The 72,089-nt window shown below is 45.0% G+C and overlaps 1 long non-coding RNA gene across 1 annotated transcript; it reads left to right on the top strand.

Annotated features, from left to right (window-relative positions):
- The first annotated feature begins 32,848 nt into the window (after window positions 1–32,848).
- LOC132244222 (uncharacterized) lies at window positions 32,849–67,184 on the top strand. Its single transcript, XR_009455795.1, has 3 exons — window positions 32,849–32,999; window positions 51,055–51,198; window positions 62,243–67,184. It is a non-coding gene; the product is annotated as an uncharacterized LOC132244222 (long non-coding RNA).
- Window positions 67,185–72,089: the final 4,905 nt, after the last annotated feature.

Genomic DNA, 72,089 nt, shown 5'->3' with positions numbered 1-72,089 from the left:
GTTAAAAAAAAACCCTGTGTTGCAAAGTAGCAGCATGGGGAACACCTGCATATGCAGCTCTTCATCTAAGGGACTCACCTAGCACCTGGCAAATGCTGCCTACCACATATATAATTTCCAGTCTGTAAGCAGTTCTTGTCCTGTTTGCAGCTCCTTGAGGAATTGAACTGCTTCTCCTGGAAAGGCCTCGTAACCTTTGAACCATCATTCCTCTGTGAGTTTACTGCAATAACCTGTGTTGTGAGCTTGTTTGCAACATTTGTTAAAACAGCATAAATGTCTGATTCTGTTTGTCAATGAGGTGCTAAATATTTCCAGAATAACAGAGAGATACTTATCTTGGAACCTTATTTTTCAAATTTATTTTCATGGTTCCTTATGTGTGATACTATTGTGTGTGTCTTGGCTGTAATCATCAGAGTTGCCTATGTGATTTTAGAAACACAGTTAACCTTTCCTTTGTAGTACGTTGATGGCCCAACCTTGGAAATTCCAGCCTTCAAGTCTTGAATTTGGGTCTCGGGAAGCAGTTCTGAGAGCTGGTGCACAGGTTTTCTGGGAGCTCCAGTCAAAGAGTGGGAAATGCAGTTAACTTGTTAGAGCATTCAAGCCAAAGATGAGTACTTGGGCACAGTTCAGGGGTAAATAAACTAAATAAAATGTCACCCCTGTATTACATGGAGATCATGCTGATGATTGATTCAGTGGTTCCTTTTGCCCTTAAATCTGCAGATGGGTGAAGTTGACTGATTTGCTTCACAGTTTTGATCGGGGTCTGAGGGAAGCCTTAAAACAAATGCTATGCAACAAGCTGAGCATTTCTCTCTTCCTGGAACATGGCAGCAATGTGCTGGTTCTCACATGGGGCTTCTGAGCAATATGAAGTTGAGGCGTATGGGATCTATCATAGCAAGTGCTGAGTGCCTCTTACAAGCTGAGGAATGCTTAGTCCCTGGAAGCTGATTACAGCTGAGGTTTCTTAGTTCCCCCAAAGGAGAAAGTCCTGAGGAGCCTTGGCCTTCCACAGTGGGCAGTGCCAAGTGCATAAAAAGGTATTACAAACACTCTGCATGGAGGCTGCGTATGCAGGACAAGGGAACATCGCAATCATACTGCCTAATGCATGTTTCCCAGTTTCTTTTTGAGAAGCAAGGTGGCAGTTGGACTCAACATCAGCTTTCCAGTTGATTAAAGTTGGGATTTTTTCCACCCAGAAAATCTGCAGAACATCCAACCAAACATAAAAAGGTTCAGAGGTGTCAGTAAGAAGATCTGTGCTCTAATCAGGAGGGATGTCTCCTCTGAGCTGTATTAGTGGCAAAGAAACTACTTCTGTAAGAGTGAAAATCTCTAACCACTCCTAAAATAATTGATTGGGTGGATACAGCAGTGCTCAAAATGATTTCCTGGAACGGACACATAGGTAACCAGGGTGGTGAGCATGATATAAATGCCTAGGCAGATGGAGATAGCCAACAAAATGGGCACCCTCAGCTAAATGGATTCCTACTCTGTTGGTGTTGAGAAAGCAGCTTAGTGCAGTGAACAGCACATGGGGCTGCAGGTTTGGAGACTGGGTTCTTACTTGAGCCCTGCTGTTTAGTTTCATGGTGGTGTTGGGCAACTCACTTCCCCTCTCATTCCCCACTTGTTTTGTGTCAGCTGTGTCTATTTGGCCTGTAAATTTTCTACCAACTGTTGCATATTATGTTATTTGTATAGTATCTGGCACAAAGCATCCCCCTTCTTAGTCATAGCTGTAATAATAATAAAATTAGTTTCCTTTGAAGCATAGAAAATTAGGGTTGGAAGGGACCTTGTCCAACCCCCTGCTCAAAGCAGGACCATCCCCAACTAGATCATTCCAGGCAGGGACTTTGTCTACCTGGGGCTTCAAAACCTCCAAGGATGGAGATGCCACAACTTCTCCAAGTTAACTTGTTCCAATGCTTTACTACCTTCCCAGTGAGAGAATTTTTCCCAATACCTTTCATGCGGCCAGATGGCTACCAGACTCTCATTTACCTCATCTTGTCATTTGTACTGGTGCAAAGTGAATGAGAACACCTGGTATTTTATGTTCATTCTGCAAGTGTCAGTAATGCAAGGGATATATATATAGATGTAAATTGTCATATAGACAATAAATATTCTGCCAGAGGATGAGGACATAGTATGTTATATAGGTAGAAAGACACTTACACACCGCCTGTATTTATGGGGCAAGCTGTGCATTTGTGTACAGTTGTGGGTCAGGTCCTCATCTGGTGAAAACTGGTGTCACTAGCAGGGAGTTAGGCTAGCTTTGGGATCTGGCCAGTTGGGATGCCTTGTCAGAAATTGTGCTGCCTAAATGTCAGGTATAAAAATGTTTTTTGGAGGGGAAACTGTCTGGTGAAAGCATTGTTACCAATGCTGGACCATGAAATCTGTTCTACCAGCCAGCAGCTAGGTCACACCGGTCTGTACCAGTCATATAAAGGATGTGTTCATTTCTAAACCTGTTGGTCAGCAAGTCTGTATTTCTTCTACTGCCTTGAATAAAGCTCAAGTTGGGAGCACTGTCATTTTTTTAATATCTCTCCTGCTTCCTATATATAATGTACCATTTTCCTCTGTATTTACAGAAGCTTAAAATAAAATGTGTGGGATATTTAGTAAAACACACTCCCAAACCAAGGTCTTTTTTTTTTTTTTTAAATATTTCCTTCCCAAGCCTATGATCTTCAGGAACTGGGAGCTAGGAGAGTTAACTGTGTTTATTGTCTCCTGCATGTCTACAGTCATCTTGCAAGCCCTGCTGCTGCAAAAATGATCTCTTGCCCTAAACTCTGTAGTGTACAAGGCCCCATTTTTAAAAAAAGCAAAAGCAATTTTGCTGTCGTCTTCATGATTTAAAGCTTTGTTCCATGGTAAAACACACAAAAAAAAAAAAAACCACAAAAACAACAAAAAAAAAAAAACCTCTGAAGATTTAAAAGCTGTACCATGTTTTACAACATTGAGAGCTTGGGCTCATACTTCTAGTAGACTTTTCTTGTTGCTGTTAAAGGCCAAAGGTGCGCTAGAAGTTTGCATGGTGAAAGACACCCCCTGGACTGAGAGTACATGAGGGAAGTTCTGCATAGACTCTGCATTAGTGGAGATACCCAGAATGCAGTAAGTTAAGCACGTGATTACGTTTTTGCAGCATTGGGGTCTATGGACATGAGAGAAAGGGGGAAGAGACTATCTCAGGGGGAGGTAATTATTTGACCTTGTGGGCTATATAAGGAGTTTGGTTGAGCTGGTGTGAGCTGGGTCAGCACCCCACCCCCTTCACCCTGTCCCCACGGCACAGCAGATCAACAAAACTCCCTGTGGGTCCCCATCCTGTCCTATTGTCCATGCACTCTGCTCACGTCGGGTCCCAGCCAATCTTCACGGAGACCCTAGAATTGTGGAGTGGTGAAAGCGTGGGGCTGGGGCCTGGGGCAGAGTCACAATCCACTCCCCACCACACCCCTGCTTGGAGACCTGGTGTGCATCACAGGGGTGTGTCTACAGGAGTGTGCAGGCAGCAGATCATGGCTGCCAGCTGGGCAAATAAAACTCTGGCTTGCATCACCCACTGTGTGACCAATAGATCCAGGGAGGTGCTCCTCCCTCTCTATTTGGTGTTGGTGAAGCCTCAGCTGGAGTCCTGCATCCAGTTCTGGGCACCACACTTCAAGAAGACTGTGGATAAGCTCAAGAGGGTACAAAGAGGGGCCACTTGTATGGCTAAGAGCGTGCAGGGCAGGCCCTATGAAGAGAGACTCTAGAAACTGAGGCCTGCTCAGTCTGAGTAAGAGAAAGCTGAGAGGTGACTTGATAGCTGTCTACAAGTATGTCAGTGGGGAGCATCAAGAACTAGGAGAGCAACTATTCACCTCAAGGGAGGACGAGGACCAATGGGCATGAACTAATAGAGGGTAAATGCAGGTTGGACATAAGGAAAAACTTCTTCTCTGTAAGGGTCACCAGAATCTGGAACACACTCCCAGCAGAGGTGGTGCAGTCAACCTCCTTGGAGGTGTTCAAGGTGAGGCTGGACAGGTACCTTGTTGAGCTCATCTGAGCCCAACAACTTCCTGCCCACAGCAGGGGACTGGACTTGATGATCTTGATGATGGTCCTTTCTGGGTCTGTGTTTCTATGATTCTACACACTGGGTGTGTAGATTCTACACACTGGGTGGTGCTCCTGCACACCACCCAGGGCTCCCTGTGCTGCTAGAGATAGCCAAATGCCCGGGCCACCCTTGCCACTTGATCTTCCAGCCAAAGGCATCTGTCAGCTGCAGGCAAGAAGCAGGAGTGGGCAAGGAGGTCATCTCTTTTCCTGAGCACCTGCATCCCTGGACCATGCCTTTGCCCCCAACGATGTACACACAGACCTGACACAGAGGCCAGGAAAAGCCCTGTGCTCAGGCACAGCCCCAAGCAGCCCAACCTGGCTTCTGGGCATGGGTCAGCAAGCCTTCTCCTGATGCCATGTCATCTGTCAGCTGCAGGTGGGCAGTAGGAGGAGGCGTTGCTTGTCCATGTCCCGCAGGCCAGTCAGGCTTCATGGGGCTGCACCTGAGCCCAGGGGTTCATGTCAGGTCTGTGTGTACATCACGGGGTGCTTCATGCAGTGCGGAGGCATAGCTCAGGGATGCTGGTGCCAAGGTGCTGGGGCTTGTGCACAGAAAAATAGATGCCTCCCTTCCCCACTTCTGCTGCCTGCCTGCAGCTGAGAGCTGACCAGAGGCAGGAGGCAGGGCTCTGGAAGGATCCGAGAGTGGGGCAAATGCTACTGCACCTCCCTGCAAGGAGGGGCTAGCAGGAGCCACAAAGGAGCGTGAGATGCCAGTGGACAGTGACCTAACTTGAATTGATAGGGGATCTGGTACAGAAGTTAGATTCACTGGTCTAATCTAAATTGATTAAGTTTGAGAGCACATCGATCCAGGTCTATCTTAGAGCAGGCTCCACCATTTTTAGACTATTCTATGTGCAGCAAACTTCTCTTCTGGATTTTAGACTGGTTTCTTATCACTTAGAGTGTTTTTACATGTGGTCTGGGGGTGGAGGGGAGGTGTTTTAATTAAAGCGGCTTTGAGAGCTGCTCCAATGAAAGCACCCAAAATGTCTCGTGTATCAGCACCTTGGTGCTTCAAAATGGTGCTGGGGGTGCTTTAATTAAACTGTAATAAACTAATTAACATGCTTTAGCAGACTTAATTGAGTCAGTTATTCTGTATACATCTGCAAGCAACCTCAGACTGTACCTGGCCAGAATTTGCCATGCTTAGACCAGCAGGGTCTCTAGTCTCATGTCGTGTCACCAGAAGAAGGCAGCAGAAGAGAAACCTGCAAGAAATACTGATGTGGGCAATTATGAAATAATTTACCTCAGGGAAATTTTTCTCCTTTTATTTATTTGCACTGCAGTAAGTATGTAGGATCCTGTGTGTTAAATGCTGTCCAAAGTCAGATTGTGCCCCAAAGCACACTCACTCTAGGTATTCATTTTACAATAGTACTCAAACTCCATTTGAGATGGGGGCTCACACTTCCTTCTGTGTCCACTGATGGTGAGTAATAATCTGAAGAGAATAAAGGGCATAATGGAAGTATGGTCATCTCCTTTTTGCAGATGGGGATCTGGGGCAAAGACACATTGACTGTCCCAAGGTCACATAGGGCATTTAATGCCTGTCTAAGGCACCTATACAAATTGGAGGGCTGGGCCAAAAGAAATCTCATAAGGTTCAACAAGGACAAGTGCAAAGTCTTGCATTTAGGATGGAATAATCCCATGCACCAGCACTGGGGGCTGCAGGTCTGCAGAAAAAGACCTGGGGGTTACAGTGGACAATAAGCTGAATATGAGCCAGCAGTGTACTCTTGTTGCTAAGAAAGGGAATGGCATACCGGGCTGCATTGGTAGGACCATTGCCAGTAGGTCAAGGGAAGTGATTATTCCCCTCTATTCAGCACTGGTGAGGCCACATCTGGAGCAGTGTGTTCAGTTTTGGGCCCTCCACTATAGAAACAATGTGGATAACTTGGGTAACAAATATGGTGAGGGGGCTGGGGGGCATGACTTGTGAGGAGAGGATGAGGGACCTGGGTTTATTTAGTCTGGAAAAGAGAAGACTGAGGAGGGTTTAATAGCAGCCTTCAACTACCTGAAGGGAGGTTCAAAACAGGCTGGACCGTTCGTGGTGGCAGATGAGGGAACAAGGAGCAATGGGCTCCAGCTGCAGCAAGGGAAGTTTAGGTTGGATGTTAGGAAGAATTGTCTCACTAGGAGGGTAGTAAAACACTGGAACAGGTCACCCAGAGAGGTGGTGGGATCTCCATCCTGGGAGGTTTTTGAAACCCAGCTAGACAAAGCCTTGGCTGGGATGATGTAGTTGGGGCTGGTCCTGCTTTGAGCAGGAGGTTGGACTAGATGTGACCTCCTGAGGTCCCTTCCGACCCTCATTTCCTAAAAGTCTATGATTCTTACCAAGTAGGTTTACATGAGGGCAAAAAAGTAATGATTTAAAGATGGAACTTGGTCATTTAATTAACAGGATTACGTGATGGGGTTGCTTGTGATAGTAGGGCATACAGCCCAGTGATCCAGCAGGTCATTTCCAGTCCTATGTTCCTAAAACCCAACCTGTGCAATTGCTTCAGGACCATGCTATTAAAAACTGTCATTATTTTCCATTCCCCATAATGGCCAATTTATCCAATGTTTCCCTTAGGTAGAGCTGACTTAGAGAATGTGTTGGCTTCCTCCATACACCAGGACAAATCACTTCCAATGTGCTGATGGTGGCCTGCAGGCACCTGTTGAGGGGGACCTTTCAGCTCCCATGTAGCAATGAGATGCTTTGAATGCACTTCTCCAAGAGCAGATGCTATACATTGTGTATAACCTGCCAAAGGTACCATTGCTGTTCCTACAAAGTTAGGCTATAGCTTAGTTTAATTGCAGGTATATTATGCATTCTAGGAATCAATCCATACCTGTTCTTCCATCACTAACCTATTGCATCTACATATTTCATGGTTTCCTTGGCATTCAGAGCAAGCACTTTGTTTTGATCAGATTTCCTTGCTTTTGGATTTAAAGTGAAATAGTCATCTCCTTGTGAATGGATGGTTTCCCATGCTGTTGTGTTTTATTCCACCTGGTGCATAAATCAAGAGTGTCCAAGGCTATTAAGACCCTGTCGGAAATTGCTGACATGACATAAATGAGATTTATTTAGTCTATTACTTTTAGAAGTAACCAGGTCAAATAATATTAGGCTTGTCATGAGAAAATGAAGTACAATCCACTAATACTTCAGTGTGTGTGTGTGTGTGTGTGTGTGTGTGTGTGAATCACACACATAAACCTACTGTAGAATTATCAATAGTCATGTAGGGGTTTAGGTTGTAGCCGTGTTGGTCTAAGGACATAGGCAAACAAGGTTCCTTGGGTGAATTTGATATCTTTTATTAGACCAACCCAAATGGTTGGAGAAGAGTTATTAAGCAAGCTTTCGGGTTCAAAAACCCTTCGTCAGACTAAGGAAGCTTCAGCAGTTGGTGTGTGCTCTTCCTGGATGGAATGAAAAGTAAAGAAGCCAGGGGCTGGGCTGGGGAGTCAGTTGCCTGGCAGATTGTAATGTATCAAAAACCCAATGTCTGTGTTTAGTCCCCGATCTCTAGTATCCAGCAGGTTGATGAAATGGAGCTCATAGGGTCGTCTCTGGGAAGTGTTGTGTAAGTTTCCCTTGAGGATCAGGACTGAGAGATTGGAGAGAGAGAGTGGCCCTCCTGTGAGAAATGTGCCCCCACCGGTAATTGAGTGTTTCTGTCTTTGATGGATTTCCGGTGTGCACTCATTCTGGTGTGCAGGTGTTGTCCGGTCTCTCCTACATATCTTCCATCAGGGCATTTGGTGCTTTGGATGAGGTATATAACATTTCTGGAGGTGCAGCTGTAAGATCCTGGGATGCTGATGGCTGTGTTGTGGTGTGTAGTAATTGTGGGGGTGGTGGTGATGTATTGGCAGGTTTTGCATTTCTTGTTCTGGCACGGTCTGGATCCTTTTGGTGTGTTCTGGGCTTGAGGAAGTTTGCTTCTGGTGATGAGGTTGGCGAGGTTCGGTGCTTGTCTGAAGGCTAGGATGGGTGGCTGTGGGAAGATCTTTTTAAGAATAGGGTCTCTTTCTAATATGGGTTGCAATTTTTTGAGGATTTTCCCTACAGGTTCAAGGGATGGGTGATACGTCATAACCAGCGGTGTGCAATTTGTGGGTGTTTTTCTTCTGTACTGCAGCAGTTCTTCACGTGGTATCCAGGTGGCGCTTTCAAACGTGCGATCTACCTCTCTGGAGGAGTGTCCTTGCTGGGTGAAAGCCTTTTTAAGATTGGTGAGGTGGTGATCCCAGGTGTTCTCTTCGGTACATATGCCGTGGTAGCTGAGGGCTTGGCTGTATATCACAGCTTTTTTGGTGTGTTTCAGGTGATTGCTTGTTCTGTGCAGATATGTATGTTGGTTTGTGGGTTTCTTGTATACCGTGGTCTGTATTTTACCCTTCTGGATACTGATCATTGTGTCTAAAAAGGAGATGTTGGTGCTGGAGTATTCTAAAGAAAGTTGGATGGAGGGATGGTGACTGTTGAATTTCTGGTGAAACTCAATCAGAGATTGCAGGTTCTCAGTCCAAATGATGGAGATGTCATCAATGTATCTTAGGTATAGTAAGGGTTTGATGGTGCAGTTCTTGAGGAAGTCTTCTTCCAGGTGGCTCATAAAAAGGTTGGCATACTGTGGGGCCATTTTAGTGCCCATAGCTGTTCCCATCTTCTGGAGGAAGTGTTGATTATTAAAAGTGAAATTCTTGTGTGTGAGGATGAAGTGTATAAGCTGAGTAATATCTTTGGGTCTGTATTCTGGGTTGTAATCTTGTTCCTGTAGATACGTAAGACAGGCTTGGATGCCATCCTCGTGTGGGATGTTGGTATATAGGCTGGTGTAACATCCATGGTGGCTAGGAGTGTGTTGCTGGGAAGGTGGTCTATGTTTTTAAGTTTCCGTAGCAAGTCTGTAGTGTCTTGTACAAAACTTGCTCTGTGGGGACAAGCTGTTTTAGGATTGATTCAACAAAACCTGATATTTCCTCAGTTAGGGTCCCATGGTTGGATATGATAGGTCTGCCAGGGTTCCCTTGTTTGTGGATTTTAGGGAGCATGTATAAAGTCCCCGGGTTAGGTAGCGGGGGGATCAAGGTCTCTAGTTTTTCTTGTAATCTTGGTGGAAATGATTTGATGGTATTGTTGAGTTTTTTTGGTGAAAAGGGGAGTAGGATCTTCTTGTAGTTCTTTGTAGTAGGTGGTGTCAGAGAGCTATCTCTTGGCTTCCTTTATGTAATCCTCACAGTTTAGGATGACTATGGCTCCTCCTTTAGCTGCTGGTTTTATTACTATTTGGTGGTTAGATCTTAGAGATTCTATGGCCTTTTTCTCTGGTAGAGAGAGGTTGTTGTGGTGGCACGTGTTGCTGATTATTTCATTGTTCATTCTTTCCCTGAAGTAGTCAATGTAGCGGTCAAGGTTAGGGTTTCGTCCACTGCGAGGTGTCCAATCTGATGTTTTTGGGGGGCTTTTTGGCATTGATCCTTTCCTGAATGTTGTCAGAGGATGAGTTGTTGTTGGGAGTGGGTTCAGTTTGGTTGTGGAAATATTCTTTGAGGCGCAGGCGTCAGAAGAATTCTTCTAGTTCTCCACATTGAAGTATTTTATTAGGGTATTTTTCTGGACAGAAATTTAGACCTTTAGAAAGGACAGATTTTTCAGTTTTGGTAAGAGTGTGTGTGGAGAGATTGATAATATTTGTGGGTTGGTTGCTGCTTGCACTTTCATCGAGTCTGAGGTTGGAAGGTTGGAAGGTGTTGGTGTTGTTCCTCTGATGGTAGTTTTGTGGCTGGGAAGCTTATTCTTGGAATAATTTGTTCCATTTCTTCTTTTTCTGTAGGACGAATGCTGTAGAAAGTTTTTCGTAGTCTCTGTATCCACTGTATATTGTCAGGGAACATGCATGGATTTCTCTCTCTTAAGTTGTTGTAGTGTATGACGATTTCCTTCCTGAGCTGGTCTCTTTTGGAGTAGAGTAGGTGAAGTAGATGATTTCTAATTGTCTCTGAAGTTCTTCTGCATAGCTGTGCAGCATATTTGGAGTTGTGTATAGTAGTCAGGGGATTGTAGATGTTTAGTCCTCGGGGGAATGAAGTTGTGTTTCTTTCAAAGGCTTAGAAAATGTATGTCGCTGTTGAGTCTGGCTTCTTTCTTTTTCATGTTGTACAGTTTCCATTTCAGACGGCTGAATTTGATATCTTCCATGTTGCAGGGGTTTAGGTTGTAACCGTGTTGGTCTAAGGACATAGGCAGACAAGGTTCCTTGGGTGAATTTGATATCTTTTATTAGACCAACCCAAATGGTTGGAGAATAGTCATTAAGCTAGAAGAAGAGAACACCCGGGATCGTCACCTCACCAATCTTAAAAAGGCTTTCACCCAGCAAGGACACTCCTCCAGAGATGTAGATCACACATTTGAAAGAGCCACCTGGATACCACGTGAAGAACTGCTGCAGTACAGAAGAAAAACACCCACAAATTGCACACCGCTGGTCATGACGTATCACCCATCCCTTGAACCTGTACAGAAAATCCTCAAAAATTGCAACCCATATTAGAAAGAGACACTATTCTTAAAAAGATCTTCCCACAGCCACCCATCCTAGCCTTCAGACAAGCACTGAACCTCGCCAACCTCATCACCAGAAGCAAACTTCCTCAACCCCAGAACACACCAAAAGGATCCAGACCCTGCCAGGACAAGAAATGCAAAACCTGCCCACACATCTCCACCACCCCCACAATTACTACACCCCACAACACAGCCATCAGCATCCCTGGATCTTACAGCTGCACCTCCAGAAATGTAATATACCTCATCCAAAGCACCAAATGCCCTGATGGAAGATATGTAGGAGAGACCGGACAACAACTGCACATCAGAATGAGTGCACACCGGAAATCCGTCAAAGACAGAAACACTCAATTACCGGTGGGGGCACGTTTCTCACAGGACGGCCACTCTCTCTCTCCAATCTCTCAGTCCTGATCCTTAAGGGAAACTTACACAACACTTCCCAGAGATGAGCCTATGAGCTCCATTTCATCAACCTGCTGGATACTAGAGATCATGGACTAAACATAGACATTGGATTTTTGATACATTACAATCTGCCTGGCAGCTGACTCCCCAGCCCAGCCCCTGGCTTCTTTACTTTTCATTCCATCCAGGAAGAACACACACCAACTGCTGAAGCTTCCTTAGCCTGACCAAGGGTTTTTGAACCTGAAAGCTTGCCTAATAACTATTCTCCAACCATTTGGGTTGGTCTAATAAAAGATACCAAATTCACCCAAGGAACCTTGTCTGCCAATAGTCATGTACACCCTCATGAAAAGCTCTGTAGAAATAGCTTAGGCACAAGGATGAATTCTCCAGTCTGAATCCCTTAGTTGGCACTACACTGTACTTTCTTCAGAATACTTTTATTTATGAAAGATTTATGCTGCTGGGGCTAAATACTGCACTATGCTAGTAGGAGCCCTTCTTATTTAAGTCAGTTGGAAAAAAAAGGCAGGTACAGACAGCCTCACAACTTGCCGTTAGAAACAAATGAATTGTGAGCAGTGGCATGCATGTGTCCTGTCTGAGGGTCTTAGTGCACATGCTCACTAAACTGTTCATGGGCTTAAAGTTAAGCACCTACCTGGTTCTTGTGGGACTGATGCCTGGTATAGGAGATGTGTGGCCTACTGGAGAAGTCTTCTAATACCATTTAGTTCCTTATCTGTTGGACTCTGTGTATCTGCTCTTTGCCCCAGATGTTTCAAATACTTAGGGGCATACTTACTTTTTGGACCCATTCACAAGTAGTTGTAGGATCAGGACCCCAAAAAGAATAAAGCAGGTGCAAGAGAAGATTAATAATTATTTCCATTTTGCAAGAGGCAAGTTAAGGCATTGAGATTAAGCCACATGTCCAAGGTCATCTGGGTACTCTGTAGCAAAGGCTGAAACAGCACCTGTCTCAATCTCAAATCCTTATGCATTGCCTTACCCATGAGAACATCTTTCTCTCACGATACAGCACACGATGAATCAATTGTTGCTCTGTGCTGCCTTCATATAAATCCAAAGTCAAAAGTGTTACTCCAGAGTGACAAAACTAATTGAAATCAAACATCAGGCTGGTATAGCTAGCACCACGAATACTCACTAACATGGTAGTTTAGGTATCAGTCCCATTATTGGGTCCTTCCACCCTGTGCAATGTCAATGGAATCATTACAATGCAAATGTGGCTATGTTACCTCCCAAGACCCCCATGATAAAATTCATTATACTTGTCCAGCTACTGTTCTGCTGATGATTTCAAATCATCCTTGACATTTAAGTAATTCTTACCATTTAGAATCATTGCAAAACTCCTACCTCATTCCCACAAATGTAACCTCTTATTTGTTTCCAGGGCCTCTGTGAGATTTCATTCTATTTCCCCAAAGCAAGCATTTTGGTGTGGTTTTTATTCTTTCAAAAAAAAAAAAAAAAAAAGCAGTGTAGGCAGCCAAAATACACAAATAAACAGCTGGTAATGAGGGAGAGCAAGTGCTCCATGTGGGGAAAGGGAATGTCACTGAGGACATTGATTTTGGTTTCAAAGGTTTGAAATAAAAGCATTTATAAAATTATGAACAATATATACATAGTCTTTGTATTTAATTTTTCCTTGCTGCTTTTATTTTTTGAAAAAAGGGAGAGAGAATATAAAGAAAATGGCAAAATATTAGATAAATCCCAGATACAACTGGGGGGATTTTCTTTTCTACTTCCCACCCCACTGGCACTTCCAGAAGTATTTTTAGCCTGAACTGTTTTGATTGGAAATGCCCCCAAATGTATAAGGATGAGATTGTGGAAAGCAGAAGTTGTCATGAAAATAAACATTTCTACCAAGAAAAATGCCCGGACCAAAGACACCAGATGTTCTCATTGACTGAAATAGCAAATCTAGCCAGTGCAAAGTGAGATGGACAAGCAATGCTCTCAAGTCTGATCCAGCAGGGCTTGACTTAACTTGGAGCCCCTGGGGAGTCCTTCTAAAGCTTGTTTGGCTATGGGTTGTATTAAATATTCTCTTATGTAATACACGACTTAAAACTGCCCCTTACCTGGTTCATTTATTGGGTTTCTGGTTAAACATAACGGGCTGTTTTCTTGTTAAGGGAAGGTTTGTGCTGGAAGGCTCCAGGATTGACATATCAATTAGAATTAAAAGAGTGAAAAATCTGCCAGCTCTAGTTTACACTTCCAAGTATCACGTGTCTTATAATAGCAGCATTGCCAAGTCTCCCACAATTTGATTGCAAATCTTATGCTGGTTGATTTGATTTCTTTTTTTAAGGCTACAGCTCCCAGAAAAAGGAAATTACCTGAAAATCCCTGCTTTCAGCTGTCAGTTTGCAGCCCTCAGGGCTGCAGTCAAAAGTTTGAAATGGGTTCCTAAATGCTCTCAAAACAAAAATCAAATAATAATAAAAAAAACTTGACTCCTCCTCATCCCCTCTCCCCCAAAAAGATTTTTTTGAAGCTAATCTCATCCTTCTGGCTCATGATTTTTCATGATTGATGGGATTGCACCTATGAGTGTCCACCAAGACCATGGGCCTATTTTCATAGATTTTGTACAATATTATAATGAGATACAGCTCATGCCCTAAATACACAGGACAGACAAAGTGCGGGAGGAAAAGTAGTGAGGCGCAGCTAGCTGCAGTAATCTGCCCAAGGTTATCCAAGATCCCAGAGGTAGAGCCAGGAGAAGAACTCATGTGTCATATATCCCCATCAAGTAGACTGCCTGACAAGATGTCCCCACTTCCACTGTGCTTTGATGCAGGCCCAGAAGAAAGGACTGCTGCCTTATTTTATCTGAACCACTGTGCTCAGCCCGACTTGGCAAGAAGTCATTTCAGATTTTTCTTTTTTCCCCGCCCCCACAAAAGCAGTCAGTGAAGTCCATTGCTGCCACAGCTCTATCCAAGCCCGGAGCAGGTCTGCAGACGAAGAATCTGACTTGCCAAATTTGAACTCTTAGAGAAACTTCATGAGAAAGCAGTCACCCTTTCCGCTAAGAGCTGAAGACTTTTATTGTTTTTTCCACTTTACTGTGCACCTGAGTATTTTTCACAACATAAGGAAGTCAGTTGTATTCCCCAACTGTGTTTATTATTATCTGAATTGTAGTTCTCCCGTTGTGAAGTTTTTAACCTCGCAGAACCCTTCTGAGTCTGTGAGGTCATTAAGAAAGAAGAGGAGAGAGGTAATGACAGATGATTTTGGTGCATGAGGGTGTTACCAGTTTTAGCCTGAATATTCACAAAGGAAAATGAAGATCACATCCCAAGCAAGCGTGGGGATGTTTTCATGAGCACCTGGGCAGGAGGTGCTATTAAAAACAAAAAAGAGTTTTCTGATTATGCTGGTGCAGACATCAGGCAATTAGGAATCAGGTCAAAGTAAAACATTAGATGCACAGAGACTGCATCAGAGAAGTTTTTGTGAAAACTGGCAAAAACAAGCTAAGCAATCTCATTTCGCACCTGCTGAAAAATGGAGAGAAGAGATTTTAACACAGATGCTTGTCATCATGGAGAACGATAGCTCTCTTTATAGCACTGTATGGCTGCTTTGACTCAGGCTTGGATCAAGGCTGTGCTGTCCCTGCTCCTCGCAGGTACACACAACTCACTGCTCCAAAGCAGGGGCTCAGGCCCTGGATGGCTGTGACGGCAAGGTGGCACTTAGTGCTCCACCTTCTGCTGGAGGCTGCAACAGACTCAGACACGTTACTCTGCATTGGTTGCACTTAAGACATGTTTTCAACCTGGTTTTTTTGTTTGTTTGTTTTGGGTTTGTTTGTTTTACTGCAATCATAGTGCTAGAAACATGCACACAAAGAAATCTGCTATTCTGACACCATCACCTAATTCTGAGAACTTGGCCTTAAGCAATGCTCTATTGTGCTGAACCATCATCCAGCCCTGCTTTTATTTGACTTACTATTACCCTGAGAGGGCCGGTGGGGATAAACTGTGCCTCAGAGATGCTGTTTTGTGGGGAATAAAGTTATTTCACCCCTCTTTGATGTGCAGCTCTTTCTCCCTTTGCTGCCCATCCAAGAATGCAGGCTGCTTGGAGTGAGAGGGATGGAAAATGTCATCTTTCCTCTGCCCAGTTGCTTGCAGGGGCATATGTTGGGCACTTAGCACCTGCCTTTTCCTCCTCCTTCCTTCCCTGCTCCCAGAAATACAATCCAGATAGGCCATGGATGCACAAAGGGGAGATTCTCTTGTGAATGAAGGACAAGATGTAGCTTGAAGACATTTTCAGTGAGGAACATTGATAATGAGGGGCCTAATGGAAAGTCCGTTAAAGTCAATGAAAATAATCCCATTGCTCAAAACACCCATAGAATAATCCCTCTTTCCCTGTAGGATGGTACAAGTCACTTGTTCAGAGATGTGTTAAATGGCTGTACAATTTTGTTGTTTCATGTCCTTTAAATTCTGTAGGATTCATCCATCGGGGGCAGAGCATAAGGGAGCAATATGAAGAGAGGCCTTGGTGCTTGCTCTCGCTCACGTGATGTGATGAGGGAGATTTTTTTTCCTAACACTCATTTGCCTGATCAATAAAGACAATACAAGTAAGAAAGAGAAGGAGTTAATATCCTTCATTTCCTTTTATTTATTTATTTTTCTAATTGCAAAAAGCCTGAGTACTTGTCACATAAGTGCCTGGCTCTTTGTTTTTAAAAGGCAATTTAAGCCTGGATAGCAAATCATTTTACTTGACTGAAAACTGTAACAGCAGCATAAAGTTAGTGTGTGGGTGCCATACTTTAGAGAGCCTGCTTTAACACTGAGAAGTGTTGAAATGAACCACTGGCTAGAGTATTTTTTTTAAAGACAGTATTTCTTCCCTGGGTAAAAGGATTTTCTGTCTAGTCTGTCTCAGAAGGAATAATTTTTGCTGGTGTATCTGTGCCTGAGCAGTTGAAATCCCTTTGCATAAAGCCATTTGTCCTTGTTTACAGGACTGCACAGGGGTCCCTTTGTGTGCTAGGTGCTGTATTAAAATAGATGTATTCCTACTTCCAGATTGCAGTCAAATGTGATGGGTATCAGGGATTGTTTTACACATGGGGCACTGTCTTCTGTTTTAGAGCTTATCCTATGGGTAGAGTGATATGCAGAAAGTGGTTGCTAAGGACAGAGAAGTCCATCAGGATCATCTCATGAATTATTCAATAGCTCATTCCTTTTTCAGAGAGGTAGGGTAGTTTTGTGATTAAAGCACTTTGCTGGGGAGTGTTGGCACTTAATTTATGACCAAGATCCCTTGTTCTGGACAGAACCAAACCCTCAAACCAACCACGACCTCTCCATTCAATAATAGGCACGTTTTATTGATACACAGTGATAGCAGATAAGAATAATGCAAAGAATTCTCTATGTTCCAGTCCCAGAGTTCACAGAGGGAAGGTATATCTGGCCAGTACACGAACTTCACCCTGAGGTTCTTTCTTGAGTATCATATATCTGCAGCCTGGAGGTCATAGGCCGAGGTCCACCCATCCCCTAGCGTGGTGTGTGAGAGAGGCTGGTGGTGTGCCCTCTGTCCATGGTGGCCTCCTCTTCCCTTCTAGGGGACCCTTTGCTGCTCTGAAATCCCTCCTTTTGTATTTTTTTTCCCCTCCGATGACTCTTCATCTCTGGGCATCATTGATTTGGTTTCCTTGTGGTCATCATACTGTCCGCATTCTTTCCTGCCAGCATATTCCTTTGTTTCATAAGCCCATCCCATGCACACATTCAAATTTGGGCTTTACCAGTCTCTGCTTAATTTTATCTGTCCCCCAAAGCCAGAAATCATAAGGGCTCTGCAGTTGGGCATTGTGACCTGGCCAATGCAGCAGAGTCCCTTATCCCTTTTATGGAACACTGTGGTACGTGTCTTCAGTTTTCCAGCCTATGTGTCTGCTTGCTGCTTGCCTCTGTCAGACACAGTGAGTCTTGCAGGAAACTTCTGTCACAAATAGGCTTCTACAAATCAGTTAACCTGTGAATCTGTGAAACTCTTGCCATTGCCCTGGGCCATTATCTACTTTACCTACAAGCCAGTTCCTAAAAGCAAACCTCTAAATGTCATTTTCTAACCATCTGGGAAATTTGGTTTCCATTCCCTACCATGATACAGGCTTTCTCATGAGACTTTGAAAAGTCAGTTTCTCAGTGCCTTAGTTCCTGCTCTGGAGTGGGGGCAATGAGGAACCATTTAACTAATGGATACAGAATTAGTTTGTGGTTGCTGATGAGGTTATAGCTTTTCTGCTCCTTGACGTTGTTGGGGGAGACTTGCTTCTCCTGTATTAAATTAATAAGAGTGTTCAGTGAAGACAGAAAGTACAACTCTCTCGAGCTCAGGTGTGGTAGAAGCCTGGGTAGGGTTAGGATGAGCACAGGAACTTGAAATGCAAGTGCCTAGCTGACCAGAATGACAAGCTCCTGGAGCCTTTGCTTAATCTATTTTGTACACTGGAATATGAGCCAGGTTCACTTTAACTTATATAGTGATGTGTGGAAACTAGGGAATTCATTAAGTACCAAAATTCAAATCTTCTAAGCATCTGCACATTCATAGGACTAGCAGAAAGCCACTTCCCTCCCCTCTGGGTCTGATTTTGGTCCCATTTTGAAAACTGCTGGCTTGTAAAGCTCAAGGGATTGGATTACAGGATTAGGGTCTTTGGAACTCTCTTCCTTACGCCATTCTCCCAGCCCATCCTGCGTGAGATGCCATGACCGATTTTGCTCACAGCTAAGTCTAAGAATAATGGAAAGGAAACTTTAGCAATGGATAGCTTTCAAGTTGCAAGATAGCATTTGAAGCTACAATAAGCTTTTATCAGAAGAATCTATAAAACATAACCTAACATGCTGAACATATCAAAATACTAGCTTAACTGCTTGCTTCTAATAAAAAAGAAAAAAAAAATACAGTCTATAAAAAAAAAAAAAAAAAAACCACTCCTGAAGCAACATTTAGAGTAATGGTGAAGAGAACTTATTGTTTAAACAGACACCATAAGTTGAATATGGTTACATTATTTCTAGCCAGGATTCTGTTGATTTGTATATATTTTTTTCAAGTTACTTATCCAGAAATTTATTGCGTCAGTTCCCAATTTTATTTTTTTCTAACTGTGATTCCCAGGAAGAAATTAATGAGCTATTATCTGAAGAGTGGAGGGAAAAGGAAAGTGATTTAAATAAAATGGAGTTTCAAATGAACACAAATCAAGAAACTTCTTTTTTTCAAACAGCCCAATGAAGAAGCATTTGCTAGAAACCAGCATCTGTGGCACAGCCACAACATTTTCACATTCATAGCACAGTATTTATAGATTTCTTCTGTACCCGCCCCATTGCATTAATGAATGGGAATAGGAGGGTGACATTTATAAAGAGCCTGAGGACTGAGGCTGTCTTAAGGGCTAGGGTCCCTTAGAACAATTGCTTTGAATCGTGTGTGTGTGTGTGTGTGTGTGTGTGTGTGTGTGTGTGTGTGTGTCTTGGGGCACTCCAAGCTACATAATGACTTAAAACACAGCCCTCAGCTACTAGTGGTGTGTCAAGTGCCCCAACCCAGGAGCAGTCCCAGCAGGCACTGTCATTTAGATAGCTCTCTGACCAACCATTCCTTTTCTACTTAATTCTGCCTCTGGGAAGATGCTGATTTGCCTCTGACTTATCTAGGTGGTCTAGGAGTAGCTGTGCCTATGATCTATTATGGGAATTTCCCATGCTTGTGTGCTTTGCTGGTTGCTGCATGTGGCTGGGAGTGATACTGCCCCCCTACCCCCACTCCCTGTGTCAGAAGCTTTTTAAGCCTTCCTCAGAGACACTGATCAGTAGTGATGTGTAGGGGGTGCACATGTGCCCCCTGAGAGCGCTGATGCAGGGTGTCAGGCCACGCTCTCTGTTTAGGCAACGGGCAGGGGGGCAGGCGGGAGAGCTTGTGCACCCCCTGTGAGTGCCAGCCAGGGAGTGGGGCTGCCAGCAAAAGTGGCTGCATTGCTTCTGGAAGTGTCTGCAGGACCATGGTGAGTGAGATGTGTCCCCCTGAGGCCACCCCCCCCCCCCCCATCAGTGCAATCAGCCCCCATTAGTGCAATCAGATGCCGGGAGACCCCCCTCCCCCCACCATCGCTGACTGGTGCTCCACCCCGCCCCAACTCAAGAGGCACCAGTCACCCATCACACTGGTTGTTGGCTGCAACCAAGGCAGGGGTTTTCTACTGGGGTGTGGCAAGGCTTCTAGCAGGACTTAAACCAAGAGGTTCCTGGATAGAGGGTCTTGCCCCTTTACTCGGGGGTCAGACCAACTACTATATTTGGGATCAGGATGGAATTTCACCCCATGGTGAGACTGGGATGGACTGTGGGGATTTTTGGCTTCCTCTGTAGCAGGGGGTGTGGCCATCTCCTGGGATCTCTTTCAACATAGTTTGCAACCCCCTGCAGCAGCAGGACATTGGCTGTCAAGGTCCTCCACATTCCTAGTGGCAGTGTGCTGGCATTATATCTTGTCATCTCAGTCATGTGGCTAAGAGGTTAGACTATGAATTTGTATAGGGTGGTTTGGATAGGGATGATCCTGGCTTAGGCAAAGGGTTGGACTAGGAAACCTCTTGAAATCCTTTCCAATCCTACTTCTCTGTGACTGACTTTCTGCTGAGTCTGGCATCAAGGATGCATTCAGCTATGTTGGCTGGACTTAGTTATATGGCTGCTATTCTGAACCTGGAAGAAGTCTCTAACTTTGACAAAGCTGCTTGATATCAGTTTCCACAAGCTAAGGGATTGACTCAAGTCAATGCTGCTGTGCCAATTTAAATCATCTGATCTTTTCACCTAGTAATTTTAGGCCATTTTTGATTTTCTGATTCACACTAAAATTAGCAGCCTAGGGATAAAATGCTCGGTAAGATAATATGAATTGCACGGCCACCATAGGCTCACAGCTGTTGGTCTGTGTTGGATAACGGAGGAGGAAAATAGACTGCTCCAAAAGTTTAAAAGTAAATGAATAAAGGAAGATAGAGTGGTGGTGTTTTAGTCATTGGGTTTGAATGCTGAGGCTACAACATCAGTTGAGAAAAAGAAAAGTAAATACATTTCCCAACCTAATAAGCGAGGCACAAAAAAAGCAATAAAGCCTATGGCAGTTGCTTCTATTTCACTTAGATAGCAATGGGTTCACATGCCATGTCAACACATCTGAATGTCGTTATTTCTGTGTTGCTTAAGTAATTGCCCCATCAGGTATCCTGTGTGATGCCAGGATTATCTAACATTATTATTTTTTCAAGCTTAAATGTGAGAGGTGAAGGCTGTTCTTCCTAAGATAAGCACATTTTCAGTTGCTCTGAGCTTTAAGGGAGTCTCTCATAGGCTCAAAAATGCCACACTTCTCTAATCCACATTTCCCAAAAGGAAAGAAAATTGCTTTAGTCAAAAACCAAGGGGGAGTTTGGCATATAGCAGCATTTAATATCATTCATAGATTCATAGATGTTAGGGTCAGAAGGGACCTCAATAGATCATCGAGTCCGACCCCCTGCATAGGCAGGAAAGAGTGCTGGGTTCAGATGACCCCAGCTAGATGCCTATCTAACCTCCTCTTGAAGACCCCCAGGGTAGGGGAGAGCACCACCTCCCTTGGGAGCCTGTTCCAGACTTTGGCCACTCTAACTGTGAAGAAGTTATTCCTAATGTCTAGTATAAATCTGCTCTCTGCTAGCTTATGGCCATTATTTCTTGTAACCCCCGGGGGTGCCTTGGTGAGCAAAGTCTTACCAATTCCCTTCTGTGCCCCCATGATGAACTTATAGGCAGCCACAAGGTCACATCTCAACCTTCTCTTGCGGAGACTGAAGAGGTCCAGGTGCCCCAGCCTCTCCTCATAGGGCTTGGCCTCAAAGCCCTTAACCATATGAGTGGCCTTTCTCTGGACCCTCTCCAGGTTATCCACGTCCTTCTTGAAGTGCGGAGCCCAAAATTGCACGCAGTACTCCACCTGCGGTCTGACCAGCACCCGATAGAGGGGAAGTATCACCTCCTTGGTTCTGTTTGTCATGCATCTGCTGATGCACGATAAAGTGCCATTAGATTTTCTGATGGCTTCGTCACACTGCCGACTCAGGTTCATCTTGGAGTCCACTAGGACTCCAAGTTCCCTTTCCACCTCTGTGCCACCAAGCAGGTCATTTCCTAGGCAGTAGGTATGCTGGACATTTTTCCTCCCTAGGTTTAGCACTTTGCATTTCTCCTTGTTGAACTGCATTCTGTTGTTTTCTGCCCCTATGTCCAACCTGTCCAGGTCTGCTTGTAGTTGTTCCCTGCCCTCCGACGTGTCCACTTCTCCCCATAGTTTTGTGTCATCTGTAAACTTGGACAGAGTACACTTCACTCCCTCATCCAAGTCACTGATGAAGACGTTGAAGAGTATCGGTCCAAGGACCGAGCCCTGTGGGACCCCACTGCCCACACCGTTTCAGGTAAATACTGACCCATCCACTATGACTCTCTGGGTAAGACCCTCTAACCAATTCGCCACCCACTGGACTGTGTAGTCATCCAAGTCACAGCCTCTTCACTTGTTCACCAGTATGCGGTGGGATACCGTATCGAAGGCCTTCCTGAAGTCTAAGTAAACAACGTCAACCCCTACTCCTGTGTCCAGGTGTTTTGTAACCTGGTCATAAAAAGAGACTAGATTAGTCAGGCATGATCTACCTGCTACAAAACCATGCTGGTTTCCCCTCAACATACTTTTTCTTGCCAGGCTCTTGCAAATGTGAGCCTTGATGATTTTTTCAAAGACTTTGTCGAGGATGGGGGTGAGACTGACTGGCCTATAGTTGCCTGGGTCCTCCTTCCTCCCCTTCTTGAAAATGGGGTCCATGTTGGCCCTTTTCCAGTCCTCTGGGACCTGGCCTGTGCGCCATGAGTGTTCAAATATTCCCACCAGTGGCTGTGCAATGATGTCAGCCAGTGCCTTCAATACCCTCGGATAGAGCTCATCCAGGCCTGCTGACTTAAATGCATGCAGTTCCTCCAAATGCCTCTGCACCATCTCAGGATTATATATCCCTCTGAAGTGGGGAGAGAATTAGCCAAAATCATGGTTATTCCTCTGTTTATTCAAGCAAACTGTTGTCCAGTAACACAGTCTTTTCAGTCCCAAATGAGGTGATAAGGGACCAGAGGGTCACCATGCAGGACACAAGCTTTGCCAGGTTGCTGTCCATTCAGATCTAAACCAGATTAATGTAGATTAAATGTGGTTGTTGTTGAAGAGCTATTTAGTACTTTATGGGAAAGAAGTAGGTATCTGTCATTCACTGTTGAGAGCTGAGTTCCTGACCTTCCTCACTGGTAATCTTTGCATCCATTTGCATGCAAGTTGGCTCAGATCTTAAAGTAGGGGTGGAAATGTAGTTCTTTTCTCTGACCCTCAAACCTCCCCTTTCAGGACAAAAAGTGATATTGGCCTGTGTTTAGATAAGCAATTTCAAGCACCTGACATTTGGTAAATAGCTGTAATCTCTTGAGAAGAGCAAGCCCATTAGTTAGGAATGATAATTGAAGCAATAGCTGTGAGCACAAGTTGAACGGGACCTTCCTAGGAGGCAGAGCTCTAAATCCTGGCTGTGAGTATTCACAACTGAAGTCCAGGTCCAAGCATTGTTATTTCCTGAATGGATGATGATTCAATAGTGGAATGAAGATATTGTTTAGAAACCCCAACTGGAGCCCTTTCACTTAGGTATTTTATTCAAGGATTCTGTGCACTGGTCCATTGTATTGTGAGAAATGAGAAAACAGGCCTTGTTCCAGAGATACTAAAAAAAGTTATAATAATTTGCTACAGACAGAGCATAGACCACAATGAAACAATGAGATAGTACTGGTCTGCGTGGCCTCAGCACTCCAGTGGCCTAACCACCTTCTATCTTCTTTGCAGTTATCATGCAAAAAGAGAACCTTTTTTTTTTTTTGGGTGGTGGGGAGTGGGGAAGGTAATAAATTCTGCAGATATTCATAGGATACCTCTTCTGAGCATGAGTGACATGGGAGATCATGTGAAGGTGTTAATTTGAAAACTGCAATAGTGGCTGGTAGGAGCAGGCATTTTTGAACGATCAGAGGTGGCAGTGCAGTAGTATGTAAAAAATGCTATGTCGGGATTCTGGCATAGAAACACCTTAAGAGCGAAGCTAAGAAACTTGTTTGTGATGAGAAGGAACTGGCTAAGGAGAGATGCCAAGAGAGTCAAGTGCCTGGCAAGACAAGGGACAAGGCATCAATAAAAACAGGGGCTGGAGAAGAATATTAGGAGACCTATTGTGTAGCCATGTTGAGCTTGAGTAGATGCCTAAACAGCTGTGAGGAGATGCCAGGGTCAGGATTTTAATGTGGATACGAAGGCACTGGTTGGAAGAAGACAAATAGACCTGTGAGCCATCAGCACAGATGCAGTAATTGAATTTGGTTTGCAGGTGAGATGGTCAAGAGAGAATGCCTATCATTTAAGGCATTGCATATGCACATAATCATTGGCAGTGCTTCCCTAACAAGAGCTTGCAGTCTAAATAGATGAAAGAGACTGTGTCCCCACTTCGCAGATAAAGAAATGAGTCAGAGCAAATTTTAACTTGCCCACACTGACCCTATATAGGAGTGTGTGGCAGATGCACAGACTGAACCCCCATTTCAAGCCCTTCCCACTACCTTCACAAAACCGTATGCCCTTGTAGTCTAGGCATCCATTTTTCAGATGCCATTCTATGGTACTGTGTCCATGTTCTTGATATACAGATCAGGAATTATTCATGCAAAGCTTTCGATGAATTATTTTTGAGAGAGTATCATAATCTGTTCACAGATGGAAAAAAAAATGCCAACTAAGTTATTTTTAATCAAATATTCACTCTTCTCTAACATAAATAGTCATTAAAATAAAATAAAAAAAAAATTACTTAGCATGGAATGGCCCATTCTTCCAGATGTGATGTACTAATGTGAGGGTAAGTTTAGGGTTGGGTTTTTTCAAAGGGAGTGCAGTACCTAACTCCATAGCCAGGGGTGGACAACCCAACCTTAGCTTTCCTTGAAAGGAAATGCATGAAGTTACAGCAAGGTTCTCGCAGATGCACTAATGCATTGTATTAAGTAGCTCATACTCTGAATGAGACTTGTCTATTGTTTCTCCATGCTGGCTTGATATATAGCATTTTATTTATTTATTTTTATTCTATGCCATATTACTTACCTAGTAAGTTCCTACACTGAATGGGTTAACACAGGAGCTTCCTGGCCTTATCTGGGGAATGCTTTTGCTCTGTTTCCTAGTTCCGTTTTGCTAATGTAATGTCTCCCACAAATGGACAGATAAGAGCTTGGGTACGGTATGTCCTTTTGATAAATCTACTGTGATTCCGTAGAGAAACAGCTAGTATTCCACTTCAGTGTAGTTTTAGAACATCAGTGGTCTGCTCTCCTAAACAAGAAGGAATAAAATACCTCAGTCCTATGGTTGGGAACGTGACTAGTTGTTTAGTTGCTCTAGTAGCTGACACTTATCCCATAACTTGGCAAATAAACCATTGTCAAAACTGGTGAACTAAATATTTAAGGTCAGGTCATTGGATGGTGTAAATCAGTACTGTTTGTATCAGTTTAAACTTGCAGAGGATCTGGTTTCTAGTGCTGGAGTCTTTTCTATCTTGAAATTAGAAGTTAAGAGCTTGGGTTTAATTTTTGAAGCACATGGAGGATTCCAGGTAAGGGTTTACCCTACCTGTGTTTTAATCTCTTGTTTTATGGTGTTTCAAAGTGTGGCTCTACTCTGAATGGCCACACTATGAATTTCCATCAAAAGAAAGTTTGCTCATTGGTTTCTTTTTTAATATGTATATTACCAAAAAGCCTTCATACAAACCCTGGAAAGGTGCCATTTACATTGCCACTCAAAACTAGAGTGAATTGCATTGATGCAAAACACATTGAACTAAATTGGGGAATCAACACTAGTAACTGACTGAGGTGGGAGCAAAGCCCTGACATAGGTTCATGAGCTGCTTTCTGTATCTAATGGTGCAATTATTTTCTCCAAGGGAATTTACTTCCATTTTCTCATGGCTTTCATTTAAATAGGTTGTCTTATTCCACCCCTTCTAAAATGTATGCAAGCTGTTGTGCCTTGGCAGAAAAAGCATGCTCCTCTTGTGTGTTTTTTATCTGAATGCATAAACATGCAGTTATCTTAGCATGTCCTATTATATTGATTTGTTTCTCTGAAGCTTGGTAAGTGGCCCTGGAAAGTCATCTCTCTGGCAACATAAATATTCACACAAACAAAAGCAGGATGTTAAACAGAGTACACACATCCAATACATGTGCATGAGAAATAGGAGCTTCTGTATTGTAGAGCGAAGCACAGTTTGGGGGAAGGGGAGATCTTCAAAAGGACAGAAATCTGCTTTACCAGAGTACAGTCTAAAGGCCCATTCATTGCCGTGTTGTTCAAGCAGAGTGACAGTGAGCGATTCCAACGGTGTTATACAGGTATAAAAGGGATACAAAGCAGTGAGTCGGGTCGAGATCTGGAATCTGCCCTGGTGTCTTGGATTTCTGTTTCTCATATATTTTCATTAGCCAGGAAATCACCTGAAATTGTCCAAGCACCTTCCATGTGCAAGTAGGCCAAACATTTCAGATGGCAATGATATGTCTGTGTGTGTATATATATAGGACAAGGAAGGACTTCAGTATTTCCTGGTACCCAGCATGAGTCGCTTGAAAACAGTCTGATTCACAGAGGGTAAATGCTTGGTTCTTTCTGGAAAGAATAAAAAAAGAACACTCCTTTAAGGCACATACAGTTGAGCTCCAAAAAACTCCCGAGTCCCCTAGAAATGACATTAGTGACTTATAAATAGCTTGGACCTAGGCTTTAAAATTGAACAAAAACAGGAACAACATCTAGTTTTGCACTAAGGATTGATCAGGTTTGTACCTATATTCAATGTTTACATTTTTGACTATCACTGCTTTCTTATGCATGGGAGACATAGACATTCTCTTACCCAAAGGATTGATTGTCGGACAAAAAACAATGCCTTGTTTCTACAGTTTGCATAAGGCTTTTCCAGATCTTTACACTCAGTGTATGTTTGCTCGTTAAACAGTCTCTGGATATTCATTACACCACTATGAAAAATTAATTGAATTGATTAATGAAGTCCTGGTTTGCTGCTACTACCTTTTCATCTATCAGCTTGAAGCTCTCAGCCTGTACAGATGCATAGCCAAAGGACTGAATTCATCATCATTCAGCAGTCACATGTCAGGCCAACCCACATAAATGTAGTTAAGACACAGAGTTCATATAATTTCTGACCTTGTAAACAATGGGTAAGGCTGTGAAATAACAAATAAGTATAATGTATATGTAGTTATATCCTTGTAATAGCAGAATCACTAAAACATTAGATATGCTACTGAATGTATCATTGATTATTTCATTATATTACAATCACTTACTTTAGAGACCTTGGGAAAGCTTTGTTAGAAGAATGCTTTGAAAAAATGTTTTGCTGTTATGAAGAATTACACTTCTGCAAAATCACCTTCGATTCCAAATTAGGAAAATAAATTGAATTATTAACAACAACAACAACAACAAAATATATATTTTTTGTGGGTAATACCTATTATTGGACCAACTGGCCTGTTTGAAGTGTTACTAACAAGCTTTTGGTTCCTACTGTGCCTTCGTCAGATCTCAGTCCTCCCGAATATGCACTCACAAAAATCCTCACCCCTTACATTTTTCCTAGACCATCACAGATACAAAATCATCCCAACACTACCAAAAAAAAAAAAAATGTAATGTTTCACATTGGAAATACCAAAACTAAATTCCCCTGTGTTTTTGTCAAAACAATTTGACACCTCAAAATGGAATCTTTGGTTTTGAATGGATGCGTCCGTTCTCCTAATCAGAAAATTGCAAGACAAAATTAATTGAAAATTAGTATTTTCCCTGGACAACTTCACTTTGGACAAAACCGAAGTTTTCTGACAAGACGCACAATTTTTTTTTTAGTGAGTTGAGCAAAGATTGCAGACTATACTTCTGGATAGAGCATGGTCAATGCAGGAAATCTAGCCTATCATTTTTTTTTTTTTAATGAAATAAACATTTGAGAAGTGAAGCTCTGACTGGAGAGAAATTGTCTAGTTGCCACAGAGGATACTGTACCCAAGTAAAATGTATATGCTGAGCATGAGGATGTGCGCGCAATATCACAGTGCATGCTGTTTGCCCATATAACATGTGTTGTCTCATTGTGGTGCCCCAGTTCTTTTAAGTAACCATTGGGCAATGTCCAGAGGTTGACGAGCCTCTTCAAATCACAGCTGACAGTTTAGGCTTCTAGGTCAGCGAAAAGGGGTGTAAATATGGGAAATGCTAATCCTAAACTTGATCCCTGCTGCTACATTTGCTGCTACATTCAGTATAGAGTTGTTTCCTAAAGTGAAGCCATGTTCTTCACACAGCAACTGCTTTGCAAGCAGGGATGGAGGTTTTCTTCCCCAGGAGTATTAGTGGGACACCAATGCCTTGAAACAGTCTAAAACTTTCATTCTGCTTTTGTAGAAATAAATAAGCAAAGTCTGAGGATGCAGACAGAAGTGACAATTTTTTCTAGGGCTGTGTGAAGCTTCGGGGGTGCTGATTTGATTTGGAGGAGAATCAGCAGCCGAATCTCTGAATCTGAATCGAAGCAGGGGACCAATTCAAAGGTCCAACTCAATTTAAAGCTCTTCAAATCTCTGGAAAAAGATTGAGAGCTTTGATGATTCGGGCAGTCCCCGATGGCTGCAGCAGGGAGCTGCAGCCACTCCGAGCTGGTAAGTACTAGGGGTGTGGGAGAGGGAGCTGGAAGAGGGTACCATGCCAGGCCTCCCAACCCCCACCCACTCCCCTAACCTCCCCCAAGGCTGCTCTCACCGGCCACATTTCACTACTGTAAAGAAAAGCCCCGGTGCTCACCAGGTGCTTCCGGGCAGGGGGGTGATCCTCGCTGCCCCCCACTGCCCCATGCTTCATGGGGGGCCCTACATGAGCGCCCTGACTCTCCTTCGCGCCCCCCCCAAATAATATACAGCCAAATCGAATTGGGGCAGTGATTTGAATCACCAAATTGAATCGCTGCCCACCGAATTGGCCAAATCTGAATCCGAAGTGAATACTAGCCACTTAGCACTGACGAAGCGCAAAGACAGACAGACAAAGGCTTTTATATAGAGAGAATTACAGAGAGCAAATGCGTTTATAGGCTGTGAATTTTTGGGGACCTTATTGTGATAAACACATTCATACCCCAAATGGTCATAAAATAAAACTGAGCAATATGTGAGGAAAATGTTCTTGTCCAGGAAGTAGAAGTAGATGGAAGTTTGTTGTTGGTTTCTGGCATTTCAATTGACTGGTGGTGTTACTGGTGTTACTCATCTGTAGCTGTTGACTCGGGTGTCACCTGAAGTAAAACTGGTCTGAGGGGTTTACAAGCATATCCCAGAGATGCTTCCACTGGGTTCATTTTTGTTTCTGCAGATGCTGTCATATGGGGTAAAATTTCAGCCTTACTGACTTGAGCGGCCTAGGACTTTACCTATAATGTTTAAGTGGCTTCCAGCTCATTGTTATAGTCATTATGTGCTGCTCTATGTCCTAACCGTTCCAGGACCAGTCAAAGATGACCTGTCAGGTTCTCAGTTCAGACGAACAGGTACATAACTCTTTTCACTTCAGAGGGTCTGATGTGAACACTTTTGGTTGCGAACGGAAATGTTGAAGCTAAAACTGGACCTCACCCAGTTAGGCTGCTGAAGATCAGTTCCAAGTCTTTTTGCTGACAAGAGAGGGAGATTCGGAAGCCAGTGGATGGTAAATGGAAGACTTCTGGTTTCATTGCCAGTGGACCTACCATTTTCAGAAAAATTTACATTTGAAAAAAAAATGCCTTACAATTGTTCTGATATACATAACCGTGCTCTGTGCTAGGCTGAGACAAAAGTGCCTCAGGAATAGGTTCTCAAAGATGTACCTGTTTCCATCCCTTCCTGGGGAAGTAGAGGGAAGTCCAACCACAATGTCCTTCCAAAAACTGACTTTCAAAAACCTGACTGTGTCAAGTCAGGGCTCTGCCCATGTCCTGTCTACTCCCCAGCTGGTGGACCATTAATTTCCAACATGCAGAGAAAATGTATTTGGGTGTTTGGTTAAAGTGTCTTTGTTCCAAATAAATTTATGATGCATTCTATGTTCCTCAATCTTGCTTCTGTAGTTGAAAAAGTCGTTCTTTATTTACACCAGTACAAAAGAGAGGAAAAATTGAGCATCCGCTTATTTTGCTTCCCATGGATTTTGCAACTGTCTTGAAAGAAACAAACAAACCAGAGAAAGGGTACATAAGACAGGCTCTGAAGATGTCTTCCATTGCTAATTAGTTGCTTACCTTACAGAGGCACAGGCCTGGAAAGCAATGATGTATTAAAGAAAGCAAGCAAGCTAGATCTCTGCATTATGATAATGTAAGGTGTTGAAGGGAATGGTTGAGACTACTACTGAACACTCACAGCATAAGGCAAATCCTTAGTGGGTGTGAAGTGGGAGAGCTCCTACAAAGTTCATGAATCCATGTTGACTTTCACCAGCAGATGATCTGGCCCCACTCCTTTTAAAATGTTTTACTTTTGTGTGACGCTCCAGTGGTGAGAATCATCTGTCAGAAAAGAAAAGTTAAAAGGCACTTTCCACACATTCATCTTTTAAAGATCATTTTTATCTTTCACTGTGCCGACAGTTAATTCTCAGCTGTCCTTCAAAAAGGAAGGATCCTGCCTATCACCTGCAGCATTATATTGCAGCCATCAAAACATAAACAGCCCTTTCTGTTGTATTTGTTTTCTTGTTTGCATTATATGTAGGGGTTTTTTTTTTCCTTGTTTTCTGGCAGTAAGTGGGGGGAAAAGCCTCTAATTTAGCCCAGGTTATCTGTGTCAACTCATTCTTTTGATCTGTGAAGCTCAGAAGAAGCTGGCACAGAAGCTGCAAGGTAAATTACCTGCTTTTGCAAAAAATATTTCATGTGATAATTACCTAAAGGCTGGTGCTTTCTAGAGCTTTCACTGAACAGGTCTCTGGGGTCTTGAGAGGAGAAGAAGAACCTAGCACGAGTGAGGCCAAAATAAAATTGTTTGTCAAAAAAATGAATGTGCTGTGAGTTGAAGTTTTATGGGTACCAGCTGCTACAATCCTCTCCCTGGGTTTTACTAGTGAAGGGCAGCTTGACTTAGTTATTTTCTTTCAGAATCAGGGCTTTACCAGCTGCGTGACCTGGTGTTGCACAGTGTTATTTAATTAAGAGGTTTTCTTTTCACACAATATGTTACTGGATATTGAAGAGCACCATTCTTTTGTGAGAGGTCGTAATAGTGGTGTTAGCTCCAATGTTCTGGACGTATTCCAGTAATAGCCAAGCAATTTTTCTCTGAAGTGTCATGAATCTTCATTTCAAGTCTTTAAATACTGAACATCACCAATGTACATCCTCCACAGATGCATAAAACCAGTGAGTTAGCATTCTGCGTTGGAGGGAATTGATATGTATGAGATGTTTCACCCCCAAATTAGCTGGTGAAGTGATGTAAATTTGTAAAACCTTTAGCATCCCTTGGTGCCTCTTAGCTAAGACATGCTCTAAAATTAGTTTGATATCTGATGTATCAATTTTTGGAGGAATGCATGTTGAGCTTGCCTTGGCTGAAACAGATGATCTACCATGTCTTGCTAACTTTCTTCTGTGATCCTAATGTTGGTCGCAGCTGGACAACACTGGTGTAATGACTACTATCAAGTAATTAAATAGACTACTTTGGGGAACAGACATCATTCCTAGTATCATCTTGAAGTATTGGGCCTATAAATTGTCCTATTGTAGCCAAATTGTTTCATGAACTTGTGCATTGCATATATAATATATATTAGCAGCGAGGTTCTTGGAATATTGACCTTTGTTCCTTTATGAGCGTTATTCTTGTAGCATAAAGGAGTCCAGGATCAAACAATTATGCTTGCATGGAGGCAAGTTTTTAATTAAACCAATGCTTTTGACTTAAGCCATGATATATACTTCTTTCTGTTTGTCTTTGCCATGCCAGTACTCCGTCATATTTTGGATTAGCTAGATATTAGTGTATTAATTTTGAGTGATGTATTTCTTGAAACAAATAATGAATCGTAGCCCATTGAGAGCATTCCCATGAAGTTTGCAAATGACTGTGTTTATCAGGATTTTTATGAGAACACTGCATTTCCATTAAAGAGTACTTTTCACTCTATCAGAAAATGCAACATTGTTTGGTGTATAAAATATTAAAAAGAGGATCTGAATACTCTTCCTAGGCAAGGAAAAATTTCTGCACAATGCAGAGGGTCTGAGTTGTTTTGTTTTTTTTTTTTCTTCAAATTGCTTTGTAGTTAGACAAGTTTTTCTGATCTCTTAAAGTATAACCCAATGGAAGTAGTGCACAGTAAAACATATTAAATTGTTGCTATATTCAATGTGGAGTAAAAAAATCACCTTGAAAATCCACAGAGTTGACCCACCACTTGCTTTACTAAATAACATCTTTGATATTTGCAGTTTGTTTCTCCAGCCCCTTTTCCATTCCAATATTCTCTCTGTAAAGCAATGCAATTATGTATTATACAATTTGTTTAGGAGACTCACTCTCACCAAGACTCAGGTGCTGTGATTATGATGAAGGAAATTGAAATGTAATGGTTCCATTATTCCTAATCTATTCACGAGATGTAATCTTGTCTTCTGATAAATGGCTGTCAACAGCTACTTCCATGCCATTAGCACTCCTAACCTGGGATTCCCATTTTTATTTTCAGCATCCATGATAGGCCTTATATTGAAACATGCAGTTTATTTAAAATCCTTGAAATCCACTAATGTTTTTATTCCCTAGATTTCATCCCAATGAGTAATAAAGAAACCATTTTTTATCCTCAGAAATTGGCAGGGAAGGAGTTAAACTTCTTCCTTGGGTTAGAATAATGGCCACAGGTGATCCCTCTGGGAGCTGGAGAGGTGATTTGAGCCAGGTGTGGGGAATTTAATTAATTAAGTAGTTTGCTGTGTTTGGAGCTGGGGCTTGAGTGCAACAATCTGCAGGAGATAAGTCCTCAAGTCTTTGCTGTTGATTGCTCTGCAAATATTTTGCCAAGGTGAGGCACGATTTATAATACTGCTGTTGGGATTCAGAATGAAGGAAGCTGGGTTGTATTTGTGTTTGGACATTAAAGGGCAGGACCTTTTTCTGTTTTGTGAAAATAAATCACAGTGATTTTCCTTTGAATTTTAGGACTGGAGATCCTGGTTAGCTTTGACTAGCTTGGCATGTACTTAATCAGTTTGGGCCTTAACCTTAGCCTGTATCTGCTGCCCTCCTATTCTTCTCTCACTGTTCTTATCTCTTCATCCATTTTCTTTTCCAACACAGTAACTGGTACCTGAAAAAAAAGACACATTCATCCTTCAGCATTTATGATGGGTGCTCATGGTCCTTGTGGTGTTTAAACAAAACATTACTTGAGGTGGAGAGAGATCATAAGAAGCAGATTGAGGATTTCTTTGCCATGGTCTATTCATCCACAGGTAAGCTGTGTACAAATCTGCAATAACTTTGTATATGAACACTTTCAGCATACTTTTAAGTTCAGCTCAAAGTAATGCAGCTAACTCCAGAGATCCTCTAGAAATGTTATGGTTCTGTTTAACCTCAACATTTATTTCCAAGTAGTACTTTTACAGTAGGGACTTGGGTTTTTTTTGTTAGTTGAGTTTGGGGGGTGGGATTAAATAAATTTTGCTTTGTTTTTAATTGAGCTGAGCTGCATAGAACCCATGCTGGAGCTCTTTCAAATTGTCCATAAAGGAAATCAGTGAAGAGTAGTTGGTATGCTGTTAACTCACACCCTATCTTCCTAGGCAGGCACACAAGTCCTAAACATTTGAAAACGTTAAAGGGCACATTGGTACTGATGTGGTAAGACTTTTGGCTCTCATATTCTCCAGCATGTCCACACTTCATCTTGATGTTGAGTATAAAAATGCCACCTTTAAACTTTTACAGTAGTTACTTTCCCTTTTGGGGTTGGTAGTGCATTTTTTTTTTTTAAACAATTTTTCCTCCCAATCCATACGCTCTTAATTGGATTACCTAAATGAAGGCTGTAAAATTCCCCAGTTTTCGGGCTTGATTTCTTTAGTTGTTGTTATGATTTGCTTTGGAAGGGACAAGGTGCTTTCTCTACATTCAAGAAGGGACACTCCAGGAGAATGAAGCAGATGTTAAGCAGGGACATACACATGCACGTTCACGCATGCCTGCATGGATGTGCAGGCATGCACATGGGGTCTGTGTACAAATCCCCCATATTCACAAAGGCAGCAGAATAGATTTTTGGAGGAGCTGAACACCTCAGCTTGCCTTGAATGTTGTTGGACTTGTGTTTGTTTGCTAACTTGTCAAGGAATTAACCCAAAGTAGGACTGGTTGACAGAAACCTGACCTGACTTGTGTATGTGGTATGGGAAATGGAATGGTTTGAAGTACATCTGCCTAAGCCTGGAGAATTCAGCCTGGCAGGCGTGGCAAACCTCCTTTTGTGTCTAGAAAAGTGAGGTAGTTAGCTGTGTTAGTCTGAAGTCAGGCAGAAGGCAAGGCAGGGTTGCACCTTCAGGTTTGTGCAGACATTTGCACCTGGTCTATGCTCATGTATCTTACTGTTAAGCTGTACCGTGATAGATCAGGAGCAGCAAGCGCACACCTTGGCTGGTGCCAGGAATTCCATGTAGGTAATTTGGGGTGGATAGAGAGGGCCTAGCAGGTGGAGGGAGTGGAGAGGGAAGGACAGATGACCCTGCGGTGGTGAGGGGTGTTGATGCGTCTGTGTGGGGTTGTAGTTCCAGGGGTGGGGGGATTGGGAGAGTTAGGAGGCAGGTAGGAAGAGTGGGGAAGAGTAGCTGAGCTTTACAAGCCCTGGGGCTGTGCCCCAAATGTGAGCAGACATTGAGTAGACCTAACAAAGCCACTCCAGATCTAAGTTGGTTTGCCTCCACAAGTGAACTAGTTTAGATAGGGCCTGGTATTTTTTAATCCAACTAAATGTCTGCTCTTAAAGGGCCAGAGCTGTTTAAAGGGCCTTTAATGTTAAATGCTTAACGTTAAAAATTAAGCTTTTAACATTAAAGGGCAGAACAGCTTGTCCGGGAGGAGGAAGGGGAGGAACGTGAGCGCCATCACGTCTACTCCTTCCCCTGAGTCATCCGTGGGGGGGTCCGGTGTCGGTGGGGTTCGGGGCTCCTCCACCAGCGTGGGGAGACCCTCGGGGGGGGGGCATCCTCGGGACCGCCAGGGTCCGGGGGTCGTCGTCGTCACCGAGGCGCCGTGGGGGTCTGGAGGGGTCCGCTGTCGCTCGGGGTGCTCTGTTGTCATCCGGGTCGCATCATAGGGCTCCGGGGTCCTCTGCCGGGAGGCGTCTCTCATCAGCCGGGGTACTGGGCTCTGAGAGTCTCTCTGCTTCCGGGGGTCGGTCAACAGTCGGGGGTCCGCTGCCATCTGTCGGGGACCTGACATCACAGGGGGTGCGTTGCGGTTTTTCGCCGGCTTGGGTTCGCTGGTCCACCCTCCTGGGAGGGTCCTCCAGGATCCGCAGTAGATGTTCCGCCCTAGCTGGGGTCTCCATGCCTCGAACGTTCTCGTCAGTGGATCAGGGCATCCTTGAGATCTGGGGGTGTTGATCCACGTTCCGTCCTCCGAACCCTGGCGTTTGCCTACTCTGACCGAGGGGGACCCCAGGTCTTCGGCTACTAGCCCGAGCTGGGGTTTTCGCTTTATTGAGGTCCGGCGAACCGGAAGACCCTTTGGCTACTAACCTGAGAAGCACGGTCGCTTGCGCAACCAGATACTCTTTCGGACGTACTGGTGGCACCTTCTTCTCTAGCCTGTCATGACTGATGAGAACCGTCACTGCAACAGGAGAAAGGAAAGCAAGCTGCTAGTCAGCTCACTTTTTGTTCCTATAGTTCCAGCAGTCTGACGGACTGGGTTGGTGCCGGTCCTGGAGAAAGTGCAATACCAGGCCGAGCGCAGTGCAAAAGTAAACGGTTCTCTGTCTTTTTCAGCGATTAAACTGATAAGAACAGATTGCCTTTTTTTAGAAGATGTTTAGGATTGTAAATCCAAAAAAAAGATGACAAAGCTGATAGGGAAATACAGAGCGCCCGGGCGAGGGACTAACAATAGAAGGATGGGGGTGAGGTGGGGAACGCAACTAAGTTACATGCGATACAAAGTTAGCCAACTAAGCCAGGGGGTAGGGGGAGGGGGGAAATGGGAAGGGGAGGGAGGGGGTTCACGACGCTGAGAGAAAAAGAGGATAGAAACACACATACCCATGACAATGGTCCGCAATGTTGGAAGAAGTGGTCCGAAGATAAAGTGTCTCAGTCTAGATACAGTCTATCGCGGGGGTCCTCTTCGGGTGGCGCAGAGTCGTCGTCCATTGCTGATGAATCCTCTTGAAGCGAAGGTCCATGTGGTGCAGGGGGGGGGTGTTCAGGCGGTCCCCTCTGGGTCCGGTCCCGTGGCTGTTCTCTTGGTGGGGTCCGTGTACTGGCGGTGGCCCGTGATATGCTCCACGTAAATGTCGCAGGACCACTGGATGGTGTCGGTAACCATGAGGCAGCGCATCAGCTTGGCGTAACAGCAGGAGACGCGGCAGGCACGCAGGACGCTCTCGTTGCTGGGGTCCCATGCTCCGAGCATTCCCACGATGAGCGCGTCGACCATCATGTCATATCCACAGCCCCTCAGGGTGTCGGCCAGCGGGGCGTACTTCTCCCGCTTGCGAGCCCGGGCATCGGTGAAGGCTTGGCACCGGTTCTCAAATGGGATGCTGACATCCATGATGACGATCTTCTTGGCCTCCTTGTCGGTGATCATGATGTCGGGGCGCATCTGGCTCTCGCAGCCCAGGATGTTGTGGTTGACGGAGACCTGCCCCGCTGCGGCTGGGATGGCCCTCACCAGCTGGTCCTGGACGGCCTTGTGGCGGAGCTGCCAGGTTCTGGTGCATGGCTTGCAGCTGCACAGCACGTGGGGGAGGGTCTCGGCCACGTAGCTGCACTGCCGGCCCCTTTTGTACCGGTGGCCGAAGCGGACGTCCCCGTTGAGAGGCAGGCATTTGAGGCGCGCGTGGTGGAGGAAGCGCCAGTCCGCGAACCACGTGAAGCTCCCACTAGGCATGAAGTGGTTGCTGGCATCCCACTTCGAGGTGATGTCGAAGACCTTGCCCTGGTCGGGTCTGGCCCTTAGTTCACTGGCATATTTGTTGCGGATGGCATCCTTCAGGAACCTCTCCAGGAAGGTCCTCGTGCGGGGCGTCATGGTCATGGAGTCGGCGTGCGGGGCTGTTTGCAGGGAGACTGCCAGCTCCCGGCGCTCCTCGGTCCAGGTCCAGGCGCAGCCGATGCACTTCCCGAGGCGGCGCGTGGTGTTGCGGGCTCGGCTCCACAGCGAGGCAAAGTCCCCGCCGTCTCGGCTGAACTCCCCCCTCCAGCGAGCCACTGAGGAAGGTGGCCAAGTCACATCTGGTGGGTTGCCTGCCGATCCTCTTGCGGGCGGTCTCCTCCAGGGCGCTGGCGGCAATGATACTTACCGTCGTGTCCAGGCAGGTCAGGAGGCGGAAGGCGTGGGTGACCACGGCGATGTCACAGAGGTATCCCATGCGGGGCACGTTGGCACCCCCCTGCTGGGAGGGGATGTGCAGGACCTCATTGCTGGTCCTCAGTGGCAGGTGCAGCCACTTCTTGAGCAGCCGCCGGGTCTCAGCGTCTGCCTTCTTGAGTGGGGTCTTGGGGACCGCCGAGTCTCTCAGGATGAACGCAATGCGGGGGATGAGGAAGGTGTTCACCGCGTCGATCTTCTGCCATGGGGCCAGCAGGGCTGAGTCCAGTTTGTGGGCATCCTGCACAATGCCGTTGATGGTCTCCTCTGGCGTTTGCCTGGCCCGTTGGCCGGTGGGCATCCCCAGGTGGCAGTAGGCCTCGCCGTCGCACAGGTGCCGCATCGCCTGGCCCTGGATCTTGAGGGTGGAGTCCAGGACGCAGCTCTTCTGCTTCCGTTCGATTTGCAGGGAGGTGCACTTGGCGACGTTAAAACGCAGGCCCATCCACCTGGCCACCTCAGATGTCACGTCCAGCATCTGCTGCAGCTGGGTGGCCTCGGGGGCGAGGAGCACGAGGTCGTCGGCATAGGCCAGGACACTCAACTTCTGGCCGTAGAGGTCGAGCTCACCGGGGCCGCCTGCCACGGCTCGAAGGAGCGGTTCCATGGCCAGGTTGAAGATAATGGGGCTGAGGGGGCAGCCCTGTCTCACTCCCGACCGAATGGGGATCTACATGGTCTCCCCATCGGTGGCGCGGACGGTCATGGTACAGCCGTGGTAGATCTCGCGCACCAGGTTGATGACGCCGTCTGGCAGGCCCAGCTCGCGGAGGGTGTCGAAGATGTGGCAGTGGGGCACGGAACTGAAGCCGTTGGAAATGTCCAGCCACGCCACCGCACACTGCTTCCTGGTTCTCCGGGCGTTGTCCAGGGCCATCTGGAGGGTGAAATTGTGTTCGTAGCAGTCCTCTGTGGATATGAACCCCTTCTGGCTCCGGCTGACGGCTCCGCCTGTCACTGCCCAGTTGGTGATGCGGCCCGCCAGGCAGCTGGTGTACAGTTTAGCGACGGTGGAGCACAGGGCGATGGGTCTCCAGTTGCCTGGGTCATTTGGGTCTCCCTTCTTGTGGATGAGGACCATCATGGCCCTCTTTCAGGCGGCGGGCGTGCGCCGGAACTCTCTGCACGTGTTGAAGAGAACAGAAAGATTGAGGCAGCCCAGGTCATGTTTTTTAAGGAGACCGTACCTGATCCTGTCCTTGCCGGGGGCGGTGTCCCTGGTCCTCTTCAGGTGGGCTTCCACTTCCTGCGGCATGAAGGCTTCCTCGAACCCCTCCACCAGGGGCACGGGGGTCAGTGCTCCGACGGTCGCAGGGCTTGGGGCAGCGGCTTCCGCTGGGGAGTTGAAGACCCTGCTGAAATAACTGAAAAGAGCCTCCCGGGGGACCTGGCAGAAGGCCGAGGGTCCCTCCAGGATCTCTCTCACCGCCTTGGGATGGTTGGCTCACTACAGCTTCTGGATCCGGGAGGCTGCCACCGGGTCATAGCGCTGGTGCCTGGGTCGCCTCTGCGGCTGCGGTCTGTGGTCCCGTCACGTCACTGGTCTACTGTTTCCTCGGGGTTGGCCAGGCCGGGCAGCCGCCGAGAGCTCCTCTGTGAGCCGGGCCAACGAGGCCTCGAAAGCCTCGAAGGCGGTGGCCCGGGAGAGCTCTTCCAGCCAGAGGGTCTGCCCTGGGGTCGGCATTCTCTGCTGCTGGGAGGGCTCCGCACTGGGAGATCCCGGCACGCTTGGGGGCCAGAGGGCACCCAGTTGCTCGGTTCTTCCTGGCGGCTCCAGAATCCTCAGTGAGACGGGGACCTCGGGTGGCCCTGGGGGTTCGGGAGGAGGGCTGTCAGGTCGGGGCGTCGTGTCCGGTCAGGGGTCCCTGGGCAGAGGCCTGCACGGTGGCATCATCGGGGCAGGTCTCTCCGTCGGGCAGTCCCCGGAGGTCTGGTCTGGTGGGGTTGTCGGCGGGGAAGCCAGTCTGGTGGGTCTTCGCGCTGTGGCCTGGGTGTGCTGGGCCGGGGTGGCGGACCTCACCAGTGTGCTGGGTCTCCTCTTGGCTCCGTGGCCTTGCCATACCTTCTGGTGATTTTTGAGGAGCTTCAAGTCCTCGTATTCGGTGCCACAGAGGGAGCAGTAGAAAGCTAGGAGCAGCTGGTGGAAGCGCCGTAGGTGCTTGTTCATATCGCCGTGCGATCTGTACTGTCTTGGCGGCTGGCAGGTTGGGCAGAACAGCTTGTCCGGGATGGGGAAGGGGAGGAACGTGAGCGCCGTCACGTCTACTCCTTCCCCTGGGTTGTCCGCGGGGGGGTCTGGTGTTGGTGGGGTTCGGGGCTCCTCCACCAGCATGGGGAGACCCTCGGGGGGGGGGCATCCTCGGGACCGCCGGGGTCCAGGGGTCATCGTCGTTCAGGGCCTGCTGTTGTCACCGAGGCACTGTGGGGGTCTGGAGGGGTCCGCTGTCGCTCAGGGCGCTCTGTCGTCATCCGGGGGTCGTCCTCAGGCTCCGGGGTCCTCTGCCGGGAGGCAGCTCTCGTCAGCCGGGGTTCTGGGCTCTGAGAGTGTGTCTGCCTCTGGGGGTCGATCAATGGTCAGTGGTCCACCGCCGCCTGTTGGGGTCCCGACATTGTGGGGGGGGGTTCGTAGGGGTTCTTCGCTGGCTTGGGTTTGCTGGTCCACACTCCTGGGAGGGTCCTCCGGGATCCACAGTTGACGTTCCGCCCTAGCTGGGGTCTCCGTGCCTCGAACGTTCTTGTTAGTGGATCAGGGCGTCCTTGAGACCTGGGGGTGTTGCTCCACGTTCCGTCCTCCGAGCCCTGGCGTTTGCCTACTCTGACCGAGGGGGACCCCAGGTCTTCGGCTACTAGCCTGAGCTGGGGTTTTCGCTTTATCGGGGTCCGGAGAACTGGAAGACCCTTTGGCTACTAACCTGAGAAGCACGGTCGCTTGCGCAACCAGATACTCTTTCGGACGTACTGGCAGCACCGCCTTCTCTAGCCCATCATGACTGACGAGAACCCTTGCTGCAACAGGAGAAAGGAAAGCAAGCTTCTAGTCAGCTCACTTTTTTTTGGAAATTGTGCAATACCATCCTGGAAATGGTGCAATACCAGGCCAGGCGTGGCGCAAAAGTAAGCGGTTCTCCGTCTTTTTCAGCAATTAAACTGATAAGTACAGATTGACTTTTATTAGAAGATGTTTAGGATTGTAAATCCAAAAAAAAAGATGACAAAGCTGATAGGGAAATACAGAGTGCCCGGGAGAGGGACTAAGAATAGAAGGATGGGGGTGAGGTGGGGAACACAACTAAGTTACATGCGATACAAAGTTAGCCAACTAAGCCGGGGGGAGGAGAGGGAGGGGGTTCGCGACGCTGAGAGAAAAAGAGGATAGAAACACACATACCCGTGACAATGGTCCGCAACGGTGGAAGAAGTGGTCCGAAGATAAAGTGTCTCAGTCTAGATACAGTCTATCGCGGGGGTCCTCTTCGGGTGGCGCAGGGCCGTCGTCCATTGCTGATGAATCCTCTTGAAGCGAAGGTCCATCTGGTGCACAGGTGGGGTGTTCAGGCAGTCCCCTCTGGGTCCGGTCCGGCGGCTGTTCTCCTGGTGGGGTACGTGTACTGGCGGTGGCCCGTGATATGCTCCACGTAAATGTCGCAGGACCACTGGATGGTGTCGGACACCATGAGGCAGCGCATCACTACACTTGATCTGAGCCTTCAAGAGGCCGAGAAGTGATCTTTAAACCTTAAAGGTTTAAGCCTTAACGTTAAAAGCTTAAATGTCTTTTAAAGGGCCTTTAAGCGTTGGTTTAAAGGGCCAGAGCTTTCCTGTGCGGGGCACCTGTGAGGGGGCTAGGGGAGGGGGGGATGGGAGAGCCCTCCCATGCATCGTGGGGCAGTGGGGGGGGGGGGCAGAGGGCAATGCCCCCCGCCCACCTGCCAGCACCTGCGAGGCCAGGGCTTTTTTTTCCCCCAGGTGCTGGGAGTTTGGATGGGGCAGGGCAGCCATTGCTGGGCTGGGAGAGTGGGCAGGGGATGGGCCTGGCCTGGATGACTTGGAGATTTGGCTGAATCAAGTCAGGACAGTGATTCAAATCACCAAATCGAATCACTGTCCCCCAAATCAGCCTGATCCAAAGCAAATACTACCCACTTCGCACAGGCCTGTTGGCTAACAATCCCTGCAAGTGTTGGTTTGCTTCAGTATCAGTGCTTGGCTCCTCCAACTGGGAACACTTCTGGTTCCTCTCCTTAGCTACAGTTTGTTCAGGTTAGTTTGTAGAGTGAATCATTACAATTCAGAAGTGTATTTCTTTAGTGGCTTTAATGTGGCACTTGCATTATGCCTTTGAACAAACAAAAGTGTAAGTTATTACACTTCTTGCACAGCTACACTTTAAAAAACTGCTTTATAAGGAATATTTCAAAGGATCACAGCCAAGTGCATGCAAAGTCTCATCAAAGCAAATGGCAGTCAGAGCAAACAGGCGAGGCAACAGGTGCCAGCAAAGGTCTTCTACAATTGATTTTCAAGTCTGAATTGGCAGCCTCAGACACACTTCCAGCTCCTCCGGGGGCTCATTGAAGTTCTGCCGCTGTTTCCTCCATCAGAGAAAGTGTCCCTAGGAATTACTTAAGATGGCAGCTGTTGGGTCTGCTTCAGTATAGGCAGTGTCATGGGAGAAAACTCCCTGGAGTTCGTTGTCTAGCTGCATAGAGACCAGACAACACGGATAAAGTTTTACTGCAGTATATTTGCTTGAGCAATGACCATTAAGCCAGCAAAGAGGCAAAATGTCCCCCCACCTCCCCCAAAGGGTGGGACGTTCTTTTATACTTTTTACAACAAGGCAAGACTACAGGGTTAACAAAAGCAATACTTGGGCAGTGCTTCACAGATCTTCATAACAGCATATTTCTATTAAGCTGAACTAGCACTTTCTAAAAGCTAAAAGTTAAGTAAAAGTAACATGATACGTTAGCAAGAACTTGCACAGTGGTAGATACTTCTTAAGGACACAATCACTGTACTTAGAACAATGGCTTCTTTGTCTTATTTTGTTCCTTGCTGTAGCTGATTTTACAGCACAGACACAGATTCACTTGCTGCATTTTACTCAGAAAATGGTTAACACAGTTAAAATGATTACTTAACATAAGCAAAGGCTTAGCTATCATTCTGCCTTGTGGTCAGCGGCATTGCTAGGCCACAGGTCATGCCTTGTATTCAGCTGCAAAGCTAATACTTCTTAATCCAAATTATTGTTAACCTAACAGTATGCTATCAGAAAACTATTCTATTTTAGGGTAATAACAAACATGCTCACTACAGTAGGAAGTCTGCTTTACTGCCTGCTGTCTTAATGACACTATGCATAATGCTACCAAGTGGGGTTAGAAATATGATGTACAGGGACTGACTTTCTGGAATGGCTTCCAGTTTGTCTGGCATGTTTTTGCACTTGCAGATATGTGGTTCTATGCCCAGGTTTCTGTGCGTCCAAGCTTCTGTAGTGCCTGTTACGTGCATACTGTAGATCCAGACTTTCAAATAATCCCAGGACTCCCTTCCAAATGCTATATCACTGACTCTGCTTATCGTGTACATCTGGATCATACTCCACACTCTACTGTAGGTGTAGTCCTAGAAAAGGGGTGTATTCAAAGCCTGCTTAAGTCGCTGGACAGAGTCTTTTCACTGACTTTAATGAGCTTTAGAACCGGCTCTTACAGTGCTTTCATTTTCAAAGGCATTGAGCTATTGTTGAGGTTCAAGGAAAGCAAAATGCTCTTGCTAATTCCTTGTTTTAGACTCCTGTTCTATGTGCTGCATAAGTTCTTAAGCTGAAGGAAAGAACCAATCAAGTCCTATTCTTCTTGTCTCTGAATATCCACTACCAGTGGGAAATATTCTATGCTGTGTGGCTAAGAAAAATTCATTCAGAAGACCATTTCTTTCAAAGGGCTTGTTATGATGTTCACTGTTATTTTCAGTATTGCCATTCCAAATCTTCATATCAGAGCTCAAAATAAGCAGACAAGCATATTAGGGGTCTAAATGTGTCTGTTAATGGCTGTTTTAAATGACTGTGGAAACATTTCTTATGCAGATGATAATAGTGAGTACAGCCAGAGAGGTTCCCTTTCAACTCAGTAAAACACATTAGTGCAAAATATGCAGTTGTTTTAGATATTTGTTGCATTAAGATTCCACAGATAGGAATCCCAAATTGAAGCCTAGATCATTCTGAGTTTGTGGGTTTATTGTTGACACGGTTATAAATGCACTGTAGAAACTTTACAATTCTATTCAAAGTGCTAGTCATTCACTCTCAATTTGCAGAAATACCTGCTCTTATTTTTCCTAGCTTGATCATTGAAGTTGCTGTTTGCAATAATAATAAGACAACCCATTAAAAAATTTGGTATACAGTTTCCATGAATTCAGACGTTTACTTTCATCTTCTTTTTGAACACCAGGGAAATACAAAACTTCCCATCTACTTTAAGCCTTTTTTTGTAGCTGGAACTGGTATTTGACATTATATTAAGATGATAGCATGCTGCAAATAGGCTTGGTTTCTAAATGCCTGTGGGATCTTCATATCCTTCAGGAGTATTTGATACCTGGTGCTTTCTCTCAAAGTTGCAATTTATTCATCTCAGTTCAAAATTTTAATTCAAATTCTGCTTCCTCAAGAGCTATGCAGAAAAGACCTTTGTCTTAATTCAGGTGATCAGCTACCTTCGGTGACTCCTCACATTATGTGACTTGGTACACTAGCATCTGGAGGACCCGGTTGAAGTCAAGACACATTGTCCAAACCTATAGTAAGAAATGCTTCCTGCTCTCCAAACATTATCCTAAGAAGATAAGCAGGTGCATGGACATAGTATACAATTTAGGCAAGCCCATTACTAGAATGAAATGTCCAGTTCTGGTGTCTATGTTGAAATGCTGGAAAAGACAGAAGAAAAATTAAGAGTGACTTGAGATCTGGGAAATATTCCAAACTAATGACTGACAGAAGAAGTTCAGTCTGTTGAGTTTGCTGGAGAAAACCTTAAGAGGTGATTTGACTGTGTTCCATAAGTGTCTTTGTGGGTTTCCTGAAAACAGATTGCTTTTTACTGAGCAAAAAATATAGGTTCAAGATGAGAAATAATGGGTTTTTTATTGAAGGGGCTAGGTTGCCATTCACCTGGAGGTGCAGTGTGTTCTTCACCAGTTGCTGTCTTCAAATCAAGACTGCACACCTTGGGGAAATAAATTCTATAGTACAACTAATAGGGCTGGAAAAGGGCCAATGGTGGTCCCCATTTTCAAGACGGGGAGGAAGGAGGACCCGGGCAACTATAGGCCAGTCAGTCTCACCTCCATCCTTGGCAAAGTCTTTGAAAAAATTATCAAGGCTCACATATGCGAGAGCCCGGCAGGACAAATTATGCTGAGGGGAAACCAGCATGGGTTTGTGGCGGGCAGATCGTGCCTGACCAATCTAGACTCTTTTTATGACCAGGTTACGAAACGCCTGGATACAGGAGGAGGGGTGCATGTCATATACTTAGACTTCAGGAAGGCCTTCGATACGGTATCCCACCCCATACTGGTGAACAAGTTAAGAGGCTGTGACTTGGATGACTACACAGTCCAGTGGGTGGCAAATTGGCTGGAGGGTCGCACCCAGAGAGTCGTGGTGGATGGGTCGGCTTCGACCTGGAAGGGTGTGGGCAGTGGGGTCCTTGGACCAATACTCTTTAATGTCTTCATCAGCGACTTGGACGAGGGAGTGAAATGTACTCTTTCCAAGTTTGCAGATGACACAAAGCTATGGGGAGAAGTGGACACGCCGGAGGGCAGGGAACAGCTGCAGGCAGACCTGGACAGGTTGGACAAGTGGGCAGAAAACAACAGGATGCAGTTCAACAAGGAGAAATGCAAAGTGCTGCACCTAGGGAGGAAGAATGTCCAGCACACCTACAGCCTAGGGAATGACCTGCTGGGTGGCACGGAAGTGGAAAGGGATCTTGGAGTCCTAGTGGACTCCAAGATGAACATGAGTCGGCAGTGTGACGAAGCCATCAGAAAAGCCAGTGGCACTTTATCGTGCATCAGCAGATGCATGACGAATAGGTCCAAGGAGGTGATACTTCCCCTGTATCGGGCGCTGGTCAGACCACAGTTGGAGTACCGCGTGCAATTCTGGGTGCCACAATTCCCTCTCAGTGAAACTTCATCTAAAAGAACGCAAAACAAGGCATTTAATATTGAAACATTTGGATCCAACCTTTTCAACTCTTGAAGTAGATTTTTTTTTTTTTTTTTATGTATATAATGTAAGCTGTAATGGAAAACAAACTTGAATTGTGAAGGCGCATTTCAGTTGACTCCGAATGAAAACGTTCATTTCAAAAGATGCTTTGTTTTAATTCCAGTTCAGAATAGAAACCTCTTTTAAAAAAATACCCCCTAAGCAGAAATATCCCAGTTACTGCACATCTCCAGTAACGGGCATAAAGCTCATTGTTCAGATGGATATGCTTTAGGGCACCAATAAATTATGTTGAAGAGGCTGAACAATGTCTTCTAGGCAGAGTGGGGAGCCCATATGCTTGATTCCTTGTTTTGTTAAGCCTTGGTTTGTTTTGTTGCATATTCATCCTTCATCTCGTGGTCAATTTGCTCTCTGCTTATCAAAGCAATTAATATTTAAACCCAGGCGTGCTCCTTTATAGCTCATTGCATCAGCGCAGCAGTCTGAATCCTGAATTTGTAAGAGATGCTCATCACTGCACAGAATTCTGGGATAAGTTTGATTTCACCACTGCTTCCCCTACCATTTTCCCTTGGAGAGTACCATAGTAAAATATAACCTAATGGGGCAGGGGCATCCAAGGAATTTTGTCTTTGCATTGTCCTGCTGAATGTGCACTCAGTTATGGCTCTTGTGTCCCTGGGCAGTTTATATGGAGGAACTTGAGTTGCCCAATCAATGACCCCCTCTCAGGCTGGCTGGCTAATCCCAAAGCAAAGGTAGAGACTAGTACATTTGGAGCCAGCTTGACCGCAGGAGCTGCTGATGTGAAGAAGATCTTAACTCCATCTGCCTTTCAGGACTCCACTCTTGGACTGGTTGCCAATGAAGGCTGGAGAGCCCAGTCCATTCTGCCATGGCATCTGCCATTCGGTAGCGTTTCCTCCACCAGGGATAAAGACTCGTACCTCCCCCCAAGGTTGTTTCATCTCCAAAGCCTTTGGCACCATAGAGGCTGCTAAGTTATTTCCCACCACCCAGCATTGCGTTGACAGCTGCAGGTAGTACTGTCTGCCATCATCATGCTATCAGGCTATTGCATGAGTAATACCGGGTTAATTGTAGTCTTGCGTTGTACGTTTCCTTGCCGGTATTGCACTGGCAGGATCTTGCTTTTTGCCTGGTGCAGTGAGGGTGTGAAGCTTCTGTTGAAACTGTTTTGGGCAGCTGGAAATGACCTTTGCTGCTGCTGGGACTGGAGAGGAGAGAAGCCATCTGTGACTTGGGAGCTCAGTTAGGTAACTACTCATGATTGACAATTAGAACCTAGTTTCCAGCAGCAGGAAGAGCAAGGAATAACTAAGGGGGAGTAGCAATCCTCTCCATCATCTGCGCTCTTGCTAAGCAAACTCTTTTTTTTTCACTGTGAACCTTGGTTGAAGTTTGAACAAAGAAACATCATTGTATTGTATTATTCCTACTTTATGTAGGTGCTTAGGAAGAGCTCTTTTGCAACAGGAAACAGACTTCATCTTTATTTAGTTTGTTCTGTTAAAAAAGACAACCATAGATTTTATTTTGTTTTAAAAAATGCTGTGACTAGAACTTTTTTCTATGCTTGGAGCACTTGGAGAGTGATTAGAGAGAATTTTTTTTGTTTTGTTTTTACTCATTTTACTTTTTTCTCTCGAGTTTAGATGCAACAGTTTCAAGGCACAGTATCAAGTCTCAGTAAGTGAAGTAGAAAAAGGAACCAAGAATATGAAAAGTTTTTTGCACCTTTTTTGCATTTGCACCTTTTGTGTATGTGTTATATTACACACCTACCTCGCTATATAGACTCATATATAAGGTTTCATATAAATCTTTGGGCTAGGACTTGATTGTCCTGTTGTTTATACTGGGGAGCGGGGGGAAAGACATGAGAATAACTCAACAGAAATAAAGGATTTACATCAGTCAACCATGAATAGGGCACCCCTTGTGTTTAAAGGGAGGGAGTAGGTTACTGGAAAATGGCTCAAGGTTTCCTACTAATGCTTCAAACTGGTGATAGAAAAAGGGGTCGATGTAGTGAAGGAAATCATACAAAGGGGAAGGTGTATGTGATGTGGAAGGTTTCAAAGTCCTAATGGCTTCTTTGTCTCTATATAGCATATAACATTATTTTGCAATATAATAAATGATAGGGCACTGTCTGTATTCTCTCTGTGTAACGGGCAAGGATTTTTTATGTCATGCTTCATTTACAGCCTGCTACACTGATGTCACCGAGCCAGCATCTATGCTTACACAAAGGGAAGAACAACAATCTATTTATTGCTGTTAAGCAGATTTGCCACAAATTCCGTTTCCACTAAAACATCAAAACACCAAGAACAAGGCCACATTCCCTTCAAGGAAATGGGTGGGGAGAGAGAAGAAGAAATGCCCTGTGTATGTTGTCATTTGTTTGAAACAATTTTGTCTAGGCATTCATGTTAAATTCAAGGCTGTAAGGCTAGGGGCAGACATTACACAAAACCAGTTTAAGGGATCACAAACTGGTTTAAACCTGTAACAGAACAGATGTTCACTGCACTTAAACCAATTTGAAAATGGCTGAAATGGGTTTGAAATAAACCTGGTTGAATGTAGTATCAGACTTAACAGATTTGCATCAAACTGGTTCATGCAATGTCTGTCCCAGACCCCTTGCTGGTTTAAGTTAACTCTGACACCCCCAGCATCCTGGCATGCTCTCTGGGCTAGGTGAGGATCTCTGCTGCGCAGCAGGGCTGGCCCTTCCCCTCCTTCTGCTTCCTGATTGGAGCTTGGCACAGACTACAGGCATCTGTCTGGCTTCCCCTTTGCCACTCCCTGCTAAGCAGGGATTCTGCCATCCCTTACGCAGACACACAGCATTAGCTAGCAGGCCACATGCTGGCTGTGGTGCATGCTGTGGCAGACCGGACAAAGGGAGAATCAACAGGTAGCCGGTAATGTCCCTGTGTTGTTTTCTTAATGAGGTGGTGAGCACCGAGTTAGAGGAGATGAACACTGTTATCAATTCCTGGCTGGGCACTTCTCTAAAGCTGTCCTTCATTATCTAAGACCACAGACACTGCCAAACAAGATTTAAATGTTGCCTATTAACCATGCTTACTGAAATGCTGAAAGGAATGTTAAATTTCTGTCCACATTTTAATGAAGAATAAAAATACAAGTGCAGATCTGATTTTCTATTACTATCAATCAAGTTGGTAAACTCAACAACTGAGATGTTCAGAAAACAGATCTTTTATCCTAAGTCAGGGTAAATTAAATGCATTTATGAACTGTTTCTCATGACAAAATTCCAAAAAAATAAGGGTTCAATTAAAATGCATCATTTTATTACAGTATATGCATTTCATTTTAGTTTCAATATTAAAAAAAATACTTCAAAGAGTTCTCATATGAACAAATATTTTGTCTAAAAATATTTAAATGAGATGTTGGAGATGTATTTTATAACATTTTTCAAGGAGGAGTTTTGTCAAATTTGATAAGACTTCATGAAACCAATCTGTTTTCTCATAATCATAGGCATTTTCTATCAAAAATGGTTTTGAGGAAATTTTTTTGCCTGGCTCAACTTAGAACTCTGTTGCCTGACACTTCCAGAGCAGCTAGCCTCTGTCATTTTACCCATTCCAGCAAGGGATCTGGGACAGACATTGCATGAACCGGTTTGAGCCAAATCAAATTCGTCTGACGCTACATTCAACAAGGTTTATCTCAAACTGGTTTTGGCCATTTTGAAGCTGGTTTATGTGCATTAAACATCTGTTCTGTTAGAGGTTTAAACCAGTTTGTGATCACTTAAATTGGTTTATGTGTAATGTCTGTCCCTAGCCAAAATGATTTAAATTAAACCAATTCAATTTCTATGTGGAGTCAAGACCTTAGGGGTTGTAAAAATATTAATTGGTCAATCTGATGGATTTAATAATATTGAAGGAAATTTCCTATTGATAGTGTTCAGAACATGTTAATACCAGCGTGTGACAGTTCAGAATGTATAGCCCATTTGTTAAGAGATCTTGAAAATACCATTGACAATGTTGAAACCATTGCAACTGGTGAGTGAATGGAGTTGCATTTGTTATGGATTTATATTAAATATCAGACAGCATCCCATTGCCCCAAATCCCAACATGGCAGGGATTTTTTTCTTTCCTACTTGTCTCCTTAGACTGTTCTCTCAGAAGAGTTTGCAAATCAGCCTTGCCAAAACAGAGTAAGTTCATCTTTACTCTAGTTTAAAAATTAATGGGATACAGTTTAGGAGGGGCAGGGGAGGGAGTATACAGGAGATTTCTAGGCTTGAGGTTTAATTTCTCTCATGTCATTTACACTTCTTTCTGAAGATGTTTAATCAGTTTAAAACATCCTTTTTAATCCTACTATATACATGTTTCCGGCTGCATAAAAGAATATGATTGTAAGCTGTTTCTTACTAGTCTCTCAGTGACTCCAAGCCACATACAGAAAGGTTAGCTTTCTATAAATGAGGAGTCCCTAATGGGATATGAGGTTTGGATAATAACTTTTCTTAAACTCAATTTGGTTGGACTTATGGCCTCTACTTCCTTTGAAGGCAATGGAGCTGCAGATGCTCAACAGAGGTGCCTAAATAATAGAGCTTTGTTTTGAGTTGACTCAAGGTTTCTTTTTTATTTTGAGACAAAAATACATTTCAAAAGGGAAGTTGAAACATTGTGTTCCAACAACAGTGAAACAAATTATTTTTACATTTTCAAAATCCCCCCCACCCACCCACACACTCCTTTTTTTGTGTGTCCAAAACTAGTAACCTGATATGACCCCAATTCACAAAAAAGTTTTGCCCTATCCCAAAACTGCCTGTTTTTGGCAAAGTATTCACCAAAACTATTTTCCCTTGTTTTGATGTTTATTAGTAAAGAGTGATGTCTTACTTTTTCCCGTTATTCTCACCCCCTTGATTGGAAGCAGAAATACCACTGACGATGCTAACTGTGTAGCCTTTTCAGTTACCTTTCTAATTAGAGGCAATTTTGAAAGCCTGTTCTCACAAGATTGCATGTTTTGAGATTAAGCAACCATACCTATTTGGGTATTTAATCATACATAGTGTGTAACTACCTGCTCTGTAAATGGATAAAGTCAGTACTCCAGGTTTAGACTAATATAGCTAAATTTTTTATCTAATGAAAGTCAAATTTGTCATCCTTGCTCCTTTTGCTATCCTTTTTCTACATTTCAGTTTGACAGTGGCACACTGGATAAAGTGTACTTTTCTTTGCACTTAATAAATGCCACGCTATTTTATTGTTTTCTATTGATTTTTGGACCTTCTTCACTTTTTGCCAATTCTCTCCCCAAAGCATATTTTTTCATGCGTCTGTTTTAAAGAAAATAACTTGCTGACAAATAACAATATTTTACCTGCCTATATGGTGCTAGGATTGATATATTTTAAACTGAGACTTGTTTTCTGACATGAGCTGCAGTTTGTTTCTTCCTCTTGAGTGTGCACACACAATAGGAGAAGAATTTATTGCCATGTAATTCTTCACGTAGACTGGCTGTGTGTGTGAGAGAGAGAGAGATGGATGGAATACTGATGTTGGGTTTGTTTGTTTTTTTTTCTTATCTTTCTCTAATGACAGGATGCTGATTCTACACAAGAGGCCTCCCTTTGGACAATTCTTGATTTAGGGGATTAACAGATCACCAAATACGTGGAATTCAGTTCTCTTCCTCTTCCGCTTCTTCCAGAAGACCATCTTCCTCTGAGTGTTGCTGCAGGAAAGGTATGTGCGTACACATGAACAACACTGAATATTTGAAAACAAATGCCTGGACAAGAGAAGAGTTCAGACTTGTGTGAGAACAGATATGTCCCTGTATTCACTCCTCATCTACCTTGAAGCCTACCTAAGTACATATGCAATCAATAATGTTTTGTTAGGCAACCTTTGTCTGTCAGAAAGCAAAGAGAAGGCTAAATCAGTGAAAGAGTCATTGAGTAGAAAGTGATGCAGCCCTTATTAGAACACCTTCTCAAGCATAATGGAGTTATGTATTGTGGGTAAAGAGTGACGGCCAGATTGTTTTTTGAGTTACTAAAGTGTAAATTAGAACCAACTCTGTGAAAGCTGTTTTGCATAAAGGGACTCCTGGCCCGAGGGGCACTCGAAGTAAACAGTTAAAATAGGAGAACTGGGAGCGGGCAGTAAAGTCACATAGCTGAGGTCATAGAGAGCACCTATGCACGAGCGTGGAGGCTGGTTTAATGCACTGAAATTCCAGCGTGTTGGAACATAGCAAGTACCTCACTCACTAGCCTCCTGCGTCTCCCGAATCAGCATCCCCACACTTAAAAATGATGGTGGGGGTGCTTGAAGTAAAGTTCATCGAACTTCAAGTGCCCCCACCACCATTTTTAAGACTGGGGACACTGATACAGGAGATCTGTAGCACTTTTAAGTGAAGCAGATCTCGGAGCCACTTGAATTAAAGCACACTTCACCTCCACCACTGACGCACGTGTAAAAGTGCCTATAATGTATCAGGGTTGAAGCTGGGGCTAGAATTTAGGTCCCTGAGCAGAGTATTCCCAGGAGCAAACTGATTTTAAAAATATGAGAATACTACTTGTGTTTTATGGCTAAATACAGACAGTCAAAAAACCCAAGCCTGAATTGATTCAATCTTCACAGCTTAGTCTGAGCTACATAGATAGAACTGATAAGCAAATGAACAGACATTCACTTTTGATTCCAGAAATGCAGCTATTTGCCTGCAGTAGACCAAGGCGCTAGAGTATACCTCCCTGCTCAGCTGGAGCAGACAGCTTGAACCAAGGCTAGGCTGTCCACCCTGTGATGTGGCAGGGGGAACACTTTTTAGGGGAGGTGCAAAGCATCCTGGGATGCTGGTGGACTGAGAGTTGACTTGATTCTGGAGAGGATCTGGGACAGAAATTCAATAAACTGATTTAAGCTAAATTAGTTGAGTCTACTACTATATCCATCCAGGTTTATCTTAAACTGGTTTCAGCCATTTTGAAAGCAGCATATGTGTACTGCACTTGTGTGACGTTACAGATTTGAACCAGTTTCTGATCACTTATGCCGGCTTATGTGTAATTCCCGTCCCTAGCCAGGATTTGTAAATACGCTTGACAAGCCGCCACCGAGCATCTCCTTTTTCATCAAGGACCCTCATTTGTGACCTTTCTTAAACAATGACAATATCTGTGTTTGGTCAATATCTAATGTTAGATCCTGGTTAGGGTCTCTGCTACAGTATCTTATAACACGGTATGCATAGTCACAGTTACACCACCATCTCCAAATGGCAGTGCTCCTAGTGTGAGGGTAGGGGGAGAGTTGTGAATGACACAATCCCTCCCGCATTCTGATCTACTCAATAAGTACTCTTTCCTTCTATCATACCCCTTTGATTTTTCCTTTCACTTGGGTAAACTTTCCCATAGCATTTAGTTTTAGTCTTCATTTTTACTTGTCAAGGTAAGACATGCCTTGGAAAGCACTCTTGGGATTCTCATTCGAAGCAGGAGAATTAAACAAGTGCATCTGAAAGCAAAACCAGGGCCCAAGTTAGTGGTTGCTTTCTGTAAAGTTTTGGAGGTGAATTCCCCAATTGAGATCAAGGAAGCTTAGACCTGGCTCCCAACCAAAAAGCTCTCAAAGCGAAGCATCCCAGGAGGATAATGTTTCAACCTTTCAAATCTCAAATGGTTCACTGCACTTCTAAATACAGTCTCCCATCAAAATAACCTCCTCTATAGGATGTGTTGAACTGAAATAAAAAAAAAGTAGTTTTCCTGTACAAAGATCAGACAATTGATTGTGGCCTATAAAGCTTCCAGTTATAGAAGATTTGCTTGTTGAGTATTTCTAATGTACCACAAAGTAAAATTCAGGTTTCCAGGCACGGGTACAGACGCTTAGTGCAACTGAACAAATGGCATGTTTTAAACAAGGTGGAGCAATTCACCATGGCTCCAAAAGAGACCCCACTGTAAGCTTTGAATTGACATCGATAGGTCTGGCCAATTAAAGCTTTGTGAGGATGATTACATTGGCCCCATCAGCCAAATTTATTCCGTCTCCTTTCAGCATATCGCAATTTGAAGCTCCAGGATTTGGTCAGAAATGCTTCTCCCACTAGGAATGCTGATCTTTGGGAATGTTGCTTCTCAGTCAGTAGGTTATGCTCTCAGTGGACATCACAAAAGGCAGTCAGAATTAGTGAATAGCATTGAAAAATGGATTGCAATATAAAGCACATATATTCATACATATGTGTGTGTGTGTATGTGCTTTAGATTGTAATCCATTTTTCAATGCTATTCACTATCCCTGTCTGCCTTTTGTGATGTCCATTGAGAGCTTAACCCACTGACTAAGAAGCAAGATTCCCAAAGATCAACAAATATCAGACCTTTAAGGATGAGAGGTGTGGAAGAGCAGTGTGCATGTTATAGCTAGATAGATAAAATAAACATGCACACTGCTTTTCTACACCTCTCATCCTTGAAGGTCTGATATTCTTTGTCAGGTCCATGAAATCACATAGACAAATGCATGCATGTCAGTTAAGAAAGGTGCATCATTACCATCACTGTAAGGAAATTGTGACAATTTTGAACAAACGATCCAGTAACAGGCTGCCAACCAGAGAAGGTTGAGCAACACTGATCTAAAGCATGCTAGGATCAGAAATGGTGTCCTTTATATCCTGTTTGTTGTTGTTGTTGTTTTGGTTTTTTAAAGCTTTTAATGGGGAAAAGTCTTGTGTGCTGAAATTACTAGCTCTGCCCACCCTGCTTTATTTTCCTCCTTGCAAGTATTGCAATTTAAAAAGTCAGTGCTGCCTCCCCTGCATTTCATCTCCCCATTAGATGGGAGACTTGAGCAACTGACCTTCTAAATCAGCTTGCACAAAAAACAAGGTGAGACAGTAGGAGAAAGGAAACCAGAATATTTCAGTCTACCTACAAATTGTATTTATACACAAACTTACTGCTTAGATAAGAACAGCACTCTTAATTTAAGTGCATCCAAATGAGTGTAACCCAGACTGCAAGAGGACAATGAATTGCCTTTCTCTACCAACACACTTGGTAATCTAATTAAAAATGTACATGGAAGATTTAACAGAAATAAAGAGAAACTTTTTCCAACAGCAAGTCTGCTGAAGACAAGGAGTAAGGTTAGTCTCGTCAGAGTAAGTGAATCAAAATCTTTTCCTTCTGCTCCTTCCAGGTTCAAGTGCCTAAAAGGATGCTTTGCTAAACTCTGTATTCTCGAATTGAAATAAAAATTGTTCACCTTCATGCAGAAATTAGTAGGTTCTGCCCTGCGTTAGGTATGCACCAGAGTATATCATTATAACTGTACAAAGTTATAATGTTATCTTCTGGGCTTTAAAATCTGCAGTCTTGGTGTAGTGCTATTCACTGGAGTGCTGGTTTAGTGATGACTGTCTGAAGAAGACCCTCCAGCAACAGTTATTTATAGCAGCATGTAGGGTCACCCTCCTTTTGCCTACACTCCTAACACCATACTTCACAGGCTGCTTATGGGGGTGATGCACAGACACTTTTAACATGAAGTACTTGAATTCTGCAGCCCATGAGAGGCTTTGTAAAGATTTTTTTTTTTTTTTTTTTTTTAATACCACCACACAACTACAGCAGGTACCTAACCCCCTTAGGTTCATCTGCAAATCCCTACCTATAGTGCTACTATGTAATCTTTTCACCCACCTCTGAAGTTCTGTAACAAGAGCCTTATGGCTGAAGAAGTTGTCCAGCAAACACTTTTATTTTTCTAATACAGGCTGTAACTATTTCTATAGTATGGGAATGAAGTGTGTTGGCAGAGGATGTAAAGAATCCCATTACAGTCTCAGGGGTACGGTTCAGAGGTGGTTAGCTACATTAGTCTGAAGTTAGGCAGCATTGTAGCACCTTTAGATACTAACTGGTTCAGTGGCACCTGCCTTTTTAGGCAACCATCTATTTTGTCAGATGCTACAAATGGGCTCAGGGAAGGGTGGTGTGAGCCTTGCTCATTGCTCGAAGGCTGCCTCCAGTCAATCCGGCTGCAAATAAATAGCTGGTCATGCAGGCTGGAGAATGAAAAGTAGGCAGATGTAGTTTTAGACACACGACTGTCCTGTGCTGTTGGCTACAGAAAGTCGTGTTTTGTAAGCATGCCAGCCTGATGGTCTGCTAGCCTCCATCAGACTTGCATTCCCTTACAATAAGATTTCTGTAGGAAAGTGTTGGTTTTCCCTTATTTACATATTATATAGGAATTTTCTGAGGACCTACAATGGTGTCCCCCTACCCCCATAAACTTTTTATTTTATTTTTTTTCAGCCTTAGCCATTAATAAGTCAATTGTTGGAACTAAACCATCAGTGCTCCTGGTCAGGGAAGGCTTGGTACATCCTGAAACAGAACAGGATTAGTGTATGTGTGTGTGTGCGTGCACATATATTTTAAAGCTAAGCTTCTCAGCAACACCTGCTGCAGTATATTGCATTGCACAATTCTCTTGCAACAAATATATCCTCCTTCCAATATTTTAGCATCTCTGATAATACACCTACTCTACTGCCTGCCAGTATAATTACAGCAATCAGCAACTTAGTTCCAAGAGAACTAAAATAACAAAGCTAAACTTTCCTTATTTTTAGGGGGTTCTTGGGCTGTCTCCTTTTAAGGCTGTGCTTTGGTCTCTGCTTGCTGTTGGAGTGAACTCAGATGGTGATTTAGGGCTGTGGGGCTTAGTGAGGGGTCTGGTTCAGACCTTGTAGTCATAAGTATGGCAGCTGCATGCTGCCCAGGGCAGCCCCTGCTCCATCTGCAGTAGCTGTGGCAATATGATCAGCCACCACTGTGGCAATGTCTGCTTTTGCACCCCACCAGGAAGGTGGTGCCTGGGGCTGTTACCCTGGTTGCCCTTTCAGTTATGCTTCTGGTTGCAGTACCTTTTTCATTGACCCCAGTGGTTTTGGATAAGGTCTCGAGTCAGTCCAACTCCTGCTGAAGTTAGGACTCGCATGGATCTCACAAGGAGAAGCATTGGGCTGTAACAGAGGCCCCTGCTTGTGATGATGCTTTTCATCTTCATGAGAGACTGGTGACTTGGAGTTTTAGCCAGATGCTTGGCTACTGTGCCTGCTCATCGACAGCACCCACGACTTCTCTTTGGAACAGCTTCAAGGACTTTGGCTGACTTAGCAGCTTCCAGACCCCTTCAGCTGAGTCATTTCTCCTAGCATCTGTCTTGGGCTGGCAGAATGCTTCTGAGAACCTCTCAATTGCCAGCTAAAACTCTGCTTCCCAATACAACGTGACTTGGAGGAAGAGCAGGGACTTAGCCCTTTGTATAAATATGTATGCTTATATTTGCAAAGACTGGGAGAATGGCAACATTCACACCGGGGGCGTTTCTTGAAGGTCTGCTGGATGGGGGGTTTTTGTTTGTTTGTTTTCCCAGCATCTACAATATGCAACTTTAATCTGCTGCCCCAGAACTGGGTGCAGCGTGTGAAATATCTGCCTATTCCTTCCTTTCTCTGTCTTCATGACTGATAAGATCTGAATTTAGTTGGAAAGTATCATGTCTGCTTAATACTGTGCCCTCTTACATGGTTACATTTGCACTGAGGATCACTGAAGACTGAAATGAGACCTCATATGAATGCATAGCTGATGCGTCTTCAAACTAATCCAGATCTTACTTTGTGTGCTGCACAGCTTGACTGCTATTCTTCCCAATGCTGTCCCTAAGCATGACATGACTTTATCTACTGCCTGGAGCAGACTGTATTGTAAGATACCACCTTGACTTGTTTTTAAAAAAGAGAAAGCAAATAAACTTTTTGCTCTCAGATTAAAAAAATGTGTTTGGTGCTGAAGGGGGTAGGTTGACAGCAGCAGAAATGGAACTGGCATCAAAGCTCTGCACAAACTTCTCAAACTATTATCTGAATATGGCTTGTGAAATGCATCAGGGATGATAAGAAAAATACAACCAGGAGGAAAAACCTCCCTCATAAGTAATGCAGTTTGAGTATAGATCTGCAATTCCTTACAATTTCCCTGTGCTATGGCCAACTTGCTCCCTGCCCCAGTGGATCAATTAACTTTTCTGCACCATCTGTTCAGCTGACTTACTTCTATTGATACTTCTGTGATGTTTTTTAGCAACAGAAGGGTTTTAGAAAGCTGGAGAGGCAGCAGGTGAGAGCATGTGTGGTATCAGCGGTGTGCTGGAGTGCAGTGCTTAACACTTCTCCCCATTTTAAAAAAAAGTTCTTGTGCCCTTCACTTCTAAATATATGCTGCTGCTGCCTGCCCAGCATTCAAAGCCATGCTATGATAACTGGCCACTGTTCAAAGCCCAGCACTCATGGACCTGCAGACAGTAGCTAAGTAGCGCAGGCACAAGAAAGAGCAGAAGAAGAAACTTTAGTGAAGAGATTGATTTACACTTTGAGAAGATTATCCCTGTAAAGTAAAGTGAAGGGGAGAATTTTATTTTTAGATCATGAAAAAGCTCTCGGTATCCTTTGGAAACAAATAATCAAGCTACCCCACCCTGTACCATGCTAAATTGAACTTCAACCTTCTAAAAAAACCCCTTCAATAAATTGTTAATGTCAATCATAGCCACATTAAATTAAAAGGAAAAGAAAAGAAAAAAATCTTAAAAGAAGAAAAAGTTGCCAAGTCAAGTGTTCAGAGGTGAGGCAGTGCAAGCACTCGGCTTGCTTACATAAACTTTGGGAGCCTTGTGCTCCTGCAGTTTGATTCGGCCTTTCAATATGCAGCCTAGACTTTTTCCCCAGAAAACTTGCTTCATTTGGTGTAAAGGATGGTGCTGCTGTATGAACAAATCCGGGTGGTAAAATGAAGTTGTGTGCAACTCATCCGTTATTGTGGGAAAAGTTGTAAAGTATGTAGTAAATGAGGCAGACAGTGGCAAGAAGAGAAAGGGCTGCTTTCTGTGTAGAGCAGTTGATGTTACCCTAGAAAATCAGTTTCTATCCCTTCTGATGGCTAGAAAATGGTATTCAGTGGTTTGCTTGTGGGAACTGGCTTGTAGGTAAAGTAGATATCCATTAGAACAATGGTCCAGGGCGACGGCAAGGGTTATTGATTTCTAAAAGCATGTCTGTGACAGTTTCTTCAAGGCCCACTGTGTCTGACAGGCAAGCAGAAACGGGCTGGGAAATTCCACATGCTGACAGGACAGAACATGGACAACACAATGACCAGAGACCAATCGCCGATGCCCCAAAATGAAGAGTCATCAGAGGGGGTGAAAGATACAAAAAGAGGGGATTTCAGAGCAGCAAAGGGTCCCTAGGAAGGGAACCTGAGGCCACCATGGACAGAGGGCATACCACCAGCCTGTCTTATCCACCCCATGGTGGGGGGTCCTCAGCTTCCAGTCTCCGGGCTTCTGACATCTCTCATTCAAGAGAGAACTTCAGAGTGAAGCTTGTGTACTGGCCAGATGTACCATGACTCTGTGAACCCTGGGCCTGGTAGATACAGAGGTGTTTGCCTTATTCTTATCTGCTATCACTGTGTAGCAATACAATTTGCCTATTATCAAATGGTGAGGTTGTGGTCAGTCTGAGGGGTTGGGTGTGGCGGGCCAGTAGATGGTGCTCCTGCACTGAGCCACCCACCTCACTGCTCCCAACCACCTTCCAGGCTCCGAGTGCCTCCCTGGGGGCAGCCCACATCTAGCCGACCCCCTTCTTGGAGCACACCCACTAGCTTGGGGGTAGTGCCGCCACCACCATGGGTCTGGCATGATCCTGGCTCTGTGTCCCCTAGGAAACATAGGTTTAGTAGCCCTCGAGGGTATGTGACTCACTTGAAGAACTTGAGCTTCTCCCCTCAGTATGAAGCACCAATAGTGGTCTCCCTTAGGCAGCCAAACCAAGGTTGGGACCCCTAGGCCTAATCTAGACCCACTCCCAATAAGTCTCCTGTGCTAGGTACAAAGGAGAACTTTATTGGTTACAAGAAGTAGGCTTGGAATGGGGTACAGTGTTGAGCAGTATCAGAGAAATCCCTTAGAGCAAACAGGGGTAACCTTTGATCATGCATCTGAGTTACTTGAAGCTATATATCTAATTAGATCTCAGGTAGCTTACTCACGAGCATCAGCCAGAGGCAGGTGTAGATTCTCTCTGGAGGCAGGCTGTTCATTGATCATGAGTTTCAAGAGAGGGAGCAAGTTTCAGATGGCCCAGCTCTTCTCTTTGAGTTTTCCTCATGGCTACAACCCTCCTCCTGAGCAGTTCTTCACTTATATAACCCTTATGACCTCATTTACCTGGTCCAATGGAGGCCAGCACCTGTTGGCTGCCAGCGAACCCATTAGAAACACATCACTAGTTGCCAGGCAAACTGGTAGGGTCTCTAGCCCCCTCCCGGTCAGGTTGGCATTGCTTAGAATAGGGAGCGTATGCCCCTCACTCGGGGAGGTGATGTCACTTAGGCAGAGGGAGCAGGTTTCCTCCTTCCCTTAGGAATGTCTCAAACTCAGGTTCCCTAAAGAGATGGGATGTCTGCCCTCTGCAGGGCCCATGTTAACCACACTGTCGTAGAACAGAATGTTTGGGGAGAGACAGAGGTGGTATTCTGCCACACAGAGTATCTATCTGGGTCATAAATCCAATGCCAAACCCTTCCTCTGCCAGAGAGCCTGTAGGTGAGGCTTGGTAAGTCATGTAAGAAAAACTCTAATAAATGATCATAGAATCATAGATCCAAAAGAGACCTCAGCAGGTTAACCAGTCCCAACCCCCTGCCCGAAGTAGAATTTGCCATGAGTAAACCAACCCAGCTAAGTGTTTGTTTAACCTGGTCCTTAAAACTTCCAAGGATAGAGATTCAACAACTTCTCTGGTTAGCCTGTTCTGATGCTTACCCACTTAAATAGTGGGAAAGTCCCTCCTAAAATGCAACCTATTGACCCAATATGTGTGTTCTGTATTTTGGGGGTGCTCATTTTTAAATGTCCCAGATCAGATTGACCAGAGCCCTTGCAATGGAGAATGGAAGCTCCATTCTGAATGAATCAGGAGCTCAGAAAAATCAAGCCCTAGTGTTCTCAACAGGGATGAGTGGCTTTTTTTGGATAACTGTATCTGTGGGTCTCTGCATGTCTAGGAACTCCCTGTGTACGATAGGGACACAATTGGTCTGTTGGGAAGAGAAATTCATCAGTGCTCGTAAAACACTTGGACGCTATGATGACAGCGCCATGGAAAATCCTAGTCAGTGACAACAAAAACTGTTGGATGGCAACTACTTTAGCCATAATTGTCTGTCCTAGACAAAAATTAAGCAAGAGGACCTGTGAAAAAAATGTGACCATTTCATTTCCAGCACCATATATTACTTACCACACAGTATTTAAAACCTACACTGAATATAGAATTAATCAAATGTACACATTCATGAGGACAGAAGTACAATGCAATGGCATGTAATGCCAGTTGCAGAAATTGTGTTAAATTTTTAATAAGGAAAGTTGGTGTGCAGAAACTATCAAATACCATGCATTTTCACTTTTCTTTCTCTATAGTATCACAGGAAAAATCCACATTAGGGACTAAATGGCCTGCAAAATTATAGTTGAGATAAACGGAATGTGATGGAAAGACAAAGCTGAACAGTAGCAAGAAATCCCCAAACATAAATATATATATATGAGATAATATAAATATGTATGAGGTACTAGTACCTGATATATATTTATGTAGCTTTGACATACTCCTTCCTCACAGGTACCCTGAAGGTCGCTCCTTGAATGAGACTGCTAGCCTCGGTGCTAAAAATAACTGCTTGTAAAGCATGCAATAATATGTGACCTAGCTTTAGGGAGCTAGGGTCACTTGGGTGCTAAGGCACACAGTGAATAGCCCAGCGGTTGCAAGTTTGAAGACATAGCAAAAGTACTTCTGGGGCAGCTTGTCAGATTCCCATGAACTTGCAAATTCTACTAAATATCTTGTCGCAAGGGCATGAAAAAAAGAAAGGATTAGGGCAAATTATGTGAATTTGTATCACCATAACAAGACCAGTGCATTGCATTAACCCAGGAGATGCACACTTCCACCAGAGGAAATGCCCTGTTGGACCTGGTCCTGGCCACAGGTGATGATCTGGTAAGGGGGATCCAGGTTCTGGAACACCTGGGTGATAGCGATCATCGCTTGCTGGAATTCATCATCCAGAGCAGGGTGACAAGGGCCTGCAGCAAGGCGGTAGCCCTAGACTTCAAGAGGGCCAATTTCAATGAGTCGAAGAGATTGGTGGGAGATGCGCTGGGGCTCTCGAGGGCAGGGGAACTCAGTGCCCAAGATGAGTGGTTGTTCCTTAAGGAGGTGATACTCGGGGCCCAAGGGGTGACAATCCCAACAAGAAGCAAGGCGGGCTAGAGTACCCAAAAGTCTCCCTGGCTCACCAAGGATGTCCGGGAATGCCTGGTTGCCAAAAAGGCAGCATACACTTGGTGGAAGCGGGGAGGCTATCTCCAAAGAAGAGTATACCTCCACTGCTGGGGCCTGTAGGGGGGCTGTTAGGAAAGCTAAGGCGGACATAGAGCTAGGACTAGTGTCCAAGATCAAAGATAATAAGAAGTCCTTTTTCAAATATATAGGGAGGATGAAGAAGGCACTGGGAAATGTAGGGCCCCTGCAAGATGTGCTGGGCAATCTGGTGGTTGTGCCAGAGAAGGCAAACATCTTTAACAAATTCTTCACCTCTGTTTTCTTGTGCAGGGACCAGGACTCCCCAACCGTGATTCAAGATGGACTCAAGGGGAACGCCTCAAGACCTAAGGTTGAAGGAGTACTGGGTTAGAGTGCTTCTGGAGGGGCTGGCCGTGTTCAAATCAGCAGGTCCAGATGCTCTCCACCCCAGGGTGTTGAGGGAGCTAGCAGGTGTTTTTGCAGGGCCCTTGGCACGGCTTTACGAGCACTCGTGGTGCTCAGGCCAGATGCCAGATGATTGGCAGATAGCCAATGTGGTCCCCATCTTTAAAAAAGGGAGGAGGGAGGACCCGGGCAACTATAGGCCCATCAGTCTTACCTCAATCCTGGGGAAACTCTTTGAGGAGATCATCAAGGAGCACATCTGTGATGGGCCAGCATCGGGGATGAGGCTTAGGGGCAGCCAGCATGGTTTCATTAGGGGCAGGTCATGTCAGACCAACCTGATTGCCTTTTACGATCAGGTCACAAAAGCATTGAATGCAGGTGTCACCGTGGATGTAGTCTTTCTGGACTTCAGCAAGGCCTTTGACGCTGTCTCCCACCCTATCCTCATTACAAAAACTAGGCGACTGTGGCATTGATGCCTACACGGTCAGATGGGTTGTGAATTGGCTCAAGGGTTGTACTCAGAGGGTGGTGGTGGGGACGGGTCATATTCGACCTGGGGGGAAGTGGGCAGCAGAGTCCCCCAGGGCTCGGTCCTTGGGCCCACTCTGTTCAACTTCTTTATCAGCAATTTGGACGATGGGGTGAAAAGCAACCTGTTCAAATTTGTTGATGATACCAAAATTTGGGGTGAGGTGGGCATGTTAGCAGAGAGGGAAAAACTGCAGAAAGACCTGGATAGGTTGTAGTGGTGGGCTAACAAAAACAGGATACGTTTCAATATGGACAAGTGCAGGGTGCTGCACTTGGGCAGTAGTAACCAGCAACACACTTATAAGATGGGAAACTCCCTTCTTGAGAGCACGGAGGCAGAAAGGGATCTTGGAGTCATTGACTCCAAGATGAACATGGGCTGACTATGCGTGGTCAGCAGGGCAGACCCAATACTGAGAGGCTACAGGACCTGAACCTGTTCAGCCTTCACAGGAGAAGGCTGAGGGGGGACCTGGTGACTGTCTGTAAACTCAATAGAGGGGACCAGAAGGGTTTGGGGGAGACCTTGTTTCCCCTAGCGCCCCCTGGGATAACAAGGAATAATGGCCACAAATTGGAGAGGTTCAGATTAGACATCCATAGGAACTACTTCACAGTTAGGGTGGCTAGGATCTGGAACCAACTTCTAAGGGAATTGGTGCTGGCTCCTACCCTGGGGGTCTTTAAGCATCGGCTCGATGCCTACCTGGCTGGGGTCACTTGAGCCCAGTTTCCCTCCTACCCAGGCAGGGGGTCGGACTAGAAGATCTACAAGGTCCCTTCCAACCCTACTTCTATGATTCTATGATTAGTTTGTAGTGACTTTTACTGTTGTGTTTGGTCAATCAGTAAGTATTCTGTTTAGTTTTTGGAAGGAAAAAGTATATTTGACCAATCTGTTTTGTGTTACTTGAACTTGTGAAGTTTTTTTTTTTAATTTTAAAATTTAAAAATATTATTTTTATTACAGAAATATTCAGTATTCTCATTTTGAGTTTAAGGGACATTCAAGGAATATTACCTGTCTGAGTAAAAAACAAAAAAAACAAAAAACCAGAAAGTTTTCAAGTGTCACCATTATATGCTGTTTGTTGTGAGTTGCGTAAGTTGATTTATATATCCTTCACTGCAATAGACAGTGCCTGTGGATTGTAGAAGCTACAAAGATTTTTGATAAATTGAACACACCAACTGGCAGAGGAGTACCTTTTAAATGCTTATTGCACGCAGATACACTGCAGAGAAGGAGATCTTGACCTTCAATGGGTCATTATGTAAAAAAAAAAAAAAAAGAGAGAGAGAAAAATGATAAACACTCTGTCTGGAACCTGACTGTACTTGATGTAAATGCTACTCGTTTCAGTAAACAAGCACACTGCCAGATTGAAGTTCTTCTGTACAGAAGAAAATGGGATTTCCTATGTGCTAGTAATCTGATAAACCAGCCTGCAATAGGAGTCGAAAGGGGGGAAAGATAACGAGTTTAGGCAGTCTGCAAAGCTCAGTGTAATATTATGATCACTTATATGTCAATAACAATTTATGATCCCAGCTTAAATCATGGTGCTAGGCACTGTACAAGCACATTGTCAAGGGCAGTCCTTGGCCTGAAGAACTGTTAACTTGCACAAATCAAGCAAGCCAAGGGAAAGGGACTTGCTCAAGGTTACACAGCAAGTCAGTGACAGTACCAGGATTGGTATTGATGTTTTCAGTGTCCTCTTTTACTGTCCTGGCCTGGACACTGCCTTTGGGCCTTACATGATGTCCACTTTATCCCACACCCCATGATATTCATGTGCCCAGGGCATAATGTACTTCTGAGTGGAGGGCCTACATGAGGACTCATCAGTCCTGAGCAGCATGCCAAACTGATCCAGTATATAAAATCCCAAGAGATTATAATATAGCCCAAGGCAGCTTTGTCTCTTATCTCTGTAGCAGAAAGCCCCCTTTTCCTCTTGCCTGCATTTGCTCTCCCCTCTTTGAATATGTTTTTCCTCCTCTATCTTTTCGTCCTTCCTCTTTCTTTCACTTTAAGATAAGGAATTGTGTTTTAAAATTTGTGTGTGCATTTTGTATCTCCCCGTGTATTTTGGTATTTTTATCTATTTGTGTGCCATGGCATTTGTAGCTTTTATTTTATACTCCTCACCTTTCAAATATAAATGTGTTTAGTAACAATGTTAACAAGGGCAGTAGTCAAACTGCTGCTTCCCTGTATCAGGCTGGCCCCTGAAAGAGAGAGTGAATCAGTGTTTGAATGTGTAACACTGTAGCAGCAGACAACAATTAACACCTAAGGAAACTGCAGATCAACCAATGGAATAACTCAATAGAAGACAATGTAACAACTGGGAAATCTCTAAACATCACTGATCAAGGGTTAGAACCCCTGGCCTGAGTTCATCAACACCGGGGACCAACTTTTGGGCTGAATATCTCCAGATTGACCGCTCCCAGTGAAAAGTGACCCTCTTATCTCCAACTCCACCAGCACCCGTCCTGCCCAGCCAGAAGGACCAGCTGGTGACCCTCTTCTGCAAGATAACACCATGCTAAAAGAAGCCTCAATGCCAGACTCCAGCACCTGTGGGATAGTTATACCTGACGCTTGTAGCTTCCTACTGTGTGTGTGTGGGGGGGGGGGGACCAGCCCCAAGGTTTATAATTTAACTTCATTACAGTGTTTCAATCCGCCTAATAAACCAGAATTTTAAGGATCCTGAGTTGGACATTTGTAGCCAACATCTCTTATCTCCTGACATAAATCACAAGGACTCAGTTGAGTCCAAACCTTGTTGGGGAATGATGAATCTGACACCAGAGAAGCTCAGCTACTCTTTCTTTGCATATCTTCTGCATGCGGATTTTGGGAGCATCACGCTCTGTGGGTTAGAGCTGGATTTGAACCTGATAGACTTGGCTTCTACAACAGTCTGCCACTAATTTACTGGATCAGTTTGGAAAAATCATTCTAGGGGAAACGTTTAAAGACAAAGGAGAAGTAGGTGTCCAATTTTCACTGACTGGCTCTTGGCCCCCTAATATGGCCTTTGCACCTGTAAAAAGTGACTGGTATTGTGAGGCCACACTTTTGGTTGGGTTTTTATGCCACTTTGGCTAGGTACAGATGGTTAAAAAGCCCAAGGCTGAGTCGATTCAGTCTTTGCCAGTTAGTCTAAGCTGCACAGATTAAATTGGAGCAGAAATGAACAGACATTTACCTTTGGTTCAGAAAATGCAGCCATGTGTCTGCTATGGCTCAGGCCAGAAGCCGGGGGGTGCTCGAGCAGGCTCTCTGGCTGTGTTGTTCACTTCCTCTTCCTGCTGCCCCCGAGGTATCTGGGATTCTCAGTCCAGAATTACAGCAGCAGGACTCTGCATGGTTGCTCATCACTTCTTCATGCTTCCAGGTGTCTCTGAGATGTGTAGTGCACAGTTGCAGTTGGCAGTAAATTTGAGTGGGGGAAAAGGTGTTTAACCCTCCTCTTTGGTCTCAACCCTAGCCGGAGTTTGTCCCTCCTTCCTAGGGTCCCTGGGTCCCTCCTTCCTTGGGAACCAGCAGTGGGAAGGAGAGGATCCAGGCACATGTGTGTCCCGCACGCATGTGTGCCCCCTTAACTAACTAACTTACTGACCCGAGGTGGAGGAGGAAGCGGCAGCAGCAGCAGAGGAAACAGCAGCGGGGGCAGCAACAGCTGATCCCCCAAAGGTAAGAGGGGCGGAGGGACCCGGCACAGCTGAGCCGGATCCGGAGGGGAAGCCCCCCGGGTCCCATATAGCTGAGCCGGTAGGGAGCCGCACTCCCGAGCCGCGCCGGCGGGGGTTAGGAAGGGTCAGGAGAGAGACTCCTGTATGGGTAGGGCGTAGAAACCACACAGATCTACAAACAGCTGCTTATAGAATGGTGTCGACGAGGAGTTCTGCTAAGGCCTCTGCCCAGGGGGACAAGGCTACCCGGGGCAGGTCTGAGGCCTCCACCCAGACCGAGCCCATGGGGGAGCTGATGTCCCCCTATCTCCTGGCCTGTGGGGGAACCCCAGCAGGGCCGGGGGGGGCAGAGATTGGGGGCCCCCACACCTGTACAGCAGGTGCCCATCTTAGGGCTCTGGAGGCACAGGTGAGGGAGCTCCAGGAGGAGGTTAGCAGGCTGAGGGGTATCAGGGAGGCGGAGGATGAAATTGACAGTTATTTCCTTTCCCTGCAGGACCAGGCACCTAAGGAAGAAGCAGCCCAGGGAACGCCCTCCACAGCAGAGTGGCAGACGATCACATCCAGGACCGGACCTGCTCGCAGCGAACAGGTACCAGTTCCTCCAGTCCAACTGGAGAACAGGTACGAGGCCCTGGCAACCCTGCAGGAGATGGAAGGGGAGGAGGAAACCCTTGGGTAGGAAGCAACACCACATTCTTCATGCTCCGAACAGGTCAAGAGATCCAAGCGGACCCAGAGGAGGAGGCGACGATTGCTCGTCATAGGCGACTCCATCCTTAGAGGTACGGAAGGGCCCATCTGTCGCCAGGACCCCTCAACACGAGAGGTATACTGCCTGCCCGGAGCAAAGATTTGGGATGTGAAGGAGGTAATCCAGGCCAGGATCAAGCCCACTGATTACTACCCCATGGTCCTAGTCCATGTGGGTACTAATGATGCAGCCAGGAAAACCCCCAATCACCTCATGGTGGACTACAGTGCTCTGGGCAGCATGCTGAGGGAGTTCGATGCACAGGTGGTTTTCTCTTCCATCCTACCAGTGAACGGATGTGGAAGATGACATGAGAACCGCATCCAAGAGACCAACTGGCAGCTTCGGCAGTGGTGTCTTGAGGCAGGCTTCGGCTTCCTGGACAACGACCCACACATCACGACGAGGGACATGCTCAGTTGGGATGGGCTTCACCTGTCCCCCAAAGGTAAGCATGTGTTTTCTTCTAGGTTGGCGGATCTCCTCTGGCGGGCTCACCGGGGGGAGGGGAAGATGAGGGCGGGGGAAGCTGTGGACCACCAAACCATGTGGCACCCACAAGGACAGCCCAGCCTTAAGGAAGAGAACATTGGGAACCTGCAAGACATGGGGTGGCCAGCACTACGGCACAGGTAAGAAACAAGAAGGTAAGAAATAAGGGGCCCCTTGGGACTCGGAGCGGGGGGGCAGCAAAGGCACCTGTCGCAGGGCTCAAGTGCCTATATACTAATGCTAGGAGCATGGGAAACAAGCAGGATGAACTAGCGCTCCTGCTTGCACTAAACACCTACGACTTAGAGCTAACGGAAACCTGGTGGGATTCATCCCATGACTGGGCAGTACATATTGAGGGTTATAGATAGTACAGAAAGGACAGGGTGGGGAAAAAAGGGGGAGGGGTTGCGCTCTATGTCAGTGAGCAATATACGTCAACCCTCATCAAGACAGAATCCAAGGATGAGGAAGTAGAAGGATTGTGGGTTAGGCTACATGGGGGGCAAGGAGAAAGGAATTTGGTGGTAGGGGTCGGCTACAGACCCCCACATCAAGGGGAAGTAATAGATGCGGGGCTCCTGAGGCAGCTCACGGAGACCATAAAAGCTAAAGAGGTGGTAGTCATGGGGGACCTAAACTACCCAGACATCTTCTGGGAGACACAGACGGCAAAGTCCCATCGCTCATGCAGGGTTCTAACGTGTACAGGACCTCCACCTGACACAGGAGTTACATGGTCCCACTAGGGGGAATGCCTTACTGGATCTGGTATTGGCAACAGGGGATGACATGGTAGGGGACCTCCTGGCCCCTTTCCCTCTTTTACCCCGCTCGGGGATCGTCTCGCTTTGTGCCTGAAGTATCATTTCCTTAAGGCACAGCCACCCTTCTTGGGCTCCCATCACTTCACAACTCCTACTCTGCAGTGCGTCCTTGACTAATCGCCTGAGTTCATTGAAATCAGCTTTCCTAAGGTCTAGCACTTTCACCCTACTAGTTACCTTACCCACTCGACGTCTTATGGTTAATTCTATTATTAGGTGATCACTGTCCCCCAGATGGCTACCGATCTGTAAGTCTCTACTCAGTCCTGTGGAGAGCTGGTCCCAGATTTGCCAAAATAGCATGTCTTTATTAGAGTCAAAAGCATTTCAATGAAGCAGAAATACTTGCAAGAGTTTGGGTTTTTTTAATTAGAACATTTAGTATTCAATCTTTCTGTGCAACATGCACATGTATGTGCGTGCGCGTGCGTGCGTGCGCGCACACACACACACAGAAGCAAATAATTTTTCACACATGTTGGTATTGTAGTAAAAAAAAAGAAACGTTCTTAACTACTTCTGCCCCCGTAGTAATGCATTTCTCTGTGACTCGGTTTTCTATCTAGAACACAGGGATTGAAATGCTTCTTTTCTTCCCATTTTTTTTTCCTGGCTTGGTTTATTTTACATGTTATGGTCTTTTCAGCAGGGTCTCACGAATGGCAAAGTGCTCATTGACTTCAGCAGGTCCCAGATTTCCTGTAACTCAGCCAGAGTAGAAATAATAATTTGTCATACTTCACAGCAGTGGTTAGAGCCCATCAGTCAAAGAGTATAAGTATGTATGCACTCCCACAGCCTGTTCTGTTAGTCACTGAAGGATTGGAATACACAGGTTTCCCCTGGGGAAAAAAAGAAAAGCCCCATATAATGTATATTATTTAGGTACTAAAGATTGTTTTCAATCACACTATACAATTTGAGTGTTTTATCACTTGTATAGGCTTGGGGGAAATGTTCAAAGAAAAGACACTTTTCATGAAAGACTTCCTTAGTGTGTATGTAAATTCTTTGGGTTGGTCTCTGTTAAATCCTATAAGGGACACGTGGTTGTTGATTAGAATGATTTGTTCAGTCAACTAGGTATGTACAAGAAAAAAAGATGTTTGCAATGTAGTTCATTCTGGAAGAAATACAATTGAGGGCAAATGAAGAAATGTGGTAATGAGGTCTAATATGCAAGTCTCTCTCTCTTTTAGCAAAAGTCTTGGCTTAGCAGTGGTAGAAATGACTAGAATGCACTGAAAACACCCCCCAGCCAGATAATGTCTCCTTTTTTCCTTCTAGAAATCTGGCATGGGGATGTTTTTAATAAACAAACTCCAAGGTAGGATCAGAAAAAAGTGCTGGGCTAAAAACCCTCCTCAGCAACAGCTGGATCCTATTAGATGCTGAATAGCCATAGCTCCCACTGGCCTCACCAGGAACGAGGGCAGGTCAACAACACCTGCATGACCAAGCATCAAGTGCCTGACACCAGCACCACTTCTTCCATTTTATCCCCTATGCCCTGATCTGATCTTGCTCCTAGATCCAGTCTGCTACACAGGACCTTCCTTTAAAGCATGCGTGTTCCGGGAGTCACAAGACCTCCCCTTCCTCAGCATAAAACCTTAGCTTAGCAAGAAAATAAACCCACTGAAGTCCAGGGCCTTCTTGACTTCAGTATGCTTCGGATTTAGGCCCTAAGTGAAGGCTAAAACCTTGTTCCCAGTCCCCACTCGAGTGAAGAAATAAGTAAAATGGTGGAGCTATTCAGACGTACGTTAACCTTAACCACTCACCACCTTGTGTTTGTCGTGTTTGTTCCCTTTGCTTTATCTGCATCCTTGTCTCCCTAGACCATATGGCTTTGTCTTCCTGTCTTTACGCTTGTCTGCTTAAGTGCTACACACCGTTGGCCATGTAGTAATAGATAATACTTTCTGATTGTATTTTATAAACCATGGCGTTCATAAGCTGGGCTTTGCATAAATATTCATTTTAGAAATTGCAGCCTGTTCATTTGTTCAGAAGCATCAAGGACATCTGGGTATCATCTACTTACAAATGGCAGGCAGATTATAGGGTGTTAAGCAGATGTGCATGTATTTATGGTGCAGTTCAGTAGATCCGGCACTAGGTTGTTTCCTCCACTGGTTTCCTGGGAGACCTTTACGTGATGGTTCAAGGAATCTCTCTGCACAGTCTGTGAATTGCACTTGATATCATGAAACGGTCGGCGAGAGAGTGGAAAGTACCAGCAACAAGGCAAAGAGTAATTCTACATTGCGATCAGTGCAGCCGTTGCAGCTTATGCAAACCTATCTGAGCTAGCGTTAAGCTTGTGACTACTGTGAACAGCACATGCACAGCAGCATGTCGGTCAGCACAGGCTACAAAACACACCCGAGACCCTGGATAAATGCATGGGCTGGAAGTTTGTGTTGCACTCCAAGCTACCAGAGCTGCATTGCTATCATTAGCTGAGCTAGCCTGCGAGCTCACATGTGCTCACACGGGGTGCAGGGACAGCAAAAGAAAACAGAACAAATGAACAAAAAGAGCCTTATGGGGGAAGGCTGGATGAGACCCAGGAAATTTTGGATAGGAGAAGTGGCTGAGTTTACTTGAGGGCCTATTTTAACATGAATGCTGTGCAGGGTATCTGTATTGCTGACTACAATGGGACTTCCAAGGGGAGTAGGAACAACAGCTCATTGTTGCCTGATGTGCAGGTAAGTCATGGCATGAGCAGAAACTCTGTACCCAGTTTTTTAGTGTCTATATATGTTTGCTGACATCTTTCGTGTGGGTCCGGAGAGTGGTAGTCAGAAGGCTTCCACCTTCAGTGAGATCTGTTGTGTGGTGTGTTCAGGATTTGGTTGCAGTCCGAGAAGTCAGATTTCAACTCCAGGGACAAGTGGTTGGACAGCGAGCTTCAGCTTGCGGCAGGAGATAATAAATATGAGGGCTACACCCTAGGACTGAGTCCCCAGTGGGTTTTGTGGAGTGTGTCCACAAAAGGTGGCTTTTCCAGAAGCTGTTGCATGTGAGCACTTGACTTCCCCTCCTACTCTCCCTCTGGGAAAGACACCTCCCTCTTCAGTAAAGTGCTTTGAGTTCTTTGGACGTAACGCACTGTATTTCACATATTTTATATATGTGAAAATAGTTCTGGCTCAATTATGTATGCATATCTATTTTTTTTTTCCTAAGGGCAATATTAATTAAGTGGCACTTCATCTGGTGCCTCCATACTATCTATTTACAGAAACACAAGTATCCCGTGTGTGTGTGTGTGTGTGTGTGGTGTGTGTGTGTGAATGCAGCAAATTATAAAGAGGAGAATGGACCTAGTTGTAATCTGTGGAAACTAAAAAAGGAGCTCTTACCTGGATCCCTAAACCATATACCAGAACAGAAAAGAAGGTGAAGATATAGGCTA

This window comes from Alligator mississippiensis, chromosome 11, assembly GCF_030867095.1.
Source record: "Alligator mississippiensis isolate rAllMis1 chromosome 11, rAllMis1, whole genome shotgun sequence".
NCBI lineage: Eukaryota > Metazoa > Chordata > Crocodylia > Alligatoridae > Alligator > Alligator mississippiensis.
This window is presented reverse-complemented; position numbering and strand designations above follow the sequence as displayed.